We start from the raw sequence: 72089 nt of genomic DNA, 5'->3' as shown, positions 1-72089 counted from the left end.
CACAGCTTAGTGGAGCTTATGGTTGTATCTGGACGTGGAGCCTAACGTCAGCGAGGCGGTAGCAGATGATGACGGTGAGGCTCGATGGGACGTCTAGAAGACTGGACGAGATGTAATTTGTGTGCTGGTCGGTACTGTTCTGCCCATCTCGGCGAAACGCCGACATTTTAACGGAGGCTGGCGGGAACGTGAGGAGCTTTCCAAGTTCCTGATTGGCTGACCGCTGGCTGGCAGGGACACCCTTGCGAACTACGCTTGCCAACTACAGGAACTTGGAAAGGCTAGCTCCGAAGATTTCTTTGATCAGTGTGTGACGGGTCTTAGGATGCATCACGTCACTACAATAGTCTTTACTTAATTTGAATGAACTGAGGCTCTAAAGAGGCGTATTCTTTATGATACCCTGTCAATGTCCGATGTTTAGAATGCGAATCATTCTGTTGAATTTCAGGAATTGTAACTAGACATTAGAAACCTGAGGTTTTTAAGTGAAAATTTCCCGACCTAATTTGAAAGTTGTGATGACAGAGCGAACATACAGCCAAGGGTTCATTTGATTTCTAACCCGTATTGACAATTTTCTATAACCAGTCTACTTATAGAAGATTCTCTTCTACTGGGACATAATTCTCCTACGACTCCATTGTAAGCGACTTGAAATAATGGGCGAAGGAAGTGTTTCCTTATATTACTGGATTTCAGTGCTGCATTTGGCAGATTTGTGTACGGGCTGTTGTACTGAAGATACGAGTATAAAGAATTATTGGCATTTATGGCAATGCGCTGGAACAATTTAATTATTATTTTCAGGCCTCGCCATGTTTTTACGTTCTTTTCGTTTTGTACAATTTTTACTTTTTCTCCAATATTGCTGCCAGGAGAGTAACAGCACCCTGCAGCGTTTGCATGCGTTCTGCCAAATGTCACCTCTGATCGATCTATTCGCCGATATAATTACAGACTTACATCAAGGTCTGTTTACATTTTAGTCCGCTCTTGCTGCTATCACGAATAAGTCGAGCTTTTACGTTACAGATACGGCAGGAATTAAACTTATCTGTGGAGAAATTGAGACATCATAATTGCCAATTTATGGATAACATTTTGAAGTATCTAAAATACAATAATATAATAAAAATAGAAAACAAAGAAGAGAAGTCTTGAAAACTGAGAAGAAAAGAAAGAAAAAATATCGTCTAGCATTGATCAAAACGAAATCCTTATCGTACCGAGGGTCAAAATTAGTGTTTACATGTTGCCACCGAAAGATAATGGTATTGGTATACAAGAAAAGGAAGCCCATGCAGTTCAGGGGTAACCGAAATAAGTTTTATGTGGATGACTCAACGAGAGCAAAAGGGATCTGTTAGATTTGAGTAAAATATTTTATCATTCGCTAGAACAATGTCCGGAACAGGAACATTACCATTATCCCTATTGCAATATTTCGATCGCTGTGCAATGCGATGCTGGAATTGGAAACTACCATCACACCAGTCCTTCTAACTTATAATTTCCCTGTAAAATATTCTCTTCTCCCTTTATTCTTTTTTATTATATTGTTCATTTTCGATTTTATTATTTGTCCACATATTATTCTCAAAGTTTCTCTTTCGATTCTCTCCTTTATTTTTCACTCGTCCTTTAATTTTCTCACTTATTCTAAAATTATAGGGAACTTTCTTTTATTTTCCCTGTTTGTTATGTAAAATATATTTACCCCAGCAGTTGTTTTTATTATTTGTGTGACCTTTGATATTTATTTAATTGATCCCTTTCATGTGTATTCTTCACAGAATATATGTTCCATATCTTCCGGATTAGTAACACAAGAAGGACCTTCTTATATGTAACAAGTCCCACTGCATTATCAAGGATGTTTTAATTTTTTCTATCTGTTAATTCCATTTCTCATTTTACACATTTCTTTCTTTGTAGGACAGAAGGGCCTTGCTACTTTCAACCACATTTAAGCACTGCTTGTGTCCAACATCTTATCATAATCGACTAATGCATTTGATTGTGGGCCCTTCCACTTACTAGCCGGTGTCGCTAACCACTTAACCACGTACATTGTTTTCACCGACATTTCGATCGATCCCATGACCAGGGCCCCGACAAGGGGTGGGGTGGGGGAGGGGCAATGCCCCGGTGCGGCACGTTTTGGGGGCCGGCACTTTTGGTGAAAAGAAAGTAAAGCAAATTCCCCTTATTGTACTTATAATGCATGATTAATTTATCATGAGTTGTGTATGAATGATGTGTGTGTAAACGTTGTTTTGTGGATGAATGTTACATGTGAATCGTGCTAGTGACCATCAGATGTGGAAGGTGGTGGCAGTGGTGGTGTGTGTGTGTGGGGGGGGCACTTACCCATGTCGGGGCCCTACCTGTGATGTACAATGGATCAATTCCAATGAGATCAAGTTGCTTAAAATAAGTTATTTATTATCTATTTTCCAATTTTTGTTTACACATTTACTTATCTCTTGCTTTATCTCTTTACTTGTGCATTTGTTTTATTTTTGCGATATTTCTATGAGTTTTTACCAGAATTTAATTTCTACAATTGGCTGCCCATTGCAGACACGCGTCTGCTATAAATCTCAATTTTCTTAACGGTTATATTCCATAATCCTGTAGTGATATCTTTAAGTTAATCGTGACCATTGAATGTCACAATTACAGGCATTATACACTTTTAAAATGTCTTGAAACATGGAATATTCCAGTGTCGTATACTATAGAAAAACAGAATAAAATAAAATTCTTCCTCCGTCACTAGCTCTTCTCAACTGGGTGGGTTTCTGCTCTTCACACTTTACTGCAGGTGGTAAGCTTACTTTCCTTTACATTTTACCCTCCTACCCTCATGTATTTATTTTTGTTGTTGTTGTTTTCGGGTTCGAAGCTGAGTATCCACTTTTTATTAATTATTTTTCTAATTCTTCCAGGTGTGGAGCATGATACAGTCTTCGGTATCATCAGTCATCTTGAATAGATCAGTGTCGTCTGCGTACATTTCCACTTCTCTACTGTATTTGACCTCCCCAAAAAGATAATTCATAAGAAAAAAATATTAAAACAGTTGGATACCCCACTCGACCTCTTTCAACTGAATATTACATGCTTTCTGCCAGTCATGAAAACCTCTCTATCCCGTAGCTTTCCACCTTCGTCAGTAGTCTCTTATGGAGTATTATGTAGGTCTTCATAAAATAGCAATACATGATATCTATAGTATAGTCTGGAAGTGCAATACGAACAAAAGAAACCCAACCAGGAATCTGGCATCCTCGCGGATGGGAGACTTGCCATAAGTTGTGACATTCGAATATCTAAGATAAACAATCATACAAGAGCTCATCTCTTTCCCTGACAAAATTGAGGGTATCTGGTCGTTTCGCTACATGGCCAGTTCGCTACCAACCATTTCGCTACATTGCTTGGTCGTTTCGCTACATTTCTTCGGTCGTTTCGCTACATTCTTCGGTCGTTTCGCTACATTTTTTCGGTCGTTTCGCTACATTCTTCGGTCGTTTCGCTACATTGTTTTTTCGCATTTGAGATACGAATATGATAGAAAATACAATGTGTGCAGGTTTATAAAGTAATTTTCTTTTCACTACATGGCCAGTTCACTACCAACTATCTCGATACATTGCTTGGCCGTTTCGCTACTTCCTTTCGGTCGTTTCGCTACATTCTTCGGTCGTTTCGCTACATTCTTCGGTCGTTTCGCTACATTCTTCGGTCGTTTCGCTACATTCTTCGGTCGTTTCGCTACATTCTTTCGGTCGTTTCGCTACATTCTTCGGTCGTTTCGCTACATTTAGCTACATTCTTCGGTCGTTTCGCTACATTTTTTCGGTCGTTTCGCTACATTCTTTGGTAGTTTCGCTACATTTCGTTACGCAGTTTTTTTTTCTATCGCATCCGAGATACGAATATGATAAGAAATACGATGTCTGCATTTCAGATACGAATATGATAAAAATACAATGTGTGTAGGCTTATAAAGTCATTTTCATTTCTCTAAATGGCCAGTTCGCTACCAACCATTTCGATACATTGCTTGGTCGTTTCGCTACATCCTTTCGGTCGTTTCGCTACATTCTTCGGTCGTTTCGCTACATTCTTCGGTCGTTTCGCTACATTTGGCTAAATTGTTCGGTCGTTTCGCTACATTCTTTCGGTCGTTTTGCTATATTCTTTGGTCGTATCGCTACAATTCGCTATACACTTTTTATCGCATTTGAGGTACGAATATGATAAAAAATACGATATGTGCAAATTTATAAAGTAATTTTGTAGGCTACGGAAGTAGAATTTACCTAATGGGCGATATATAAATTTGTTTTTATCAGTCCTTGTTTTATGCAATCGTCAGGCAGATTATTGGGCAGATAATTATAAAACAGTGACTTATCATGCACATTACCAGAGCTGGGATCGTTTGTCGGTCGTTTTGCTACATTTCTTCGGTCGTATCGCTACATTGTTTTTTTTTTTCGCATTTGAGATATGAATATGATAAGGAATACAAGGTGTGCAGGTTTATAAAGTCATTTTCGTTTCACTACATGGCCAGTTCGCTACCAACCATTTCGATACATTGCTTGGTCATTTCGCTACATCCTTTCGGTCGTTTCGCTACATTCTTCGGTCGTTTCGCTACACTGTCTCGGTCGTTTCGCTACATTCTTTGGTCGTTTCGCTACATTCTTCGGTCGTTTCGCTACATCCTTTCGGTCGTTTCGCTACATTGTCTCGGTCGTTTCGCTACATTCTTCGGACGTTTCGCTACATTTGGCTACATTCTTCGGTCGTTTCGCTACCTTCTTTGGTAGTTTCGCTACATTTCGCTACACTGTTTTTTTTATATAGCATTTGAGATACGAATATGATAAGAAATACGATGTGTGCAAATTTATAAAATAATTTTGTAGGCTACAGAAGTAGAATTTACTTAATGGGCGACAGATAAAGTTGCTTTTATCAGGCCTTGTTTTATGCAATCGTCAGGCAGATTATCGGGCAGAAAATTATAGAACAGTGACTTATCATTCACATCACCAGAGCTGGGCGCGTTCCTCGGTGAGTTCCACTTTAGTTTGGCTGAGGTTAGCGCTCCTAAGCTATTAAAGCAACATAGGGATCGGTTTAGTATGTGACCTACGAAAATTTTCTTTGGTATATTATGTGGCCTACCGGACTTTTATTTCGGAACGCACCGAAGAACGCGCCCAGTTCTGTACATTACTATTAGAATGCCCGTTCATTTCACGCACATGACATACTACTATATATGTCATGTGCGTGAAATGAATGGGCGTTCTAAAATGAAATGTTTGTCATCTTCAGATTTAGTTGGAATTAGGGGGGACCTAAATTATTTAAAACTGGGATGAATAATCCTTATTCTAATTAATTTCTCTTTCTTTTATTCGAAATGTGCTTATTACAAAATAATGTGTATTGTTCAGTTTCAATAAACGTAATTGTAATTTGATAGGCCGCGCCTATGCCATAGGCTGACTGTTTGCGCTAAATGTTACCCCGGGCAACATAAATCGAATCCTGCAACCTGATTGGTTCGAGATTTAAACGGAATATTTTCTAAAGTTTATATTGCAAGAATCTTGCAGTTCAACCGATTGTGTCTCCAGGGTCTGACGACGCGACCCGAGATTGGAGGAAGACCCTGGGTACAGAGAATTAGGTTTCATTGCTAGGACGGTAACAAATAGAAGTGCAGAGGTAATTATTAAACTATCTAGCGATAGTTAGACCCATCCTTGACTATGCGGTACAGTTTTGGTCTCTGTCCTACAGAATGGACATCAATTCATTAGAATCAGTACAGAGACGAATGACCAAAATGATACATGGACTCAGAAATTTGTCTTACAAAGAAAGGCTTAGGTACCTTAACTTACACTCTCTGGAAAGACGAAGAGTGCGGGGTGACCTAATAGAGGTGTTCAAGTGGATCAAAGGCTTTATCAAGGGTAATGCAAACAAGGTCATCATATCAAAACAACAGGGCAGGACTCGCAGTAATGGTTATAAACTGGACAAATTTAGATTTAAGGAAATAGGCAAGAATTGGTTTATTAATAGGGTGGTCGACGAATGGAATAAACTTAGTAACCATGTAGTAAGCACTGAAACTATCAATTGTTTTAAGAAACTATTAGACAACTTTATGGATGGGGATGACAGGTGGTGATGGATACGGAGCTGCCTAGTGTAGGTTTTATGGCCTCATGCAGTCTCTTTCATTCTTATGTTCTTATGAGGTTGATGCCCCCTTGACCAGGTAACACTACCTCCATGGTTTAGGCATTTTCAGATCTATAAAAAATATTTGTGATTTTGGTCGGTCGTATTTGTGTACCCCAAGACTGATGATGCGTATCTTCGATTGCCTAGAAAAGGCCGGAAGATACGTTTCATCAGTTTCGGTCTTTTTTTCACACACACACACACACACACACACACACACACACACACACACACACACACACACACACACACACACACACACACACACACACACACACACACACACACACACACACACACACACACACATGTATACATATATATATATATATATATATATATATATATATATACATATATATATATATATATATATAAATATATTTATATATATATAAACTGTGCTCAGGGCCTCATCAGCTGGGAAGCGCAGTGCATTTTTTTTTCTACAAAAAATAAATGAATAAATAAAATGGAATTATATTGTTCAGCTTTTGATCAACAACCCCTCCTAAACTGTGTCCAGGACCTCATCAGCTAGGAAGCACAGTGCAAAATTATTTATTTATTTACTCATTTATTTATTAATCTATTTTTTATTTATTTTTACAAAAAGAAGAAAATGGAGTTGGATTGTTCAGCTTTTGATCACCCCCCCCCTAAATTGTTTCTCAAAAGCTAGGCCAAAAATAGGTCAAATAAGCTGGATTTTTATATCCCTAGTATGGAGTAGAACAGTATTTTCATTGTTTTGAAACACAGAATTGGTAATTATGGAAAATAACGCATACCAGTAAGAAAAAAAAAATGTCATACCGTGAGCACATCGGATGGTCCTAATCAATGTTTCCCCACCAAAGATATCGACCAGTAGCAATCCAGCCAACAGTTGGTGGGTCACATTAGAAGGACCACAGGCCTATGCGTAAAAGTAGCACGATTGAAAAACAGAAAAAAAGTGTAGGCCTACAAAGAAAATATAGGTATTTGCCGTAAGCACATTAGATGGTCCTAATCAATGTTTCCCCCACCAAAGCTATCGACCAGTAGCAATGCAGCCAACACCTGGTGGGGGCACATTAAAAAGACCGTAGACCTATATAGAAAAAAAATAAATAAATAGATAAATAATAATAATAATAATAATAATAATAATAATAATAATAATAATAATATAGTACAATTGAAAATCAAATGGATTGGTAACTACTAGTATTCTATAGTAATAACACATTATACATTATATACTGATATATATATATATATATATATATATATACATATATATATATATATATATATATATATATATATATTATCATATTCGGATCTCAAATTCGAAAAAAATTGTAGCGAAACGACCGAGCAATGTAGCGAAACGACCGAACAATGTAGCGAACTGGCCATGTAGCAAAACGACCAGTTACATGGTCGTTTCCCTACATTGTTTGGGTCATTTAGCTATATTGTTCGGTCGTTTCGCTATATTTCGCTACACTATATTTTTTCGCATTTGAGATCCGAATATGATAAAAAATACGATGTGTGCAGGTTTATAAAGTAACTTTATGGGAGACAGAAGTATTTGCCTAATCAGGCGATTTGGCGATAGATAAGGTTAACAAATTAACCTAGAAATGAAAATTAATAGCTTACACTTCAAACGGGAATGAAACAACTTTCATTGCAAAGAAAAGAAATTGGTCAGTTGCAAAGAAAAGAAATTGGTTTGATATATAAAAAAAAAGAAATATTTATGCTCTAGTTTGGACGGACAAGCACCCGTTAAAGTACAATATGCCTGTTTGGACACCACTACAAAGTTTTTAGGGCCTATACCGGTATCAAAATAAATCCGGAATAAAACTAAGATGGACCTAAGTGAACATAGGCCTAGTGGACGGACAGCTTGATGGGCCTACTGGTGACTGATCACGAGACCGTTCAAGTGAGAACAAGCATTCAGAAGCTGTTCCGCCGTTTTCCTACCGTCGCTATAGGCCTGCCAAATATCGAAGATCTTCTTCTGCAACTGAACGTACTTTTTCCTCTGAATCCTACGTAGTTTACCATCTGATACGAGGCGGACTTGAAGGCTGGCGATTCTTGCCTCGTCATGAAGCAATTCAATGAGTTGGTAAAAAGGCAAGCCACACCTGTCACCTGTCCTACGGTTAATGGCATGATGCCACCCCTCGACATCGTTGTCCGTTCTTATGGGTGACATAAAAATACTCCATGCGGCAGTTGCTGTCTTCAACCTATTTCTTGCCTTAATTTTGAAAAGGTTAATTTTATTAAAAACTCTCACATTCTGCATTCGAATGGAGTAGGCTAAGAACAGAGAGTGCACACTGTAAAAGTTCTGTTAAGTTTGGTTTATCTTTTAATAAAGCAGTCCAAAACTTATCACTGTCCTCTGTATTCAAAGCTGAGCTGTCACACTCCAGTGGCAATATTCGCCATCGATCATCCAGTCTTTGCAATAATGAATTGTCTTCTGGAGGTATAAGAAGGGGCAATGCAGTTACTAGGGGTACCAAAGAAGGAACTGACTTCCTAAAATTCAATGATAAAGCATTAGTTGGAGTTAAACAATTCAGTTTTGAGATGACATTGTCGCTGAAATCATAACTCTTTTTAATTCCATAGCAAGCAACAGATATAAAGTTGCGGCAGCGTTGGAAAAAATCCTGCAACTCAGATTTTCTTGCTGTTACACGGGAGTCTTGAATTTCCCGTAATACTTACACCTAGATGTATTTCTGGACCACTGAGATGCTTATTGTTTCTATTTGGATCTATCAAACAAAGCTCTGTTTTCATTACATATTCTCTCTCCCTGAATGAAAGGAGAATATCCTTAAAAAGAACACTTACTTTTTCATGGAGCACTGTTATCACTAGCTTATCTGACTGAAAGTACTTATTAAAAGTGGAGCTTCAAGTGAATGAAAGACTGAAATTGTACAACTTCACTCTGGCGCTTGCTACTACACTTACAGAAATTGTACACCTCTCTTGCTAAATCCTCACGCCTTCTAGGTAAAGTATTACAAGCCTCGCTGGCACAGAGTTGAGTAGAATGGCAAACACATTTGATTACAAAAAGACTAATGCATTCATTACGGAAGCGACTTGCAACTGAATTGTGAGCTCCCATCATTACACTACACCCATCAGCCCCAAAACCTATCATTTGTGTAACTGAGATTTCATGTTTCTCAATTTTTTCATCAATCCCTTATAGAGATAACTAGCAGTGGCTCCTTTTCCGACATTTTCAGGGTTGGGTGTATTGTAAACTTCACACAGCTCCCAGAATTTACTTTCAACACACTCAGGATCATGATAAAAGAATCTTACTACAACACAAGATTTTTTTATGGAACCAACGTCAGTAGACTCGTCCGTAAGAACGCTAAATTTTGTTTCTCTTAGTTTGTGAGCAAGTTGTTCTTTGTAGGACTTTCCTATGACAATAGTTACAACTCCAGTTGCTTTAGTTCTTTTCATAGCAAATTCCTGTGGTATTTTGGAGTCACTCAAACTATCTCTCAAGACCTCTGACAAGTGATCCATTACCTTAAAAGGCCCATTATGTGCAGCTAGAATACTTGCCAGATTTATTTCTGCCATATCCACAGGATCTTTTGTGGTTTGTTTTTTTCTTAAAGAAGGTTGATACTGGTACCTGCTTGTCTGTTGAACCCTTGAAATATGGAGTGTTCTTTTGCCTTTGGCATGACTTTTTAGCACTGTTAGCTTTGCAGTCATAGTAACGTTACACATTTTACACCCAGCTTTATACTGTTCAGGTGTTTGCTGTAGCCACGACTTGAAAGCAGGGTCTGTTTCCCATCCCTTCCTATATCGTTGCTGACAACGAGACTGAGAGCCTGAAGTAGATGCCTCAGCCTGTCTAGAAAGGCCAGCAGGTGCCTGCGTAGAGTATTAAACACATGTGACATATTTCCCTGCTTGAACTCACGGTAGGCCAATCAAGCTGTCCGCCCGCTAGGCCTATGTTAGCTTAGGCCCATCTTAGTTTTATTCCGTAGGATTTGTTTTCATACCGGTATAGGCCCTAAAAACTTTGTAGTAGTGTCCAAACAGGCATATTGAACTTGAACGGGTGCTTGTCCGTCCAAACTAAAGCATGAATATTTCTTTACTTTGCGATGACAAATAAATTTCTTTTCTTTGCAACAGACCAATTTCTTTTCTTTGCAAGAGACCAATTTCTTTTCTTTGCAATGAAAGTTGTTTCATCCCCGTTTGAAGTGTAAGCTATCAACTTTCATTTCTAAGATAATTTGTTAACCTTATCTATCGCCAAATCGTATTATTAGGCAAATTTTGTCTCCCACAAAGTTACTTCATAAACCTACACACATCGTATTTTTTTTTTATCATATTCGGATCTCAAAGGAGAATAAAACAGTGTAGCGAAATGTAGCGAAACGACCGAACAATATGCCTAAACGACCGAAACAATGTAGCGAAACGACCGCGTATCTGGTCGTTTCGTTACATGGCCAGTTCGCTACCAACCATTTCGATACATGGCCAGTTCGCTACAATGTTCGGTCGTTTCGCTACATTTGGCTACTTTGTTCGGTCGTTTCGCTACACTTTTTTCGCATTTGAAATACGAATATGATAAAAAATACGATGTGTGCAGATTTATAAAGTACCTGTAACCCTTTGGGCGTTTCGCTACATGACCAGTTCGCTACCAACCATTTCGCTACATTGTTCGGTCGTTTCGCTACATGGCCAGTTCGCTACATTCTTCGGTCGTTTCGCTACATTCTTCGGTCGTTTTGCTACATTCTTTGGTCGTTTCGCTACATTTCGCTACACTTTTTTTTCGCCTTTGAGGTATGAATATGATAAAAATACGTTGTGTGCAGGTTTGTAAAGTACCTGTAACCCTTTGGGCGTTTCGCTACATGACCAGTTCGCTCCCAACCATTTCGCTACATTGTTCGGTCGTTTCGCTACATGGCCAGTTCGCTGCATTGTTCAGTCGTTTCGCTACATGGCCAGTTCGCTACATTGTTTTTCATTTCACTACATTCCTCTATACATTTTTTCATCATATTTGAGATATGAATACGATAAAAAAAAAAAAAACGATTTGTGCAGGTTTATAAAGTACCTGTAACCCTTGGGACGTTTCGCTACATGGCCAGCTCGCTACCAACGATTTCGCTACATTGCTAGGTCGTTTTGCTACATGACCAGTTCGCTACATTATTCAGTCGTTTCGCTACATTTGGCTACTTTGTTCGGTCGTTTCGCTACATCTGGCTACATTGTTCAGTCTTTTCGCTATACTCTTTTTTTCGCATTTGAGATACGAATATGATAAAAGATACGATGTGTGCAGGTTTATAAAATACATGTAACCTTTTGGACGTTTCGCTACATGGCTAGTTCGCTACCAACCTTTTCGCTACATTGTTCGGTCGTTTCGCTACATGGCCAGTTCGCTACATTCTTCGGTCGTTTCGCTACATTACTTCGGTCGTTTCGCTACATTCTTTGGTCGTTTCGCTACATTGTTTCGGTCGTTTTGCTACATTCTTCGGTCGTTCCGCTACATTTGGCTACATTCTTCGGTCGTTTCGCTACATTCTTTCGGTCGTTTCGCTACATTCTTTGGTCGTTTCGCTACATTTCCCTACGATGTTTTTTCACATTTGAGATACGAATACGATAAAAAATGCGATGTGTGCAAATTTATAAAGTAATTTTGTAGGCTACGGAAGCAGAATTTGCCTAATGTGGCGATTTGGCGATAGATAAAATTATTTTTATCGGCCCTTGTTTTATGCAATCGTCAGGCAGATTATCCGGTAGATAATCATAAAACAGTGACTTATCCTGCACATTACCGGAGTTGGGTGCGTTCCGCTTTAGTTTGGCCGCGGTTAGCGCTCCCAAACAATTAACGTCTTAAGAGACAGGTTCATAACGAAATTTAAGTCCAGTATGCCTCATACTATATCAAAGAAAATTTTCGTAGGCCACATACTATACCGGCACCTATATTGCTTTAATATTTTGGGAGCGCTAACCGCGGCCAAACTAAAGCGGAACGCACCGAGGAACGCGCCCAGCTCTGGTAATTTGCACGATAAGTCACTGTTTTATAATTATCTGCCGGATAATCTGCCTGACGATTGCATAAAACAAGGGCCGATAAAAACAATTTTATCTATCGCCAAATCGCCTCATTAGTCAAATTTTGCCTCTGTAGCCTACAAAATTACTTTATAAATTTGCACACATCGTATTTTATATCATATTCGTATCTCAAATGCGATAGAAAAAACAGTGTAGCGAAACGACCAAATAATGTAGCGAAACGACCGAAAGAATGTAGCGAAACGACCGAACAATGTAGCCAAATGTAGCGAAACGACCGAAGATTGTAGCGGTTACAGGTCGTTTCGCTACATGGCCAGTTTGCAAATTATGCTTCCGTAGCCTACAAAATTACTTTATGAATATGCACACATCGTATTTTTTTTATCATATTAATATCTCAAATGCGTTAAAAAACAGTGTAGCGAAATGTAGCGAAACGACCAAAGAATGTAGCGAAATGGTTGGTAGCGAACTGGCAATGTAGCGAAACGACCGAAGAATGTAGCGAAGCGACCGAAAGAATGTAGCGAAACGACCGAACAACGTAGCCAAATGTAGCGAAACGACCGAAGAATGTAGCAAATCGTTAGTAGCGAACTGGCCATGTAGCGAAACGTCCAATGGGTTACAGGTACTTTATAAACCTACACACATTGTATTTTTTATCATATTCGTATCTCAAATGCGAAAAAAACAGTGTAGCGAAATGTAGCGAAACGACCGAAGAATGTAGCAAAACGACCGAGAGGATGTAGCGAAATGACCGAAGAATGTAGCGAAACGACCGAAGAAATGTAGCGAAACGACCGAAAGGATGTAGCGAAATGACCAAAGAATCTAGCGAACTGGTTGGTAGCGAACTGGCAATGTAGCGAAACGACCTGTATTAATTGCATAAGAATTAAAATAAAAACGAATAGGCTGTGAACTTACCTCATTCCTCTGCTTCCTCCATGGTTTTTACAAAATTTAAAAGCAATTCGTTGCAACTGTTGAACGTACCGACCAACACCATTTTGAAAAGGAGCTTTGACAAAAGAAGAACCCCAAAACAGATTCCACGTCTTTGCGGTCATCTTCTACCGGTTTTGTTTCGTAAACAACGATGGGTGCGATCAGCACTGAGTGGCGTAATATCTCCACATTTTCTTTTATAATACATATATTAAAGAAAACGACATGGGAGTCTATAAATAAACAGACACTCTTGTAAATGAACGATTTATCATTTTTTTTAGACGTGGGCAGGACAGTTAGCAAACGACAATCACTTTGTTTTCTTCCGTTTACAGACATTTTAGTTTGATTTTGTTTTTTTGCATTTATTCTTTAGTACGCTTACACGTTTTTACATTGTTTTTAAGCTTTTAGTATCATACAGACTTATTTGAAGATATTGGTGAATTGAAAAACAAAACACAGACCTAGGCCTAACCCACGGACTGGAAGAATGCAAATATTGTACCGATTTATAAGGGAGGAAACAAGGAAGATCCATCAAATTACAGACCGGTCTCCTGACAAGCACAGTAGCAAAAATTTGTGAAAAGGTCATTAAAAATAGATGGGTTAAACATTTGGAAGAAAAAACTATACTGAATCCAAATAAATTTAGATTCAGACAAGGAAGATCATGTGCAACAAACTTGATCTGCTTCTACTCGATATTGATAGATATGATTCAAGAGAGAGATGGTTTGGGCAGACTGTGCCTTTCTGGACCTACAAAAGCCATTTGATAAGGTACTACACAAGAAACTAATAAGGAAAATAGAGTCAATAGGTGGCATCAGAGGAAAATTATTGGAATGGATGAAAGACTTCCTGACTGTGAGGAAAGTGAGAGTAGTAATTAGAGATAAATTCTCAAATTGGAAAGAAATGATAAGTGGTGTCCCGCAGGGATCATTACTGGCCCCGATCATGTTTGCCATATACATAAATGACATGGATGAAGGAGTAGTGTTATTTTAATTTCTTTGCAGACGACGCAGAAATACTAAAGAAAGTAAGAACGGAGGAGGAGTGCAACTCATTACAAAAAGACTTGGACGGGATCTAGAAATGTACTCAAAAGTGGGAAGTGAAATTCAGTATCAAGAAATATAGTATAATGGAATTTGGAAAAAGTAAAAACAGAATATCGAGATTATAAAATTGGTGAAGAAGAGGTCAAAAACGTAAACTCGGAAAAAGACCTTGGAGTGATGATCAGCAAAGACATGACACCGGATGAAGGAGTAGAGTGTTATTTGAATTTCTTTGCAGACGACGCAGAAATACTAACGAAAGTAAGAACGGAGGAGGAGTGCAACTCATTACAAAAAGACTTGGACAGGATCTAGAAATGTACTCAAAAGTGGGAAATGAAATTCAATATCAAGAAATATAGTATAATGGAATTTGGAAAAAAGTAAAAACAGAATATCGAGATTATAAAATTGGTGAAGAAGAGGTCAAAAACGTAAACTCGGAAAAAGACCTTGGAGTGATAATCAGCAAGGACATGACACCGGACAAACATATTAATAAAATAGTCGGAGAAACCTACAATTTATTGAGGTCAATAAAAGCGGCATCTGTCTATTTGGATGAGGAAATGATAAAAAAAATATAATAATAATAATAACTACACTAATAAGACCAAAACTCGAGTACGTAGCAACACTGTGGACACCTAGTACCAAAAAAGAATATAAAGAAAAAATAGAAAGAACACAAAGAACAATAAAACTGGCACCAACTCTTTCCAAAATGACATATGAACAAAGACTGTCAAAACTGGAATTACCAGCTCTGGAACAAAGAAGGGAAAGAGGAGACCTACTAACTATCTATAGAATTATGAAAGGAATGGAAATCTTAGATAAGAAAGATTTATTGAAATGGGACAATGGAAAAACAAGAGGACACGAAAAGAAACTCAAAAAAGATAATTACAGAAGAGATCTGAAAAAATAGCTTTCCACGCAGAGTGATAGATACTTGGAACAAATTAGACAAAGAAGCAGTGTGTGCAAACACCATTCAAGATTTTAAGAAAAATAAGATTATGCTGAAAGATACAAAGACGGGGCACTTACGAGCATAGCTCCCTTCTCATATAATACAACTAGGTAGATACACACACACACACACACACACACACACACACACACACACACACACACACACACACACACACACACACACACACACACACACACACACACACACACACACACACACACACACACACTAATTCTATAGCACACTCGTGGCGCAGTGATAGAGTTCCCAGCCGCCACTACGGCGGTCCGGTGTTCGAATCCCGCCCAGGGCTGAAATAATTTCAGTATCGCTACGTCGCGAGTCATTACTCCAACTCTCGTGGGCAGGGAGTTGTGTGTGTGTGTGTGTGTGTGTGTGTGTGTGTGTGTGTGTGTGTGTGTGTGTGTGTGTGTGTGTGTGTGTGTGTGTGTGGGTGTGGGTGTGGGTGTGCGTGCATTACCCATAGATCGGTCATACGAGCTCTGAGCTCAATTCCGGGAGGGAAACAGCTGTCGATCACGAGTCCAACACGTGATCCAAGACAATAGTAGTGAATCACACATCCACTCACAAGGTTCGGCATTGCATATCTGACGAAAAAAGATAATAAGAGTTCTTACGGCGTCAGTATTTAATTGACAAGGAATACCATGTATGCAGGAGTTTGGGTGCCTCAGGGCATGGAAGAAAACGATCACAATGGATGTCCTATAGCCGCGTACCTGATTTGTTCAGGCTTGATTATTTGGTACGAATAATGGCGCTCCCGTGTCTTTAGATAAACACCTAAGTAAGATGCTGTACAAGTGTAGCACTGGTGTGAATGGTGGCTCTCAAACACACGTTTGTCAAACGTGTTTGAAGCGATGTTTGACCGTGTGATTGGAGTATTTGGTTGTCTAACGCGCATGTAAAACGGTTTGTCAAACGTATTTGAAGTGATGTTTGACCGAGTGAATGGTTGTCAAACGGTTTGTCAAACGTATATGAAGTGATGATTGTCCGTGTGAATGGTTGTCAAACGGTTTGTCAAACATGCTTGTCAAACATGTTTGAAGTGATGTTTGACCGTGGGAATGTTTGACAAACCGTTTGATAGTTTGACCGTGTGAATGGTCCTTTATACGTGAATATCCTCCTTTGACATGTCGATTTGTACACAAACATTTCACGTCGATACGTTTAGTCGACACGTTTAGTCAAACGGTTTCCAAAACGGTTTGTCAAACACATTTTACAAACGTGTTTGAAGTGACGTTTGACCGTGTGATTGGTTGTCAAACGGTTTGTCAAATGTGTTTGAAGTGATGTTTGACCGTGGAAATATTTGACAAACCGTTTGTCAAACGTGTTTGAAATGATGTTTGACCGTGGAAATGTTTGACAAACCGTTTGACAAATATGTTTGACAAACCGTTTGACAAATACGTTTGTCAAACTTGTTGGAAGTTATGTTTGACCGTGGGAATGTTTGACAAAAGTGTCGACGTCAAATGTTTGTCGAAGGGAGATATTCACGGTTTGTCAAACGGTTTATCAAAAATTCTCACGGTCAAACACCACTTCAAGTACGTTTGACAAACATGTTTGTCAAACATTCCCACGGCCAAACACCACTTCAAACACGTTTGACAAACATGTTTGTCAAACTCCCACGGTTAAACATCACTTCAAACACGTTGCACAAACCGTTTGCCAACATTCTCACGGTCAAACGTCACTTCAATCACGTTGCACAAACCGTTTGCCAACCATTCACACGGTCAAACGTCACTTCACACACGTTTGTCGAACGTGTTTGACAAACCGTTTGACTAAACGTGTCGACTAAACGTATCGACGTGAAATGTTTGTGTACAAATCGACATGTCGAAGGGAGATATTCACGTATAAAGGACCATTCACACGGTCAAACAGTTTGTCAAACATTCCTATGGTCAAGCATAACTTCAAATACGTTTGACAAACCGTTTGACAACCATTCACACGGTCAAACATCACTTCATACACGTTCGACAAACATGTTTGCCCGCAAATAATCAACGACGTTGCTATATGAAGGATATCTTTCTACAATGTTTTTTTTTTTTATCCGTTCAGAAGAGTCACGATATTTCTTTCTTTGTGGTCGAGATGAAGTACCAGCCAAGTATTGATCGACTTTGACTTCATTATAGTTTTGTTCGTTGATTTAGCACACTTTACCTTTGATAATGAAATAGTTACTTTCATAGCCTTTATTTAGAACACTACAAAAACAAGGTAGAAATTCTTTTCGTATTTATTAAGAATAGTTAAAATTCTTTAATGACAGAACTTTTGAAAATGACAAATTAGTAATTAAAACTATTGCATAGGACATTTGAGACACATGTTGCTGGACACCACGTCCCTAATATTTGGAATTTTTCGACTGCCTGAAGAAAGAACAAAACTATAATGAAGTCAAAGTCGATCAATACTTGGCTGGTACCTCACCTCAACCACAAAGAAAAAAATATCGTGACTTCTGAACGGATAAAAAAAAAATTGTAGAGAGATATCCTTCATATAGCAACGTCGTTGATTATTTGCGGGCAATAGCCCATAACCTAGCTTTATCACTTTAAGCAAACCAATTTATAAGTTTAGTTTAAACTAATTTGTCATTTTCAATAGTTCTGTCATTAAAGAATTTTAACTATTCTTGATAGATACTACGAAAAGAAATTCTTATCCTAAATAAAGGTTATGAAAGTAATTATTTAATTATCAAAAGTAAAATTTTGCTAAATCAAGGATGAAAACACGACCTAGTTATATATTAAAAATTAGAATTTTTTTTATTTTTATCTTTCGATGAATTGTGTACTGTATATTGATGAACTGAGCGTGTCGATGAATTGTTGTCGGTGAATTCGCCGGATGCCAAAATATATATTATTATTTTCATTATTTTATATTTCTTATCGTTAAGGGAATTTTCGTTACAAATATTTTGATCTTTTAATAATTGTCGTCAAACTTGCGTAGCATCTAGGTGCAGACTTGCAAATCCAATATGGCTGACCTCCAGGAAGGTTATCACACTGGGCTATTTTTCCTCCGACATCCTACCTTCAACCTCCAACATTTGAATATAACTAGAATATGACTTCGATTATTACATAAATCTAGAGATCCCTAAGAACAATTCAACAGTATGTCTAACATCCGTATCTAGGTTTACACAATCTCTTCGTTCATCCTTCATCTTTGCTAGATGTAACGGAAATATTTGAATATTTGAAAATTTGAATTTTGGCACCGAAGTCGTTTCTGACTCGGACAAACTCTCAACGGTCGTCGGCGCCCAGTGGGTTAAGAACATAAGAACGAAGGAGATTACAAGAGACCATGTGGCCTACACTAGGCAGTTCCATGTCCATTACCACCTGTTATCCCCGTGCATAAAGTTGTCTAACCGTTTCTTAAAACAACTTAATCTAAATTTGTCCAGTTTAAATCCATTACTGCGAGTCCTTACCTGTTGTCTTGATATGATGACCTTGCCTGTGTCGAATTCATGACAGAGTCCCAGAAGGTCATAATCCCATTGGTAAAAATCCCACGCCAATTAACCTATGCCTATATTCATTAATAAATTTATCCAATGAAATTATACTTTAACATATAGTGTTTATTAATACTATCAACATCCTGGAATATTATGTGTGTGATTATGAACAATGGGATAATATTGACTATGGTATTTTGATTCGTGGGGTTTTGATATATGGTTACAAATTTCAATTTTTTCAAAGCTCCAAACAACAAATTATCTTTCCGTCATATGCTGTTGAATATGTCCTTAGAGACGTCTAGATGTCTGCAACGGAAGTCATATTGTCGTTATTCAAATAGAGGTTGGAAGTACATTTGCTATTGTGTTTGCGAATTTTGATGATTAACATTATATCATCTTGATACTTGGTATCTTTATAATTACTTTTGTCGATTAATTTGCAATATTAGGTTCTTTAAGGAAGAAGAAATCAAATGAAGACATTGTATTTAATGTATATACTTTGCAGTACACGGAATGCGCCAAAAAGGGTGAGTTTGGACAAGAAATATTTACATTTTGGTGGAAATATGTTGTTGTCAGAAATATAATCTATGTGTAACAACTGCTTAATCATACGACTGTGCTCATGCATAGATGACAAAAAGAAAAGAAAAAAAAAAAACACATTGGGAAAGACGTCATTAATCCCACAATGCACCGCGCTCCATTGCCGTCATTATTTTCGTGACGTCGATAGAAAACGCTATTTTTGTATATATATGTATATATTAAGTTTCCTGATTATCTCCATCGAGTTTTTGGTCCCCAAAATACAGAAATATGTCTTCATCGCCAAAAGTCAAGGAAAAAGTTGCCTACGCGCAATGACCATACACAAGGACCGAAAAATCTTCCCGCGCTCTGATGCCGACGTTATGACGTCACGTCGCATCAAAATCCATCATATTTTCTAAATATTTTTAAAACATCTTTCTCTCCACGTGTTTAAAAAAAATCTCAGAATGTTTCGTTCAACACAATTGTCAAAATTCATCGTCTTTTTTGTATTTTTAAAACGTTTCTCTCTGCATGTATTTAGGATTTTCTCAAAGTTTCGCTCAGTTTTGATAAGAACACAATTGTCAAAATTTATCGTCTTTTCTATATTCTTAAAAAAAATTCTCTACACGGCTTTCTCAGAATGTTTCGTTCAGTGTTACGTAAGGCCACGTGCTGACCTGAAAATTTCGCTCACTGATACCATGACAACATCTTGATTTCCCTATCACGTCGTCTTAAACTAGGCAAAAACACCGTCGATTTCCATCTTCACACTAGGCAAAAATACAGTCGATTTCCTCCTTCACACAGGGCAAAAATACCGTCGATTGCCATCTTCACATAAGGCAAAAATGCCGTGGATTTCCTCCTTCAAACAGGGCAAAAATACAGTCGATTTCCATCTACACACTAGGCAAAAATACCGTCGATTTCCATCTTTACACTAGGCAAAACTGCCGTCGATTTGCATCTTCACAATAGACAAAAATGCCGTCGATTTCCTTCTTCACACAGGGCAAAAATGCCGTCGATTCCCATCTACACACTAGGCAAAAATACAGTCGGATTTCATGTATACACTAGGCAAACTGCCGTCGATTTCCTTCTTCACACTAGGCAAAAATACCGTCGATTTTCTCCTTCACACAGGGCAAAACTGCCGTCGATTTCCATCTACACACAAGGCAAAATACCGTTGATCTCATTCACTCTAGGCAAAAATGCCGTCGATTTCCATCTTCACACTAGGCAAAATGCCGTCGATTTTGGTTTTCTATGTCGATGTCTTCCTTCACATTTGGCAGAAAAATCGTTTATTTTTTGTTTTATTCGCCATGACCATACACAAGGACCGAAAAATCTTCCCGCGCTCTTATGCCGACATTATGACGTCACGTCGCATAAAAATCCATCATCTTTCTCTCCAAGTATTTCAAAATTTCTCAGAATGTTTCGTTCAACCCAATTGTCAAAATTCATCGTCTTTTTTAAAACGTTTCTCTCCACATGTATTTAACGATTTTCTCAGAATGTTTCGCTCAGAACACAATTGTCAAAATTCATCGTCTTTTCTATATTCTTTTTTATACATTTTTAAACATTTTTCTCTACACGGCCTTCTCAGAATGTTTCGTTCAGTGTTACGTAAGGCCACGTGCTGACCTGAAAATTTCGCTCCCTGATACCATGACATCTTGATTTCATTTTCACGTCGTCTTAAACACCGTCGAATTCCATCTTCACACTAGGCAAAAATACCGTCGATTTCCTCCTTCACACATGGCAAAAATACCGTCGATTTCCATATACACACCAGGCAAAAATACCGTAGATTTCCATCTTCACACTAGACAAAAATGCCGTAGATTTCCTCCTTTACACAGGGCAAAACTGACATCGATTTCCATCTACACACTAGGCAAAAATACCTTTGATTTCCATGTACACACTAGGCAAAACTGCCGTCGATTTTCAGCTTCACACTAGGCAAAAATACCTTTGATTTCCATGTACACACTAGGCAAAATTGCCGTCGATTTTCAGCTTCACACTAGGCAAAACTGCCGTTGATTTTCATCTTCACACTAAGCAAAAATACCGTCGATTTCCATGTACAAACTAGGCAAAACTGCCGTCGATTTTCAGCTTCACACTAGGCAAAACTGCCGTTGATTTTCATCTTCACACTAAGCAAAAATACCGTCGATTTTCATCTTCACATTAGGCAAAACTGCCGTGGATTTCCATCTTCACACTGAGCAAAAATACCGTCGATTTTCATCTTCACACTAGGCAAAACTGCCGTTGATTTTCATGTTCACACTAAACAAAAATGCCTTCGATTTCCATCTACACACTGGGCAAAAATACCGTTGATTTCCATGTTCACACTAAGCAAAACTGCCGTCGATTTTCTCCTTCACACAGGGCAAAAATGCCGTCGATTTTCATCTTCACACTAGGCAAAATTACCGTCGATTTTTATGTACACACTAGGCAAAAATGCCGTCGATTTCTATCTTCACATTAGGCAAAATGCCGTCGATTTTGGTTTTCTATGTCGACGTCTTGCTTCACATTTATTTTTTGTTTTATTCGCCATGACCATACACTAGGACCGAAAAATCTTCCCGCGCTCTGATGCCGACGTTATGACGTCAAGTCGCATCAAAATCCATCATCTTTTTTTCCACGTGTTTAAAAAAATTCTCAGAATGTTTCGTTCAACGCAATTGTCAAAATTCATCGTCTCTTCTATATTTTTAAAACGTTTCTCTCTACATGTATCTAAGGATTTTCTCAGAATGTTTAGCTCAGTTTAATTAAGAACACAATTGTCAAAATTCATCGTCTTTTCTTCTTAAAACATTTTTCTCTACACGGCTTTCTCAGAATGTTTCGTTCAGTGTTACGTAAGGCCACGTGCTGACCTGAAAATTTCGCTCCCTGATACCATGACATCTTTACCTTTCATGTCGTCTTAAACTAGGCAAAAACACCGTCGATTTCCATCTTCACACTAGGCAAAAATACCGTCGAATTCCTCCTCCACACAGGGCAAAAATACCGTTGATTTCCATGTACACACTAGGCAAAAATACCGTAGATTTCCATCTTCACACTAGACAAAAATGCCGTAGATTTCCTCCTTCACACAGGGCAAAACTGACGTCGATTACCATCTACACACTAGGCAAAAATAACTTTGATTTCCATGTACACACTAGGCAAAACTGCCGTCGATTTTCAGCTTCACACTAGGCAAAACTGCCGTTGATTTTCATCTTCAAACTAGGCAAAATTGCCGTTGATTTTCATCTTCACACTAAGCAAAAATACCGTCGATTTTCATCTTCACACTAGGCAAAACTGCCGTTGATTTTCATCTTCTCACTGAGCAAAAATACCGTCGATTTTCATCTTCACACTAGGCAAAACTGCCGTTGATTTTCATGTTCACACTAAACAAAAATGCCGTCGATTTCCATCTACACACTGGGCAAAAATACCGTTGATTTCCATGTTCACACTAAGCAAAACTGCCGTCGATTTTCTCCTTCATACAGGGCAAAAATGCCGTCGATTTTCGTCTTCATACTAGGCAAAATTACCGTCGATTTTCATGTACACACTAGGCAAAAATGCCGTCGATTTCTATCTTCACATTAGGCAAAATGCCGTCGATTTTGGTTTTCTATGTCGACGTCTTGCTTCACATTTATTGTTTGTTTTATTCGCCATGACCATACACTAGGACCGAAGAATCTTCCCGCGTTCTGATGCCGACGTTATGACGTCAAGTCGCATCAAAATCCATCATCTTTTTTTCCACGTGTTTAAAAAAATTCTCAGAATGTTTCGTTCAACACAATTGTCAAAATTCATCGTCTCTTCTATATTTTTAAAACGTTTCTCTCTACATGTATCTAAGGATTTTCTCAGAATGTTTAGCTCAGTTTAATTAAGAACACAATTGTCAAAATTCATCGTCTTTTCTTCTTAAAACATTTTTCTCTACACGGCTTTCTCAGAATGTTTCGTTCAGTGTTACGTAAGGCCACGTGCTGACCTGAAAATTTCGCTCCCTGATACCATGACATCTTTACCTTTCATGTCGTCTTAAACTAGGCAAAAACACCGTCGATTTCCATCTTCACACTAGGCCAAAATACCGTCGATTTCCATCTTCACACAAGGTAAAAATGCCGTCGATTTCCTCCTTCACACAGGGCAAAAAGCCGTCAAAAATGCCGTCGTTTTCCTCCTTTGATTTCCATCTACACACTAAGCAAAATTACCGTCGATTTTCATGTAAATCGACGGCAAAAATGCTGTCGATTTCCATCTTCACACTAGGCAAAATGCCGTCGATTTTGGTTTATATGTCGATGTTTTCCTTCACATTTGGAAGAAAAATAGTTAATTTTTTGTTCTATTCGCGTCTTATAAAAAAAAAAAAAAAAAAAATCCCACATTGAGTTCCTTTAACGGGAAAGAAATACTGTAGTAATTTCCTCACATCGACTTAAATACAGTCGATATTTTTCCCCCAAAAACCTGTAAAGGTGTTTTTGTCCCTTGAGAATATAAATAATAATAATAATAAAAAAACATGAAAATACAAATATAATTGATAAAGACAAAATAAAGGAATTAATAGAAATTAAAACACATAAAACAATATGTAAATAAGTAAATAAATAAATAAAATGATTAAATGAAATAAACTTAATAAAACAAATTGCATTCATAAGATATACAGTATATGTACTCGTACATCAATCAAAAACAAAAATATATAGAATATAGATCGAAATTAATATAGATTAATATAGATAGATATTACTAACAAAAAAGTACATAGAAACTTTACGTTATCATTTGTTATCTATCATTTATTATTTCATTTATTAATTCTAAGAGACCAATGAGGAAGTAGGTAGAGTGGAGAGTCTACTTCGACCTTTTTATCTAAATAAATGAATAAATAATTTGATAGATAGATAGATTAATAAATAAATAAAGATAATTAGAGAAATAAATAAACAAATGAAATCGATAAATAAACAAATAGTATATAAATAAATTATAGATAAATAGACAATTAAAATATATATAATAAACATATAAATAAATAAAATAAGCAAATAAACAAATAATAGATAAATAAATTATAAATAGAAAAACAAATAAATGAATAAAAATAAATAAATAATAAACATATGAATAAATGAAAAACAAACAAATAATAAAAAGTAAATAGATAAATACATGAATAACAGTATGTACTAAAATGCCTATTCCCCCTTGATATCAGGGGGGTAGCCGTGTCACTGCATATATACAAACATTCGTTGTCCCTTCCTTTCTTAGGTCATCCCCGTCTCCTGGCACATGGTTCAGGTTAGAGGTAATTTAGAACGATTGTAATAATAATAATAAAAACAGTGATAATGACAATAATGATAAATATAATAATAATAGCAATAGTAATAACAATAATGATAATAATGATAATAATAATAATTATAATAATGATAATAATAATAATAGTAATAACAACAACAGCAACAACAATAATAACGATAATAATAATAATAACTGTAATAATGTAATCAATAATAAACAATAATAATTAGATAATTATACATTAATATCAATAACGATATCATTAATGGCAACATAATGACAACAGCACAAAAGTGATAAATAATAGATAAATAAATAAATAAGAATAAATGAATAAATAAAATAAATTATTAGATAAAAATAACTATATATAATAAATAAATAAATAAACAAATAAGGTCCACAAAGGCTTGTAATGGGTATAAAAAGGTCGACCCTTTAATTATAAAGGGTTCTTGAACAATTATTTAGATTTTTATCTTTTTGTCATATGGCAACACGACGATGTTGCCATAACGTCATTCATGGTTAGTGAGTCACTCTCATTGGCGAGTCACGTGGTGACGTCATGAGATGTACACAAACGCTTTGTGTGTTATACTACTCGCCAGTACTTGAGGACAGTTTCTCACGCGCACACACACACACACACACACACACACACACACACACACACACACACACACACACACACACACACACACACACACACACACACACACACACACACACACACTTTCAACGAACGGACGGCTTGAAGAACGTTCTGAAGAAAAGTGCCGATTGTGGATCCCAACGCAAAGAGAAGTGCCTTTTTGTATTTACAGGGTGGGGGGAAATTGCTCGTGGGGTAGTGGGAAAGTAAGGAAAGAGGAGAAGGGGAGGGATTGCTGGGGAAATGGAAGGAAATGAGGAAGTAGAGGACTTGGCCCAAGCAGACCGCCGAAAAGTAAACAAACGACCGCAAGCCCAACTGGAAGACGACGAAATGTCTAATAAGAATGTAAAGATTAGAATTATAGATAGGAGCAATACAGTAGAAAGTGATGAGAATATTTTCAAGGGATTTAAAGAGGGTGGGGGGGACACAACCCCCCCCCCCCACCCCCCCACCCACCCCCGACTGACAAGACTAGAGGAGAAGGTTGATAAGGTGATCGAGGACTTGGAGCGTAGGTTCGGTCATATGAACACCATTTTACAAAGGGTTGAAAGATTGGAAGAACTAGAAAAGGCGAATAAAAACTTAACTGATGAAATAGAAGACCTAAAAAGACAGTTAAGAGATGTAAAGGTGGAGAATGAGGAATTGAAGAAGAATAGTAAAGAAAACAGAGAGACAATAGCTAAAGAAGCTAAGAACTGGAAAGCAACCCAAGAAGGAAATAAGGTTTCATTCACTGACATAGTCAAACAGCAATTGAAAGAACATACTGAAGACTCAGTTATTAAAGTGATGAGACAAAAGGAGAATATAGTAAGAGATTTAGCAGACAAGAAGAAATGTATAATTATATTAGGAATGGAAGAGAAACACAACCCAGATAGAACCACAAGAATCAAAGAGGAAAATGAAAAAGTAAGATGAACCAGAAATTATGAAACAAGGACAAGTAACCAACCCACCAAGGGAAACAAGAAACGCACACACACACACACACACGCACACACACACACACACACACACACACACACACACACACACACACACACACACACATACAAGGTATAGTGGTTAGCTTTCACGGTTGATCACTCAGGTCTTTTTTAAACTCTTAAAAGCTGTTACAGTATTACAGTACCCTTTAGGCAAAGGCGATGGTATGTGAATGCGTGTGTGTGTGTGTGTGTGTGTGTGTGTGTGTGTGTGTGTGTGTGTGTGTGTGTGTGTGTGTGTGTGTGTGTGTGTGTGTGTGTGTGTGTGTGTGTGTGTGTTTGTGTATGTCTGTCTGTGTGTGAGCATTACCCATAGTTCGTTATGTATACAATCCATTAAGCTCTCACCCGAGAGGGTGATAGCCGTTGATCACGAGCCCAGCACGTGACCCCATGGACCCCCACCCAGCCAAAGGGGTCCATTTTGTTCGACCAATAATAGGTTGCTGAGTACGCGTGACGTCACGGCCGTTCAACCAATCAGCGATCCTGAAACTATAGAGCAAACCCAGCAAAGGGAACCTGCTGATGCTTCCAGGCACAGAATACCAAGAGGAACTCTGCTCACAGAAAGAGTATTAGCTTTCTCTTGTAATCATGAGGAAAATGACAATGAACTCACATCAATACCTCTTAGACCAATGAAATTCAGAAGAGAGTCGGATGGATTATGCTGCAACAGAGGATAGATTCATTTGGAAGAGTTTCCAAGTCCTCCAGAACCTCTTCAGTCACTCTTGAATGGAGCTTCACAAGAATCCAAGGAATTCCTGCAACAGATCAGAGCGTAATATAAGAGCCGTTTTGCCCCGACCTCTTTAGCTAGGAAGCTGCAAGTCAAATGTCAGAACTGAAAGCCAAGTCCCTTAGAGGATTGGATCTCTTTCCTTCTTTGAAATGAGATGACAAGGTTTCTGCAGTTATTTAATTTTATTTAAATTCTACCTTCATGTTTTTTTTTTGTTTGTTTTTTTTCGTGGAAGATCATCAGACTCAAGCTTTCTGCTATAGACTCCGAACCCTGAGCAGAGCAACGAACAGTTTCCGACAGAAGAACAGGCCTAAAGATAAAAAAGACCTTGAATTTGAACTGCGGAACGACCATATACCGGTGGAATTTCTAAAGGGAGATGTTAAAGTAAAGGACCGCCGCCATCTGATATTTTCTACGGATGAGCAGCTGAATTTACTGCGTAACGCAAAAACATGGTACGCCGATGGAACGTTCAAATTGTGCCGGGACCCGTTCAAGCAGCTGTTCTCCATCAACGCCCTTGTAAAAAGTGGGGAAAACACGAAACAGATACCACTTGCCTTCGCACTGATGTCCGGAAGAAGAAAAAAAGGATTACAAGGCCGTACTAAAGAAACTCAAGGAAAAATTAGGTACTGTCCATGTTCGCAATCTTGTGATTGACTTATAGATTGCAATGTGGACAGCCTTTCCACGAGTTTTTCCTGGGGTCAAGATTACCGGCTGCCTCTTTCACTGGACCCAGTCACTATGGCGAAAGGCCCAGGAAATCGGCCTGCAACATGCATTCATAAACGACAACGCAGTGCACGGATTCATCAAGAAGCTGATGGCCTTACCGTTCCTACCGTCGGAACACATCCCAAGAATTTTCGAAGATCTAAAGACAAAGGCAAATTCACCTGCACTAGAACGTCTCGTTTCCTACATTGAAGATACCTGGATCATCAGCAACGATTGGCCCCCTGCCGCATGGAGTATTTTTATGTCACCCATAAGAACGAACAACGATGTCGAGGGGTGGCATCATGCCATTAACCGTAGGGCAGGTGACAGGTGTGGCTTGCCTTTTTACCAACTCATTGAATTGCTTCATGATGAAGCAAGAATCGCCAGCCTTCAAGTCCGCCTCGTATCGGATGGTAAGCTAGGTAGGATTCAGAGGAAGAAGTACGTTCAGTTGCAGAAGAAGATCTTCGATATTTGGCAAGCCTATAACGACGGTAGGAAAACGGCGGAACAGCTTCTGAATGCTTGTTCTCACTTGAACGGTCCCGTGATCAATCACCAGTAGGCCCATCAAGCTGTCCGTCCACTAGGCCTATGTTCACTTAGATCCAATTTAGTTATATTCCGGATTTATTTTGATACCGGTATAGACCCTAAAATTTTTGTAGTGGTGTCCAAACACGCATATAGTACTTTAACGGGTGCTTATCCGTCCAAACCAGAGCATAGATACTTCTTTTCTTTGCGATAACAAATCAATTTCTTTTCTTTGCAACAGACCAATTTCTTTTCTTTGCAATGAAAGCTGTTTCATCCCCGTTTGAAGTGTCCAAACAGGCATATTGTACTTTAACGGCTGCTTGTCCGTCCAAACCAGAGCATGAATATTTCTTTTCTTCGCGATAACAAATAAACTTCTTTTCTCTGCAACAGACCGATTTCTTTTCTTTGCAATGAAAGTTGTTTCATCCCCGTTTGAAGTGTCTAACGGGTGCTTGTCCGTCCAAACTAGAGCATAAATATTTATTTTCTTTGCGATGACAAATCAATTTCTTTTCTTTGCAACAGACCAATTTCTTTTCTTTGCAATGAAAGTTGTTCCATCCCCGTTTGAAGTGTAAGTTATTAATTTTCATTTCTAAGTTAATTTGTTAATCTTATCTATCACTAAATCGCCTGATTATGCAAATTCTTCTGTCTCACATAGAGTTACTTTATAAACCTGCACACATCGTATTTTTTATCATATTCGGATCTCAAATGCGAAAAAATATACTGTAGCGAAATATAGCGAAACGATCGAACAATGTAGCTAAACAACCCAAACAATGTAGCGAAACGACCGTGTAACTGGTCGTTTTGCTACATGGCCAGTTCGCTACATTGTTCGGTCGTTTCGCTACATTGTTCGGTCGTTTTTTCGAAGTTGAGATCCGAATATGATGAAAAAAAAAAAAAATGTCAGTATACAATGTATAATGTGTTATTTTTTATAGAATATTTGTAGTTGCCAATCATTTGTTCTTCAAGTATGCTACTTTTTTATGGTCTACGGTCTTTTTAATGTGCCCCCATTAAGTATCGGTTGCATTGCTACTGGTCGATAGCTTTGGTGGGGGAAACATTGATTAGGACCATCTAATGTGCTTACGGCATATACCTATGATACTTTTTCTTTGTAGGCCTACAATTTTTTCTGTTTTTCAATTGTGCTACTTTTACGCATAGGCCTATAGTCCTTTTAATGTGCCCCACCAACTCTTGGCTGGATTGCTGCTGGTCGATATCTTTAGTGGGGAAACATTGATTAGGACCATCCGATGTGCTCACAGTATGATTTTTTTTTTCTTACTAATATGTGTTCTTTTCCTTAATTACCAATCCTGTGTTTCAAAACAATGAAAATTCTGTTCTACTTCATACTAAGGATATAAAACTCCGGCTTATTTTACCTATTTTTGGCCTAGTTTTTGGGAAACAATTGGGGGTGGGGGGTGATCAAAAGTTGAACAATCCAATTTGTTTATTTATTATTATTTTTTTTTTTTTTAAGAAAAATAATTTTGCACTGTGCTTCCCAGCTGATGAGGTCCTGAGCACATTTTGGGGTGGGGGGTGGGGGTGGGGTAAACTGAACAAATAAATAAATAATTTTGCACTGCGCGTCCCACCTGATGAGGCCTTGAGCACAGTTATATATATATATATATATATATATATATATATATATATACATATGTATATATATATATATATGTATGTATGTATGTATATATATATATATATATATATATATAGACGTATGTATATTTATGTATGTATATATATATATGAAAAAGGACCGAAATTGATGAAACGTATCTTCCGGCCTTTTTAGGCAATCGAAGATACGCATCATCACAAATATTTTCTATAGGCCTGAAAATGCCTAAACCATGGAGGTAGTGTTACCTGGTCCAGGGGCGCATCAACCTCATAAGAACATAAGAATGAAGGAGACTGCAAGAGACCATAAGGCCTACTTTAGGCAGCTCCGTATCCATCACCACCTGTTATCCCCATCCATAAAGTTGTCTAATAGTTTCTTAAAGCATGATTACTGAATTTATTCCATTCGTCGACCACCCTATTAATAAAACAATTCTTGCCTATTTCCTTCTTAAATTCAAATTTGTCTAGTTTATAACCATTACTGCGAGTCCTGCCCTGTTGTTTTGATATGATGACCTTGTTTTCATCACCCTTGATAAAGCCTTTGATCCACTTGAACACCTCTATTAGATCACCCCGCACTCTTCGTCTTTCCAGAGAGTGTAAGTTAAGGTGCCTAAGCCTCTCTTTGTAAAGCAAATTTCTGAGTCCATGTATCATTTTGGTCATTCTTCTCTGTACTAATTCTAGTGAATTGATGTTCATTCTGTAGGACGGAGACCAAAACTGTACCGCATAGTCAAGGATGGGAGCAATGAAACCTAATGCTCTGTACCCAGGGTCTTCCTCCAATCTCGGGGCGCGTTGTCAGACCCTGGAGACACAATCGGTTGAACTGCAAGATTCTTGCAATATAAACTTTAATTAGAAAATATTCCGTTTAAAGCTCGAACCAATCAGGTTGCACGATTCGAATTATGTTGCCAGGGCTAACATTTAGTGCAAACAGTTGCCTATGGCATAGGCGCGGCCTATCATATTACAATTACGTTTATTGAAACTGAACAATACACATTATTTTGTAATAAGCACATTTCGAATAAAAGAAAGGGAAATTAATTAAAAAATAAGAATTATTCATCCCAGTTTTAAATAATTTAGGTCCCCCCTAATTCCAACTGAATCTGAAGATGACAAATATTTAATTTTAGAACGCCCGTTCATTTCACGCACATGGCATATATATTAGTGTGTCATGTGCGTGAAATGAACGGGCATTCTAACAGTAATGTACAGAACTGGGCGCGTTCTTCGGTGCATTCCGAAATAAAAGTCCGGTAGGCCACATAATATACAAAAGAAATTTTTCGTAGGTCAAATACTATACCGACACCTATGTTGCTTTAATAGCTTAGGAGCGCTAACCTCGGCCAAACTAAAGTGGAACTCACCTAGGAACGCGCCCAGCTCTGGTAATGTGAATGATAAGTCACTGTTTTCATAATCATCGGCCCGATAATCTGCCTGACGATTGCATAAAACAAGGCCTGATAAAAACAAATTTATTTATCGCCCATTAGGTAAATTCTACTTCAGTAGCCTGCAAAAATACTTTATAAGTTTGCACACATCGTGTTTTATATCATATTCGTATCTCAAATGCGATAAAAAACAGTGTAGCGAAATGTAGGGAAACGACTAAAGAATGTAGCCTAACGACCGACTGTAGCGAAACGACCGAAGAATGTAGCCAAATGCAGCGAAACGACCGAAGAATGTAGCGAAACGACCGAGACAATGTAGCGAAACGACCGAAGAATGTAGCGAAACGACCGAAGAATGTAGCGAAACGACCGAAAGGATGTAGCGAAACGACCGAGGCAATGTAGCGAAACGACCAAGACAATGTAGCGAAACGACCAAAGAATGTAGCAAAACGACCGAGCAAGGTATCGAAATGGCTGGTAGCGAACTGGCCATGTAGTGAAACGAAAATGACTTTATAAACCTGCACACATTGTATTTTTTATCATATTGGTATCTCAAATGCGAAAAAAAAACAATGTAGCGAAACGACCGAAGAATGTAGCGAAACAACCGAATGTAGCGAAATGGGGTATCTGGTCGTTAAGCTACATGGCCAGTTCGCTACCAACCATTTCGCTACATTGCTTGGTCGTTTCGCTACATTTCTTCGGTCGTTTCGCTACATTCTTCGGTCGTTTCGCTACATTTTTTTCGCATTTGAGATACGAATATGATAAGAAATACAATGTGTGCAGGTTTATAAAGTCATTTCCTTTTCACTACATGGCCAGTTCACTACCAACTATTTCGATACATTGCTTGGCCGTTTCGCTACTTCCTTTCGGTCGTTTCGCTACATTCTTCGGTCGTTTCGCTACATTTAGCTACATTCTTCGGTCGTTTCGCTATATTCTTTCGGTCGTTTCGCTACATTCTTTGGTTGTTTCGCTACATTTCGCTACACAGGTTTTTTTTTTATCGCATCTGAGATACGAATATGATAAGAAATACGATGTGTGCATTTGAGATACGAATATGATAAAAAATACAATGTGTGTAGGTTTATAAAGTAATTTTCGTTTTTCTAAATGGCCAGTTCGCTACCAACCATTTCGATACATTGGTTGGTCGTTTCGCTACATCCTTTCGGTCGTTTCGCTACATTCTTCGGTCGTTTCGCTACATTCTTTGGTCGTTTCGCTACATTTGGCTACATTGTTCGGTCGTTTCGCTACATTTGGCTACATTGTTCGGCCGTTTCGCTACATTCTTTCGGTCGTTTTGCTATATTCTTTGGTCGTATCGCTACAATTCGCTACACTTTTTTTTTATCGCATTTGAGATACGAATACGATGAAAAATGCGATGTGTGCAAATTTATAAAGTAATTGTGTAGGCTACGGAAGCAGAATTTGCCTAATGTGGCGATTTGGCGATAGATAAAATTATTTTTATCGGCCCTTGTTTTATGCAATCGTCAGGCAGATTATCCGGTAGATAATCATAAAACAGTGACTTATCCTGCAAATTACCGGAGCTGGGTGCGTTCCGCTTTAGTTTGGCCGCGGTTAGCGCTCCCAAACAATTAAAGCTTAAAGGACAGGTTCATAACGAAATAAAACTCCGGTATGCCACATACTATACCAAAGAAAAATTTCGTAGGCCACATACTATACCGCCACCTATATTGCTTTAATATTTTGGGAGCGCTAACCGCGGCCAAACTAAAGCGGAACGCACCGAGGAACGCGCCCAGCTCTGGTAATGTCCATGATAAGTCACTTTTTTATAATTATCTGCCGGATAATCTGCCTGACGATTGCATAAAACAAGGGCCGATAATTTTTTTTTTTTTTATCTATATCCAAATCGCCTCATTAGTCAAATTCTGTCTCTGTAGCCTACAAAATTACTTTATAAATTTGCACACATCGTATTTTATATCATATTCGTATCTCAAATGCGATAAAAAACAGTGTAGCGAAATGTAGCGAAACGACCAAATAATGTAGCGAAACGACCGAATGTAGCGAAACGACCGAACAATGTAGCCAAATGTAGCGAAACGACCGAAGATTGTAGCGGTTACAGGTCGTTTCGCTACATGGTCAGTTTGCAAATTCTACTTCCGTAGCCTATAAAATTACTTTATGAATTTGCACACATCGTATTTTTTATCATATTCATATCTCAAATGCGTTAAAAAACAGTGTAGCGAAATGTAGCAAAACGACCAAAGAATGTAGTGAAACGACCGAAAGAATGTAGCGAAATGACCGAACAACGTAGCCAAATGTAGCGAAACGACCAAAGAATGTAGCGAAATGGTTGGTAGCGAACTGGCAATGTAGCGAAACGACCGAAGAATGTAGCGAAGCGACCGAAAGAATGTAGCGAAACGACCGAACAACGTAGCCAAATGTAGCGAAACGACCGAAGAATGTAGCAAATTGTTAGTAGCGAACTGGCCATGTAGCGAAACGTCCAATGGGTTACAGGTACTTTATAAACCTACACACATTGTATTTTTTTTTTATCATATTCGTATCTCAAATGCGAAAAAAACAGTGTAGCGAAATGTAGCGAAACGACCGAAGAATGTAGGGAAACGACCGAGAGGATGTAGCGAAATGACCGAAGAAATGTAGCGAAACGACCGAAGAATGTAGCGAAATGACCAAAGAATATAGCGAACTGGTTGGTAGCGAACGGGCAATGTAGCGAAACGACCTGTATTCAAATTGAGAAGTGCACGTTAGAATGTTTTTGGTTACCTCGTCCAGTTTCAGAACCCTTTGTATTTTCCATTCAAACGGGCACGTGAGTTTAGAGTGCAGGTCAAAAAACCTCATCACCGATAAGGACATAAGGCATTTTACCTTTTCGATTTTTAGCAGATGCCTTGGTTCAGGAAGATACACTTTCCCATTGACAGTTGCCTTCTAGAAAGTTGAATTAGAGAATACTGTTGAGTCACTATTTCTCCCGTGAGACTGGATATCAACATACACAAATAGGTGCTGAGTGCTAGGTACTACAATCAAAATGACAGATAAATCTACTTTACATTTAAATTAGTGATCCACTGTGTTGTGGTTTGGTCAATCGAACATACTTCCCGCCAACTTGGGGAAATTCGCACTTTCTACAAATCTATCAGCAACCTACCTGAGTTTCTCCGCTGGCACAAATACTGGGCAATTCATGTAGGTGTCGATCTAATCCGTAAAGATGCTCCACTGTCATGGTGCAGTATCTGAGAGAGAGAGCATGTAATGAAATATGCCTAAAATTGATAGATAAAAGGTAATAATAATAATACGATGCATTGCAATAATATTGTTTCATTGTAACGTTTCTTGTCCTCCGTCTGTTTCAGGAGAACTGTTAATTAACAGATGTGAAAATATCAAGGATCAGTACATCGACTAAATAAAAAAGAAAAAGAAAAGAAAGATCTGATCAGCAATGAATAGTGAAGAATTACATAGACCATGAGCATTTTTCGTTCTTTAAGATAACTATGTGCAAGAAGGAAACAGTTTCGGATGCTCCGAAGGGAATGGATGAAGAAAATTGCAATTCTCTATAGAAATCCTGAGAGGCAAGTGAAGTTAACACAACTTCAAATAAGATGGCTCCGAAGAGAAACTAAGAATGTTGACATAAAAAAGAGAGATCCTAGAACATTTATACCTAAGGAAACCGTAATTTTTCCTTCTCCATAATGTTTATGCCTTTATTCAAGAAATTTCCTGATGACTAGAATTTGCAGGTCCACTCTGATGTATTAAATGTGATCCTTAAAAAATACCGTCCATTGCAAGACCAGGGTCTGCCACATCATCTGACCTACACTCCGCCTTACCCTGCTGGAATAATTTATCCTCAGGTGAACCGCGAACAACCAAACACAGTTAACCAGATTTCTTCAGATCACATGCTTAGCTGTGGCATCACCAGCGCCATCTGATGTTGCAGACTTTAGTTATTCTTATGTTATACATTTTCCAAGTACACTATTTATATTTTAACTTCAGCTATTTCTATCCTACACGAGTATAACCTAATGCATTTCCTATTGTGTTGAAGGTGGAAGCTATTAATTGGAATAGCTGTAATACAATTATGAATGTGGGGTTTACCTTATGGAAAAAACATGGCGTCCAAAAGGCGTAACAGTTCCTCATTTGTATGTCTTGCTGAAGGAGTTTGTGATGCAGATAGACATAGGTGGTGACTGACATTCTGAGGTAGCTGAAAATGTTAACATTATTTTTCACAGGTTATGAAAAAGGAAGTTGAATGCTTCGACCTTGCCCCTTGCGGTGACCAATGAATGGGTTCATAATTTACACCTGTTTCATTTTCGTTCGCAAATGTACCAGTTAAAGGAGGCGAAGCTGTTTACGTCCATGTATACTTCAACGCCTCCACAATGCAAATTGGAATATGTATATATATATATATATATATATATATATATATATATATATATATATATATATATATATATATATATATATATATATAGACTAAGACTAAGACTCCTGTGTTTCCTATTCCGCTTACATCATATATATATATATATATATATATATATATATATATATATATATATATATATATATATATATATATATATATATATATATATATATATATATATATATAACCGCTTCGTATGAAAAACGCGGAAGCGTTGGACCCGCGTAAAAGTGCGGACGTGGGCATTGCCCGTGTCGTGTGGAATATGCCTTGGACTCACAGGTTTGTAATTAATAGAATTGCACATGCTCTTTCTTTTGTAATTTAGTGAGACGTGAACAACAAACCTAATGATTATTTCCCCTAACGAATTGTCAAATTACATCCTCAGCTGTATAAACAGTTTCTCGGTCAATCCAACAATTCTAGGTTGCACGTTATCAGGCCCTGTGTTTTTTTTTCTTTTCTTTTTTTAAGGACTTTACTAAGCATGTAGTGAATAATCTCTGTGCGTTCTAGCCTTTTTATCTCGAAGGTCAGACCTCGTCAACCCCTTTAAGGTGCGACGGCAAAGATTAATTATCTGTGAGGTACTGTACTTGGTCAAAAGTTTTGTTCAAATCCAAATACTCGAATGCACAGTCCACTCAACTATCTCTTTCCTGCAGCACATCGGTTGCCCATGAGTCAAAGCCCAACAAATAAGATGCACATGCTTTCTGTTTTCTCAATCCGAAACGGTTATCTGCCAAATATTCTCCAAGTATTTTATCCATGCGTCTATCACGATACATAACTAAAGTCATCATGCATGTTCCTCCTTTGAAATACTACCTGTCCATTTATTTGTAATATCGGTTATGAAATATTTTATAAATATAACTTTTCTTGACAGTAGAAGAAAACTGACTAAAAAAGCAGTACAGCCGAACAAACGAACCTCTGACAATTCCTATACTATCATGTCTACGGGTTGAGACATATTGTCGACTTGAATAGAATAACAAACTAAATACATTTTTAGTTCGTATTTTCAACATATTTTAATATTTTGAATTAAAATATTACAACATTTGTATAACATATGGAAAAATATACTTAAAGCAATTCAAGTCGACATGTATACACACTTGATGTTTGTTGTGCCGCTCACTCAGATTGTGGGTGTTTGTGAAAGGCGTCTATGAAATTAAGGTAAGGATAGTTAGGTTGTACAGAGAAGCCCACCAAGAAAGTAGATAAGACGTGAAGTATAAACCCATATAATATACTTAGTTTTTATAAGTAAATTGACAGCTTAACTAATACATTGATGGGACGGCTGCAGTAGCGATGGACACACAAGCAAGAGAAAATTCCTATATTTATCCGATATGTAAGTATAGCCTATAGTAAACGCGTTAGGAAGTCGCCATGCCCTAAATCTATGCTGTCAGGTTGCCTAAAATTCATAGTTCTTCATATATATATTCTGAAGACTCTAGTTACTAGTACCAAAACTTGTTTGTACTGTCCCCAGTTGGGGGGGCCAACACACTTGGTTGAGGCTTTTAAAATATTATTTCCTCATGTGTGAACCGTTGTTGGAATTGATTGCTTATTTTTTAGGTTCCTAGTACAATTTTTGTAGTACATTTACTGGACAATATACTATTTTTGATGTGGAACAATAACAGATGGAAGTGATTTGATCATAGCCATAGTAGACAGTGTTACGGAGTTAAATTATTTGGTATAATTCCAGAATCCTTTAAACATGGATATTGAACATGAAACTTTTATTATTATTACTCTATAACCTAACCTATCTCAACCATTCCTTAGGAAAATAGATCTTATCTCTCAAATGGAGAAAAGGAAGAAATGGAAAGTATGTTTATGTGGTATTCGAATAGTTTGCCAGTGGAAAGAAGGGTTTGGGGAATAAACCATAGTGCTAAGAATTAATTGTTGTCTTGAGTTTCATGATGGGAGGAAAATTCACTGTCCCACAGTACCTCACAACAGTCCTCAGGCCCTTCCATAGACGTCTCTACAAATAAGCATTGGTCTGTCTCTGTTAGCTATGCTGTGATATTGTGGAACTGTTTCTCAGTCTTATGCCTTTACTTTTTTGTTTAGGAATGTCCCCTGTGGGGCTACAAGGAGAAGGATGCCTAGTCCCACTCCCCGTCCCTTTCTTCTCGCCTCTTACGATCCAAGTGGAAATACGTGGTGACAGTATTCTTTTCCCCCACCACAGGGAATTCCCCCACAGCAGAAAATGAATATTCAGAGAAATGGTACAGAACAGCAGCAAGGGGTTGGGGAACAGCATAATGGAGGGACAGTCGAAGTATAAAAGTGTCATCATTTCTCTATGAAGAGTTTTCCTCTATTATAGACAAAATGGTGTGTGGCTCTGGTCCATAGGGATGCCCCATATAAACCCTAAAGTATCAACTGCATGCTACTTTGCCACAATAACAAGCAGCCAATACCCCAGATGGGGACGTCCTAGGATGAGGTGGATGGATGGGGTGAAGGGGGCTTTGGGGAAGAGGGGAATGTCTGTTGAGGAAGGACGGGAGAGGACAGAAGACGGGTGAATGAAGAATGGTTGTATATGGATGATGTTGTGATGCATGAGGTGGAATGGGCAGGGGGATGGTGGGTGAGGTAGTATGTGTGAGCAAAATTTGATGCAGCCCGAAGGGATTTCTCCCTGTCTTCTTTCATGCATGGGGGGGTCGCCGATTTAATGAAGCGGCCTTGCTGTGGATGTGCTGTGTCTGGCGACACTGCTTCTGACCCAGGGCAGTGGACAAGGTGCAGGGATGACCCATCATCCAGGAGGTGCTAAGATAAGAGGGAGGGTGGAGGGGTGTGGAGTGTATTCAGGGATGGAATGGGTAGAAATGATTTTATGCCTTTTCCTTTTTGGCTACCTCCCTTGTAAGGGGGAAAAAGCCTTGGTATATGTATGTTTCTCAGTAAATGAATGAAAGTGGTAGTGGGAGGGGAGTGGTAGACTATTGTCTATGCTACACATGTGAAAAAGTGTAAGAAATACAGTAGAAGGTGATAGAAATTGTGGGACCAGTCCAGAGACAAAGAGTCAGCCTTGTAGGGCTGTACTTCCTGATGGAGGTGACAGGGTTGAAAATGGGCAGCTTTGCTATAGACCACCACATGCAGGTACCCGTCATTGGACCTGGGTCCAACTAATTACCAACCAGATATGGCCTAAATATGCTGTTTGAAGCATTGTTTGATCTATTTTCAAATTAATAGAATATTTGTTTTCAATCAAGTGACATGAAACTTACAGATTTGAAAGACAAATGTTATATAAATGTGAACTTTGATCTAATAACACTTCAAACAGCGTAGTTGGGCCATGTCTGACCCCTGGTTGCTTCTGGTCTATTTTGGTCAGTAATTAATCGGACTGTTGGTCTTTGGTATTAGATAGGATCACATTAGGAGTTCATCCCCATCCCCTTCTGTGATGAGTAAAACAAAATTATGGAATATAATTTCACTCTTTATCACAGGATGGGTGAAGGAGCAAATTGAGTTGCTGAATGGGATCAAATAGAGTATAGCAGTTTTACAGATGCATAGCATCCTTAAACTTACAGTTTCACTAATTTGTGTCATTGTAATGATCTACAGTTGTATGTCTTGCATGTAAAAATGTATATATATATATGTAATTTTTTATGCTAAATTTTTGTGAATTAGAAAAAATATTTATGTTGAAAACTGTTCTTGTTGCCGCATTAAACGTTTGATCAGTATTGTGATTGGTATGGTAATATTGTGAAAATTCCATCGAACATGTGGAAATATTCATCCTCTCCTAATTGAATCTAACCCAAGGATGCAGAAAACTCAGGGAATAAAGATGATGACAGCAAAAACTGTCATAGTTCATAAAAAGATCTTAGGAAATGCCTCTTTGATTTCCATGATTCGTAAATACCAAATGCTTTTTGGTGATTATATTTTCACTCTACAGTGATTTTCAACCGGTGCAATTGTGTCACCATATGGCAGTTATAGCCAGTCAGGCAATCTTAGAGATATCTCCCAGTTGTGACTGGATGACCCCTTGAACTTTGAGTAGGTCAGAACATGGTTTGATTTGTTAATTTCAGTCAAATCTATAGAGGATGAAATTACCATGGCAGTGGCTTCTGTTAGGAAATCTGCAAGAAATGTAAATGGCACATCAAGGCCAGCAGTGCTGGATCAGGATCACCTCCATAGAAAATGCAATATTTTGAAAATCCCAACCAATATTTAGTAACATAAAAATCAACTAAATATCAGCTAGCACATTACCCCTCCTAAAATTTAGTCATATGGTGAAACTAGCCTGTTGTTATATGATCAATGCATGGTGGAAATAATCCAATTGAATAGTTTTTCATGGAAATTGTCTAGGTTTTCATAGTGATATATATATAATTTTTTTCAGCATTTTCTCTAAGTTATAAGCATTGCTTGTGGTAGTCCTGTCAGACAGAAGACAGAAATAGTTATTTCCATGACATCTGTCTTCAAAACTGGTGACAACTTCACCTGTAACTTGAAGCTGACATGTAGTCTCTGGATTAGATCCAGGATCTCTTTGTCAGGGTACAACTACTCCCCTCCACCTACTAATATAAACCAGTGATATAGCAACAGTCCTGCCACTGCATCCCCACATTTAATCTTCAAGATAAATGGACAAAAGAAATATTTCCCTACCACCCATCAAAACTCATCAATCAGGTCCACCTTAGTCTGGAGATGCAGCTGCAAGGGACTGGCCATCTATCTCTGGATAAGACCCTGGATCTCTCTTTTTCAATTTCAACTGTATTTCCTCCACCTTTTCACATCAAAACAGGTGACAGCTGGGTTCTGCTTCCCCACTTATACTAGTACAATCCACTGGCACGGAAACTGTGTGCAAAAACTATACACAAATTTAAGAGCAAACTAGACACTGAGATACAAAGACGGGACACCATGAGCATAGCTCCCCTTCCCGTAAGATACAACTAGGTAAATACATTGATACAACACAAACAACAATCCAAAGTTTAATCCCAGAGATCTGTGGAAAACCCCAAGGGCCTTTGCCATCTGCTCTAAAGGTGGGTTTCAATCAGCAATATTCAAGGCAGCACTTACTGCCATTGGACCATCATCATATAATTTATATTGGAACTCTTCTTAACTTGAAACAAGATAATGGGAGTCATCTCAAAAAGGGTGTTGCAGTTTCTTAGTTTCTGAGAAAATAGAAAATTAATGTTACCTTGAGGTGCTAGATTATTTTATGGAATGTAGTCATAGTGAAAGAGGATTATAATTCACCTTCTTTGTATCATTAACCCCCCCACACACACACTTCACCCCCCTCCAACTTTTTCTTGATCAGTTCAATTGCATACATTTTTCTGCACTTGGAAACGTTGTACAGTATTATGAGTAATAGCTAACTTATCAATCTATAGGTGTGGCTCCCTCATACTGGAAATCCACAGCCACCAGGTTGGCCAATAAGTTACTTAAGATAAAATAGAATTATGGTATTATCTGTAGTATATTATAAAATGTTGGTTACTTAAGTAGAATTCTCAAATACTAATATGGTAATAGAGGTTTTTGCTGATCCAGAGATATAGCATTAAGAATGATTGATTGATAGCTCTAGCTGTGATTTCACTCCAGAACCAACCATGCATGATAGTGCATACAGGTTATAAATACTCCATGGAATTTTTTTCTAATTGTCTTGAGAAATGTAGATAACAGGATACTCTACAAAGGAGAAAATGTATTGCTTATGGTGAAAAAATGTTCTCTGTTTACATCACTAATGTTTTTTCATACATATTTTTAACATGTGAAAAGTTATAGCTGGATTGTCTTGATACCTGTAGAAGTTGACCTTAACTTGTGTTTTTTTTTTTTTTTCCACAGAAAACATGACAGATAACAAGAAGGATAGCACTGTCCCAGAATTGGGGGCTCCTGTCGTCACAGATGGGGGTCGCCTCATCAAAATGGAGGTGGATTATTCATCCACATGTAATGACAAAATACCACAAGCTAAGACATTAGCCAAAGAAGGCAAATTGCAGGAAGCCATTGAAATCCTCATGACTTTGGAAAAACAAACTCGTACGGTAAGATTCAGTCATTATTTGTTGATCAGCAGCAACTGTGATCTCTTTCTCTCCCTCACTCTTTTTCTCTGTCACATCACTTTTTCCTCTTTCCTTTTCTCTCCTCTTTTCTCCTTTCCTCTCCTCATGTTATTCTCTTTCCTCCCTGTTTCCATTATCTCTCTATCTCTTATCTTTATTACCTGGTTCCCACACACATGCACAAAATGATAAAATATAAGTATATTTCACAACAAAGTTATGTCGTGGCACATTTGTAAAATAATACTGATGACCCACTTTCGGAGAAGAATAAGCGAAAGTATAAAGATCTGTATATTTCAATCACTAACTGTGATCCTCTTCAGCAGATCTTCTGCTGAAGAGGATCACAGTTAGTGATCGAAATATACAAATCTTTATACTTTTGCTTATTCTTCTCCGAAAGTGGGTCATCAGTATTATAAGTACATTTGTGGTGAAATTTTAATATCTTATTTAAATCTTTCCTTTTTATTAATTTATTTTAACCTTTCACCTAGGGAGCTGATGCACATTCTACTAGTCGTGTTCTCGTAGCAGTTGTGGAGATTTGCTTTGATGCTGGTAATTGGGATGCCCTCAATGAGAATATTGTGGTTATGACAAAAAAGAGGTCACAAATCAAGATGGCAGTGACCAAAATGGTACAAAAGTGTTGTGAATATGTGGACAAAAGTACAGACAAGGACATTAAACTGAAGCTCATGGATACTTTAAGGTAAATGATTGTGATTATAATGTTTTGTAGCCAGATGTTTTAGAGAAAAAAAAGGTAAAGTTGTCTTTAGGGTTTTCATGACATTGTTGGCAGAAAGTTATGATGGAGTGTGTTACAGATGTATGGGATCAGAGGAAGTTTGAGGGTGGTCAAAAGTTCTTACTTCAGTAGTAGAGCTTGTTTAGATGTAGGGAATGAAGAGAGTGACTGGTTTGAGGTGAAACTGGAACTGAGTCAGGGCTGTATAATGTCACCATGGTTGTTCAGTGTGTATATAGATGGTTATTGGAATGTACAAGGAGTTTTGGTGGTGGGATGGAGACAAGTTTGAAGGGTGAAAGGCTGGAGGAAGCTTGAAGAGATTTAAATATGAGTATCACATGTGAGTGATTGGAGTAGAGATAACAATCAGTTACAAAGGCATATAAATGTCTAGATGGTGAAAAATGTTGTGAGAAATAGGTATGTGGGGATGATTGCAAAGAAAAGATGTATGATGAATCTTCATCCAGGAGGTACTAAGATAGGAGGGGTAATGAATGGGTATTGGATGGGTGCGGCATGGGGGTAAGGCGGGTGTCTGCTCTAACTCAGCCATTCACTTGTAAGGGGGAAAGAGCATCTTTGTATGTATGATTTTTATATGAAGATTATTAATCAGTGTCAAGCTTATTCAGAAAAAGATTATTAAGAAAATAGATGCACTGAGTTGTGTTATGTACTGATTAATACTATATATCATATGGTGAGGAATCAAGATCCTTACTGTCTTAATTCCTTCAATTTCAGAACTGTGACTGCAGGGAAGATTTATGTGGAGGTGGAGAGAGCACGTCTCACACACAAGTTAGCCAAGATGAAGGAAGAGGAAGGGGATATAAATGAAGCTGCCACAGTATTGCAAGAACTCCAAGTAGAAACCTTTGGGTCTATGGACAAGAAAGAAAAGGTAGTTGAAGACTGAACATAGGATTGGTTGGTGTAATCATCAACCATCATTGTTATAGTTTATAATAAGTTTCACTGATTACTGGGTATGGAAGATAAAAATATGATTCTGTGCTCAATAGATGGAATACTTGACAGGGAATTTAGTGGAGGGAGAATATTGGTGTGTAGAAAAACTTTGATATGATACTGTTAAGATGATGTAGGGATTTGAATTGAATAGGCAAGGACACTGTATTAAAAAAATCATACCAGTTAAAGAACAAAAAGAGAGGTAAAAGAACAAAAAGCATGGAAAAGAGTGCTTTCGACACAAAATGCTGGAGAAAGTTAATGTGCTGGTACATGGGAATGGGGAAAATAAAAAGGGAGAGAAAACCAGAGTAAAAGAAGAGGCACCATACATAGAAATGAATGTTTGTGAGAAAAATTCCTATTCTTTGTAATGAGGGGCAAAGGAATTTAGCTAACCTTTCCTTACTGTTTATATTAATATCTTGGAGAGGTGAAGAGTTCTGGTTGATGTTATGAAGTATATGTGTACTGTTCTGGATATTCTCTAATGGGATTTCCTTTGTCTTGTTTGACAGGTGGAACTAATCTTAGAACAGATGCGTTTGTGTTTGTTGAAGAAGGATTATGTACGAACACAAATTATTTCAAAGAAGATCAACACTAAATTCTTTGACTCAGAGAAAGTAGATGATCTAAAACTGAAGTTTTATAAGTAAGTATGTTTTGTTTTATCATTGATATTGTGTCAATAGAAATGTCATAGTCAACTTAATCATACTCATTACACTTTTAATGTCAAGGAAAACTATTGGAGCAGGTTGAAAGTGAGTGTTAAGGGTGAGAGGGTTGAGTAAGTGTGGGGTTTCAATTACGTGGGGCACATGGCAGTGAATAGAGGATTGAGTGTGGAGGTGAATTTCAGAGTAAAAGAAGTGAGGTGGAATGAAAAATATTATGAGAAATAGGTATTTGGGGATAAATTCAAAGATAGTTGAATGGAAGAGTGATATCCTTGGTGCTGTGTGGAGCAGAAGGAGAGTAAAAGGGAGGCAGAATGTAAGAGACTGAATGGATTTGAGTTCAAGTGCCTAATAAAAGTTTGTTTCAAGAATAGGTAGTGTCCATGTGAAGTGTAGGAGAATGTGGATGAGAAAGAATTTATTCATGTGTATAGACCAGAAAGTATTGAGATGACCCATAGAAAGAATGAATTATGAAAGGCTAGCAAATGTTGTACTAAAAATAGAAGTGGATGGAGTGAGCCGGAGAAGAAGAATGAGATGGATTAAACATTCCACCACATTCCCTTTAACACAAACATGTCCAGAACTCTTCCTGTCACCATATCAGACTGCTACATTATCCATGAAAACTTGATAATTCTTCTATCAACCACTCTAGCCCATATATACTTATGTATGTATTTATTTTTGAACACTAATCGCTATCACCAGTTCTTTCAATGCAATCCAAGTGTTTATAGAAGAAAAGAAAATGTCTAATAGATGAAAAACTTTCTTCTCTACCTAGCCTGATGATTGACCTAGACAGTCATGAATCTGCCTTCTTGAGTATCTGCCGACACTACCGTGCTATCTATGACACCAAAAGTGTACAGGAAAAGGAGGAGGACAAGCAGAAGATCCTAAAACATGTCGTCTTGTATGTTATCTTAGCACCCTATGACAATGAACAAAGTGATCTCTTGCATCGAATCAAGGAGGATAAAACTCTGAATGACATCCCACAGTACAGGTAGAGTTATGTTTTGTTCATTTTCATCATCACTGCTATTGCTTCCAAACTGATGAAATATCAAATATGCATGAATTATATGTTAAGATTAGTTCAAATAAGTATTGATTGATACAGTTTTAGACATCAGGTAGAAATGGTGAATGTTTTGTATAATTATTTTTTTATGTATTGTTATTATTTATTCATTTATTTCTTATTGTTAATTTATTTTCATGAGATGAAACCTGCTTCCCATCCAAGCACCAATGCAATTGCTTTTGAGTCCTCCCAACAATTTGTATGTCAAATGCTTCTTCCACTTTATAAGAGAAAAGTCCTCCCATAGAAGGAGAAATGTTGCACTTTTGTCTGGGTTTTGTGACTGTAGGGATATTTCTAGCTTTCTGTCTTGTTGGAAGAAGAGGAGAGCATAAAGTGCTCTACATTTGACAACCTTTTCATTTTCAGTATCCTCATAGCATCATTCACTTATGTGAATTTAAATTTCTTTTTGTAGAGATCTTTTACAACTGTTCGTGACAGCAGAGTTGATAAAGTGGTCAGCATTGTGTGAAGTGTACGAAAAAGAGTTGAGATCATCCTCCAATACGGTTTTTAAAACTGATGAAGATGGAAATGGTCGTTGGAAGGCGCTCCGAGATCGTGTTGTGGAACACGTAAGTACTCATTTAGCTGTATTCAGTGACTTACTTTCCACATCTTTATCTTGGACACATTTCCACATACATGCACATTTAGGAGAAAGCTTTGAATTTGAATAGTAATTCATAGTGGGAACTAAGAACAAAGATAGTAGGTACCTGTTGATACTAAGAACAAAGATAGTAGGTACCAGTTGATACTTTGTAATACTGAATTAATATTAAATTTTGTGTAAATGGTTTGGTCTTTATTTTTTCAGAATATTCGTATGATGGCCAAGTACTATACACGGATTTACCTCAGCAGAATGGCACAGCTGCTAGACCTCTCTGTCAAGGTAAGAATAACTGTAGCCAACACATTTTTTGCTGACTTATACCTGGAACTTTTTTTCTGACATTTTTTGCCAATCACATCACATGGGATAGTGCTGGAGGTAAAGGCAAGGGGACTGGAGATGGTTAAAGAAAATAGAGGAAAGTGGGAGGTGGTTAAAGAAAATAGAGAAAAGTGGGGGTGAGCCAGTTGTTTGCTGAGGACACTGTGCTCTTGGCAGGGTCACAGGAGGAATTAAGGGAGTTAGGGACAGTTTGGGAAGGTATGTGATACAAAGTCGAAGGTAAATGTGGGTAAAAGGAAGGTGATGAGATGTACAGGGGTAGAGGATAGTAGTGACTTGGAAGTAAGTCTTAAAGGAGAAAGGTTGGAGTAAGTGGATAGATTTAGGTATTTGGGGTTGCATGTGGCAGGAAAGGGAGGAGTGGAGGTGGATGTAAATTGTAGATTGAGAGAAGCAAGTAAATGTCTTTGGGGATTTAAGTGTTATAAGAAATAGGTTTCAGGAGACAACCGAGGATGAGATGGATTGATGGGGTGAGCAAGGAAAGGTAAAGGCAGGAGATAGGGATGAATGGAGAGTGACTGTATTGGTGATACTGTTATGCAAGGAAGGGAGGGGCAGGAGATGGGGGGATAGGGGGTGCTTATGTGTGAACGATAATTTGGTGCAGCTTGAAGGGATTTTTCCATGTTTTCTCTTTTTCTGCATGAGGGGATGGAGGGGGGGTTGCCAATTAAGTGAAGTGGCTGTACTATGGATGTACTGTGTCTTGCTGTATTGCTTCTGACCCAGGGTATTGCCCAGGATGCAGGGATGACCCGTCATCCATAAAGAGCTAATATGAGAGGGAGGAAAGAGGGGTGGATAGGAGTGGAATGGATTGCAGTAGGTACATGCCTTTGACTTGGCCACCTCCCTTATAAGGGGGAAAAAGCTCTTGGTATATAGATGGACATCACATTTCATGGATTGCTTTCTGGCCAAGCTGGTTAGTATCACTGCTTGTGGTGATCAGGAGTGGAGGCAATACGCATCTTACCTGAGGAGGATTTCATAAAATGGTAGATTATATTCACAAAACTTCTGCAAGAAGGTGCTGTTCTAATTCTCTCTGAAAGGGGAAGTTCATGACAGTAAATTGAATCACATCATGTCTACTCCATCATATCACTTTTTTCTGTGAAGACAGATATAAGGTGGTGTGGAAGGCAGAGGTGGATGGAGTAAACATGAGGGGTCAACCAAGGATAAGATAGATGGATGGGGTGAAAGGGGTTTTGAGCAGGAGGGAGAGGTTTATTGAGCAAGGAAAGGATGTGGCAGGAGATAGGGGTGAGTGGAGAAAGGCTGTTTATAGATGATACTGTGATGCAAAGAAGGGAGTTGGTAGGGGGGATGGTGGGGTAAGGTTAGGGGTTGGTCATGTGTGAATGATATTTTGGTGCAGCTCCAAGGGATTTCTCCCAGTCTTCACTTTTTCTGGATGAGGGGATGGAGAGTGGGGGTTAAAGATTTAGTGAAATGGCCTTTATGTGGGTGTGCTGTGTCTTTCTGCATTGCTTCTGACCCAGGGGAGTAGGGGGGATACAGGGATCACCTGCCATCCATGAGGAGCTAAGATGAGAGGGAGGAAAAGGTGGTAGATGGGAGGGGATGATGTGGGTGGGAGTGGGTATATAACTTTTGACTGAGTACCTCACAGGTAAGGGAAACTGAAGTGAGCATTAAGGGAGAGCAACTGGAGGAAGTGGATAGTTTTAAATACTTGGGTGCGAATGTGGCAGGAAAGGGTGAAGTGGAGGTAGAATGTAGATTGAGAGAAGCTAGTAAATACCTTAGTGGAATGAAAAGTGTAATGAGGAATAGACATTTGGGAATGGATGCAAGTAAATTGTATGAAGGAGTGATTGTGAAGGGTGGTGGGTCAGGGATTGGTATGTGTGTGTGTAAAAATATATATATGATTCCCACAGTGACCTCAGTCCTCTTATTGTGTTTAAAGTTTTATTTACTTATCAAAATCTATTTTAGGAAACTGAAGAATTCCTGTGCCAACTTGTGGTATCGGGGACAGTCACAGCCAAAATGGACCGTCTTGACAGCATAGTAAACTTTGGCACTGCTCCAGAATATAATGAACTGCTGAATACATGGGCTGATTCACTCCACCATTTGATGGCCCTTGTCAACAAAACAACTCACCTTATCAACAAAGAAGAGATGGTGCACAAGCATCTTCTGACTGCAAAGGAATAGAGGACCAGAGGGAGTCTGTGAAACCGTGTTTGAGTCCCCTGAATATTGGAAGTAGTTATTTTTCTATTCAAGATAGTTTACTGAAATAATTGTTATCAATATTTATTTATATTGAAAAAGAAAAAAAAAAGTTTGATCAATTGAAGGAATTTTAGTTGCATTTTTTAAGGTTTGCTTGAGGTGATTAATGTTGCCATCTTTATGGGATACCTTTCATACACACCTGACAGGAATGAATAGCCAAGTTTTCAAGGTAAAATGAGTTGTCAGGATACTTCCTGTTCTTAATCTTACAATCTAATCGTAAGAGTAAATATATCTATGTAAAATGTGTTTCATTTTCCTGCCTTTCTCTTTAGTTTTCACTATAATGTTGCAGAAAGTGAATACTCCCCTTTTAGCCATCCAACACTGGTATCAAGAGGTCATATATTACTCCAGTTTTTGCACTCTCTTTGCCCCTTCAACCTTTTAAAGGTTTAACAAATGTTCAGTGTGTTCATCCAAATGGTAGATTTAACATCCATGCGAAATAACAGAAAAGGTCTTCACAGTCAGAACACTTGTTACGTACATACATATACCAAAGGCTTTTCCCCCATACACGGGGGGTAGCCAAAAAGAAAGTCATAGAAACCACTCCCACCCATTCCATTTCCTACATATTCCACTCCCCTCCACCTTCCTCCCTCCCTCTTATCTTGGCACCTCCTCGATGACGGGTCATCACTGCCCTGTGTCAGAAGCAGTGTCACAAGACACCGCACAAAGGATTACAAAGGAGGAGCATGCCAACAGGAGACCTTTTGGTCCATAACTAGGTTGAATGTGAAAAAAATATAATGATAAATGAATTAATAAATAAAAAATTATAACAGTATAAATAATAATAAACAAAATAAATAAATGCCTAGGGATAGTTAAATAATAAACAAACAGGAAAATAGTAAATAATAATGAATAAATGAAAATCGAGAAATAATAAACAAATAGACAAATAATAACAAACAAATAATATAAAATAAATGTAGAATAATGGAGTTTAGAAAAAGTAGATGGTAACCTGGATGTATTCTAGTGAAGCTCTTCCATTTGTGGGAGAGATTTATCTGTAGCACTGGTGTATGGAAGAGTTGCTTCATAAATTCGGTGACCCCCCCCTCTCTGTCTCCTCATGCAGAAAACGAAGACGGGGAGAAATCCCTTCGGGCTGCGTCAATTTTTTTTCTCGTACTTCCTCACCCCCCATCTCCCACCCACTCCCCCTCATGCATCACAGCATCATCTATACACAACCCTTCTCCATTCACTCCTATCTTCTGTTCTCTCCCGACCTTTCTCCACAGACATTCTTCTCTTCTGTAATGCCCCTTTCACCCCATCCATCCATCTCATCGTAGGACACCCCCTCATATTCACTTCTTCCACCTCTTCCTTCCACACTTCTTTCACTCATTCTTTCCATGTGTCCGAACCATCCCAATACTCTTTCATCAACCCTATCTCCCAGCTCTCCACCCCTGTTCTCCTCCTCATTTCTCACTCTAGCCTAGTAACCCCTATCATACTTCTCAGACATTTCATCTCAAACACATTCAAACTCCTCTCTCCCTCTTTTATGTTCCATGTTTCTGCCCAGTACAGTGCTGTTGGCACAATCACTCCTTCATATAACCTCCACTTAGCATCCATTACACTTTTTAATCCACCAAGGCATTTACTCGCTTCTCTTAATCTACATTCTACCTCCACCCCCACTCCTCCCTTTCCTGCCACATTTACACCCAAGTATCTAAAACTATCCACTTCCTCTAGTCTTTCACCCTTTATGCTCACTTCCAGCTTGCTGTCACTCTCTCCCCTTGTACATCTCATCACCTTACTTTTGCCCACATTTATCTTCAGCTTACTTCTTTCACACACCTCAAACTGTCACTAACTTCCTCAATCCCTCCTCTGATCCTACTACAAGCGCAGTGTCGTCAGCAAACAACAACTGGCTCACCTCCCACTTCTCTCCATTTTCTTTAACCATCTCCAACCCCTGACCCACTACCCTTGCATTCACCTCTCACACCACCCCATCCATGTAAAGATTGAACAGCCAGGGTGACAACACATCCCTGCAGAAGTCCCACCTTTACCTCAAACCATTCACTCTCCATTTCTAATTCTAACACAAGCTCTGCTACTCTCGTAAAAACTCTTGACTGCTCTTAACAGCTTTCCTCCTATCCCATATATCTGCAGTACCCCCCACAGTGCCTTCCTGTCTACCCTGTCATAAGCCTTTTCCAGATATATAAAAGCCCAAAAAACATCCTTACCTTTTCCTATAGCTTTCTCACATATCTGTCTTACCACAAAAATCTGATCTACACAACCCCTACCTGTCCTAAACCCACACTTCAACAAGCTGATACCTCTGAAACTACTACACTCACACATGTCCCCCTTTACCTTGTAAAGCTGAACTATACAGGCCCTCCTCCAGTCCTCCGGCACTCTACCCTCTCTTAAACAAACATTAAATAACCTCACCAGCCAGTCCACCATAACCGTACTAACTCTCTTCAGACATTCTGCATGGCATCCATCCAACCCAGGTGCCTTACCTGCTCTCATCATCTTAACAGCTGCTTTCACTTCATCCTTCTCTATTTCTCCTTTTCCTCACTCATCACTCTCATTTTCTTAGCACTTCCCATTGCAACTACCTTTCCCTCCCTATCCTCCTTCGCATTTAGCAACTCCCTAAAATATTCTGCCCACCTTCCTCTCACTGCCTTCTCTTCCATTATCAATTCTCCATCTGCACTTGTTACTCTCCAAAATACCTCTGCTTTGCCTCGTCTGCTTATCGAGATGAGTGCCTGTACCAACTTATGTTATCCAACAAGAATCTCCTACTTACCTTCCCATTTGTCTGCCATTGATCAATACATACTCAATTCCTGTTCTAATGTAATGGGTTATGCAGCAGTATTACCTGCAGGCACAGAATCTAGATATTTTGCCTGGTCATTCGTACTAAACTTGATTACTTTTCTCACAACATCTTCAAAATTGCCCCCACCCACTCACCCTAAATATTTCTGACTTGAGAAGTGCCCCGGAGTCCCTTTTCCCCTTCCATTACTGCAGAACTTTACTTTGAAAAGGAGATGCCAAGATAAGAGGGTAGAGGGGAGTGGAGTATGTAGGGGATGGAATGGGTGGGAGTGGTTTCTATGCCTTTGTCTTTTGGCTACCTTCCATGTAAGGGGGAAAGCCTTAGATATATGTATGTATTACTGCAGAAACTTGGGACATAAGAGAAAGAGTTTAAATCCGAGATGAAATGCCTGAAAACTATGATAGGGGTTACTAGGCTGGATAGAGTGATAAACGAGGAGAGCGGGGAGATAGGATTGATGAAACAGTATGGGGATGGTTTGGGCACAAAAAAAGAATGAGTAATGAAAGATTAGTAAATGGAAAGGAGGGGGTGACCAAAGATGAGATGGATGGATGAGGTAAAAGGGGAATGTCTGTTGAGGAAGGGAGAAGACAGAAGATAGGGATGAGTGGAGAATGGTTGTGTGAGGGAGTATGTGTGAATGATATTTGGATGCAGCCCGAAGGGATTTCTCCCCATCTCTTTTTCTGCATGGGGGGATGGAGAGAGGGTAGGAGGTTGTAGATTAAGTGAAGAGGCTTTGCTGCATTGCTTCAGACCCAGAGCAGTGGGTGAGATGCAGGGATGACCCATCATCCAGGAGGAGCAAAGGAGGGAGGAGTGGAGTATGTGGGGATGAAATGGGTAGGAGTGGATTAATGACTTTGACCTTGGCTAATTCCCTAGTAAGGGGGGAAAAAGCTGTTGGTATATGTATGTATGTACTACTGCACCTTGTGCAAGTTCATGTGCAAATGTAAAATGGACACTATATACTGTTATTTTCATGAACACAAATCCTATTGCCATACAAGTCACATGTCATGATTATGTCTATCTACAAGTCACCTTTAGATATGCATCTTTTTGCTGGGTGTCATCTTGTCATCCTTGGTAATGAACACAAGGTTGCTGATATTTTAGTAGATTTCATTTAGCACTATTACATTGCCTCTGACCCAGGGCAGTGGACAAGATGAAAGGATGACCCATCATCCAGGAGGTGCCAAGATAAGAGGGGGTGGAGTATGTAGGGGATGAAATAGGTGGGAGTGGTTTCTATGCCTTTGTTTTTTGGCTACTCCCCTTGTGAAGGGGAAAGAGCTTTTGGTATATGTACAATGACAAGTACCTTGAGAGAAGCAAGCAAATGGAAAATGGACATCTGAGAATGGATGCAAAGAGTAAATTATATGAAGGGGTGATTTCTTATGACACTGTACCGAGCGAAGACTTTGAAATTAAGAGAGAAGTTTAAATGTGTTTGAGATTAAATGTCTGAGAAGTATGGTAGGGATTACAAGATTTGATATGGTGAGAAACATGGTGATGAGGAGAGTAGGGGTGGAAAATGAGATGGTTTGGATACATGGAAAGAATGAGGAAAGAAAAGTTAGTTAAAGAGATGTGGATGGAGTGAACTTGAGGAGACGACCGAGGAAGAGATGGGTGGATAGAATGAAAGAGACTTTGAGCAAAGTAGAAGGCAGGATAAGGATAAATAGAGAATAGCTGTGTACTGTTACTGTGATGCAAGGAAGGGAGAAGGGAGGGTTGTGTGTGGATATTTTGAAGAAGCCCAAGGGGATTTCTTCCCCATCTCTATTTTTTGCATGAGGGGATGAAGAGAACCAAGGGGAGGTTGCTGATTAAGTGAAGTGCCCTTGCTGTGGATATGCTGTCTTGCTGCATTGCTTTTGGGCCAGGCTAGTGGGCAGAAGTCAGAGATAACACTTCATCCACGAGGAGCTAAGATGTGAGGAAAACAGGGTGGTGGATGGGAGTCTGCTTAGGGAAGCTGTCCTGTGTCACTTAGTTTTGAGCTTGTGTACTGGCAGTTGGGGATGGCCAAGAATCATTTGAGACTCCAGGCGAGATAGATATTTGCATTTGAGAGGTATGTGTGCTTGTTTGTTGATGATTGCGTGGTTGAATAAGTATGTATGAATGTTCCTGGGCTATTTGATACACCTGTTTACTGATTAGCTTCCCGTGCAGAGAGATCATTCGAGATCATACTATGGTTTTGTTGACTGAATGTGTCAGTAGAGGTGAAAGGGCACCTGTGATAATATGTTATTTTTATCCATCCTTATCACAGGCATGTCGCCATAGTACACATTGCAATTCGTGTCGTCAATAATACCGAATATACCGTATGCAGAACGTACACAGTATTATGAAGAAGTAGGGCAACTCTGAATATTTAGTGTGTATTGTATATCACGCGATGTTCAAAATAATATTACATATTATTATCATAAATATAATCATTAGTTTATATTTTTTTATTTTTCAATCTATCATTCTTCATAGAGCAAGACAGCTATACGTGCGGGAGGGAGAAATCCTTATGCCTTTTATTCCCATCCCACTTATCTCTCACTACCTTCGTTAGACCAAGAGAAAATTGTCTACTTCCTTCCACAGCAATATTATAATTTCATCCTTAGAACATTCCGCTTATGTAACAGGTCGACACCGTTAACATTCGGTTTTCTGTCATGCATATTTCCACTTGTGTGGAATGATGATGAGAAATATTTATAGCTTCATTCACCCTATCCTACCAACATTTCTTTGGTTTGCTCTAGGACCGACGCATTAATTCTTCGAATTAATCTTGCCACATTTACAGACCACCATAGGTTGACGTGTCCCATTACAACACCTGTTCTACCAAGCTCTTCATTCCGTACTCTGGCATATTCATATTGTCTCTATATTCTATAAATGCCCTCATACATATTATTTCCACGGCATCCATATGAATTATCCCTCGTGCAAATACTTCAAAAATGAACAATCAACCAATCCTTCTAGTGAAACTAATTTGTTGGTCGATATTTCCGCTAGTCACCTGAGAATAAATATATGAATATTCTCTATATAATAAAACTGTCGTATAATACTTGGAATGACGCACAAGTGTATTCTTGTATTCGCTGCTACCCGAAAAGCGAGGTGGTTAAACCATAAAAACATCCATACTATTCCCATCATCTTCCTGCTTAGACCTTGAGAAAAAAAGTGTTCATTATCTTCAAGTTATCACCTTTAATCTGAGTTTATTTTTCCTCAGCAAAATAGAATCGCCTGGCGAACACGTTATTGATCATCATTTTATGATAAAGGTCACGTGCGAATGTTGCGAGGATTGTGTGGACCTATGGTTTTCAATCAAATATGTCATGCTTCCAACCTCTCCTGATTCCTTTATTCTTTCACCACTTACTATAAAGGATCTAACTCCATCAGATTGCAATTCATGTGGCAGTGTTCCAGGCAGGATTGGGAGAATTGTCATTCAATTGCATGCGAAATTGTCATTCAATTGCAGCAAAGACGGATGCGGACGAGTGTAGGTGAATGAACGGAGTAGGACGGGTGAATGCACGGAGAGAGGAGGGTATACATTTGCGAGTTGTGTGCACGCGCAGGTCACCAGTGTGTCTGCTGCCGTGGCAAGTTTGGATTTTATTACTAATGTTGATGCGATAATTCCCCTATTGGAACCCGTAAAACGGCTACAGGTATACATAAAATTTAATATCCGTGTAATGCAAATACAGGCGACGGTTTCAGTTGCAACTGAGCGTTGTTTATAACGTGAACCCGTCAACTTTCAGTTGGTACTTCTTACACAACAGTTCCAGACTCATTGAAAAGACTTCAGCTGCAAGATTTTCCATGCATGATTATCCAAACGTTGCATGAGGTCACCATTTTGCAATGGTCTACATAAGAATAAATTTCAATTAATGTCAAGTTTACACCTATTGGAACACTATATTTATATGTTCTAATAGAGAATAACTGAAGTCTTTGGAAGTCAAGCGAATACCTGGTAGTTTCAGGAAAATGTTCAACGTGCTGCTGTACAGTGTCGCTGTTATAAATAGAACTTGAAACGTCACCACCTGTGTTTAACTCTGATTGTGATATCTATATTTATATTACTCCTAGGGGAATGTCAATAACACTTTTAACGTCATCTAACATTCTTTCCTGTCAGTCTCCCTTTAGCCATCGCCACGATTCTTCTGCATTTTCCTCTTGTGCCATATTATGTTTGATGTCCAGCGGTGAAATGTATTTATATAGTAGACTTCTATAATTGTTGTGGTGATCAGTCCTTTTCCCCCGATTCTTTACAATGTTCTGTTGCTTACACGTTTGTCTTTTTTTACGCTTGTTCGTTTTTTTAATATCTCACAATTTTGAGTTGGTTACAAATAACTGATTCAACTTCGATTCAGTATTTCAGTAACCGGCAACGTGATGTCATTATAGTTACGATATGCATATTGAAAAGATGCCACAGGCCATATGCGCTTGAACTGTTGAACAAGGTAACAGTTGTAGATGGGAATCGGAGAGAAGTGCGAGACTCGAACCCATGATTAGATTAGTATTTCTTGGTTTTCGGGACTAGTGGTCCGGAACAGGTCATTTACAAGGTTTGTTGTGCACGCGATGTCAGGGTGTAGAGCGTCCAACATCCTAACTGAATTAGTACCTAAATAGATAGACGAATAAATGAATAGATGGATTTGTTATTTACATTATTATCGTTTTTATTCATTCATTTATTAACATTATGAATTTTTTCGCATCCGACCTAGATATGGACCAAAAGGTCTCCTGTCGGCATGATGCTCTTTTGTAATCCTTTGTAAACAAACTTCGCATATCTGCTATGACTGAACGAGCGTGACGAAATGTTTAATTTTGAAATCAGCGATGTCGTTAGTTGCGTGTTAGTTACCTCAATAATCGTTAGCAAAGTCTGACTTCGGCGCGTGTCAACAGACATACATGGAATTAAGATTCTCACTGATAATGAAATATCGATTGCTTAACTTCCTTTTTTAAATCAGAGGTTCGTAATCATGAATCACTCTCCCGAATGATATAAATATTTGACTCTCAGAAATATACCTTAACTTACTCATACCTTATGCCGTTATAGTTACGAAATTAATTACAAAAGTAATTTGAAATGACAGTGTACATTAGTTTTAGGGTAAGCGATACAGATATCGTGTGAATACCATTCTTTCTACGAATAAAATCGCCAGACGACAAGTGCAAAATAAAACAATTATGATTTCTACAATAATTGTGATAATTATACCGACTCTTTGGCTATGAAGGGCTGATACCAACAAAACACGTCAGTTATGGAAGTGAAACCAGGGAGAAAGCACGCAAAATGTCACGTTAAACAACAATTTATCACTGTACCACTATAGTGTTTCATTTAAACTCTGTTTTTATAATTATGGTTTATCGATATGGTAGATGTATTTGTTATTCCCTCCCATCCCCATAATTGATTGATAATTACTTTAGTATAGTAATATGCAATCCACTTTCAATGACGCACATACAGACACACATACGACTCGATCGCGTGGTAGTAGCGATCGCGGCCGCCACTACGGTGGTTCGAGTTCGAATTCCTCCCAGGGCTGAAATAATTTCAGTATCGCTGCGTTGCGAGTCGTTACTCCAACTCTCGTGGACGGGGAGTTGGGTGTGCATGTGCGTGTCAGGTCACAGCATTACCCATAGATCGGCCATATATAGTTATAGAAGAGACCTGAAAAAGAACACCTTTCCCCACAGAGTGTTGGGTGTATGAAACAATCTAGACGAAACAATAGTGTGTGAAAAAATATACACGAATTTAAGACCAAATTAGACATGGCGAGATGCAGATACGGGATACCACGAGCGTAGCTCCCCTTCCCGTAAGATACCAGGCAAACACACTCATACATGCATGAATAACCACAAGGAGAGAGATCTATCGAAGGAAATTATTACATCCTTAATGCAAAAATTTATATGAAAACACTTGGCTTCGTTTTCTCTTTCCTAGTGGTCACTTGAATTAATGTTTACTTGAATATGATTAACAAGTGCGCGCGCATATACACACAGTGGCACACACGCGTTGGAGAGTAGGAGACAGAAACAAGCGAGCATTGCTCCTTTCCAATATACTAAAATTAGGTAAATACGCACACACACACACACACACACATCATTACTTCAACGATCGGAATTCGAATGTCGCCTAGGCCAGTAGTCGGCAACTTTTTTTTTTAGCTAGGAAAGCCGTTTTTTTTTCAAAGTTTGATTAATTCATTTATCTAACAGTCATGCTCCACCATGATTGCTATAAGGCCCTGTTCTCACTAGAGGTTTCAACAGCCACGGTTCCAACATCGGCGGTTAAATTACAATGTAAGTCGATGGAGGTGTTCACACAAACCGCGATGTGCTATCGGAGCCGCCCCCCCACCAAAAAAAAAAAAAAAACAGATTAGTAATGACATTTCTACAAAGGATATTTCCCCCATTATATGATGTCTTCGTTTTTGATGGAGTATTCATTTTGTATGAAGTTTGTAGAGCCAAACAAGTGGCCTGAAAGAGCCACAGGTTGCTGACCAGTAGGACCCGATTGCATCGCTGCAATAAAAAAAAACGAAACTAAAATGAAAATAGAATTATTAGAACATATGTTTGACTATATTTAGCTTGTGTAACGCTTCCTGAAGTAATTCACGCTCACGGAACCCCACAGATAAAAGGCAACCTGTGTTATTATGAACAGTAGGCTAATTGTACGGCATGGACCGTTATATTTGAACTTGATTGAATAACTGTAGATCGGTTGGGTTATGTATGGCCTGTATGTACTCAGACATGCAAGACCAGACGATGCTACGCGGAGGAAAATATCTATTTTTTATTCTTATCTTCATAAATATGTTTTTATTCATTTATTTATCCATGTTTATTCATTTATGTGTCCGTTTATCTATTTTATTATAGGTTTATATGGATATTTATTTACTTGTTTATTTGTTTATTTACTTGTCCATAAAATTATTAAAATTTTATTTATATATCTATTTACTTGTCCATAAAATTATTAAAATTTTATTTATATATCTATTTACTTGTTTATTCGTGTATTTATAAATTTATTTATTTATTCATTACCTTCAATTGTAATATATCAACCATTACTCTGCAGGGATTGGGTTTTTTCCTCGACTGATGGAAATGATTTGGCGGATTAAATGCGATAATGAGTTTTCCTCCTCTGATTACAGTTGCCTGGTTTGAAATACATATTAATGGTGACAAGGCGCCATGCATGTGTAAATACGTTTCTTGATTTGGGTGATTTGACATCATGGCGTTTGTTTACGTTTAAAATTTACACAACTATTGACGGTTTGTACAATATATGTTATGTGTGTACCCAAAATTCTAAGATGGTTTTTACTAAAGTCTATCTTATAATTTCAATAAATATATTTGTTGTTGTAGGTGTGTTCTGTTGATATGTTTTCAGTAGCCTTCTTGCAAACATACATACGTGACTTCTTCACTAATATTGCAAGGCATTACTGTCCCTCTTGAGCAAGGCGATGTGTGTGTGTGTGTGTGTGTGTGTAAGGTCAACAATGAGCTCTCATTTGAAACATAATAGCCGTCGATCACGAGTTGAGCACATGATCCAAGACAATGGCAAATTCTATACACAGAGTAATGTGGCCTTCACATAAAGTTAGACCAGACGTATAAAGAAAGATGAAAAACAATATATCTACATTTAGGCCCATCACACTAGCGGTTTGAACCGCGCGGAAACCGCGACGGTACCACATAGGAAAAGGAAAAACTGCGCGGTTTGTGTGACCACCTCCATTGACTTACATCATAATTGAACCGCTCCGGTTTAAACCGTGTATGTTTGAAACCGTTAGTATAAACGGCATTTATTGCAATCCTGGTAGAGCGGGACCTGTTAGATAGATAAATGCATAAATTAATTGACAAATCAAGTGTTCAGGGCATCAAAAGTACAAGAAAAATAATCTCGATTTGGGACAAGAAAGACAAGAGGACGTAAGAAAAAAATGAAGGATATTAAGATTTTTTTTTTCTTATACAGATGCACGAACTAGCTGGACAGATTAGAAGCTGAAATTGTCCTAGAATAGCTTAGAGGCTGAAATAGTCCAGTGATTTTAATGGTAGGTATGAATCAGTACAGGCAATTTTAGTTTCCTTTATATTGCAATTGTGTAAAATAAACAAATGAATAGGTGAATGAACAAATAAACACGTGCATACACTGTACGTGTGTGTAGGCTCACCTAAGAGAGCTAGTCTCACTGTACTCCGTGTCTTCTCTAACGTTATTTTAAAACTTGGGCACTGGTTATACGAGCCCTTCGGGTGTGTGAGGTGTCATTAGCTCAAGGCGTGCTTTCCACTGCTTGGTCAACAGGCGTGCATTCACACAGGTGCAGTCCAATATCATCTATATATTCGTATGAGAAAATAAATGGGTGCATAGCCAGAGCATCCATAGTTGTACAATGAAGGAGTACACATATGTACGAGTATTCTCTTTGGTTACATATGAATTTGATCAGCGTGATGACGTCATGTCAGTTGCGCATCGTGTCGACGCAAGCACAGTCGATGAACTTGGTGAGTTGGCGGTAGGTGCCTGAACATGAACTAGTTGACATTGACCGCTCTAGTCCAATGTAGATTTCTATTTAACTGTTTATGCTACAGGTGCCCGGACACTCTAGTCAAATTTATTTGTTTATTTATTTATTTATTTTAATTCATTTATGTATTATCTTATATATTTATTTATTTGCCCATTTATGTACTTATTTATTCATTGTTTATCTATTTATCTATTTATTTATGTACTTATTTATTCATTGTTTATCTATTTATTTATGTTTATTTATCTATTAATTTATTTAATAATCTATTTATCTATTTGTTCCTTCATTAATTTTATTTATTTATTTTGTAAGAAAGGTACAATATGAAAATAGGTACCTGCGCTATACTCAAGAATCAGTGTGACATCACAAAGCTGACCAAGTTTATTTCTCACGTTATATCTTTTTATATTAATATCCCATATGAATGATCGACTACATAATTTTTATACAGTCATTGCTAGGGGATTTTGGTGAAACCCTTACGGACCAGAGGCACGTATCATTCTTTTGTAATTCGAAACTAGCCTTCATTTGAAGAATGTTGATAATTTCCACTGCTCCTCCTTTCATATTTCTCCTTACCACCGATTACGTCATCTCATGATGGCGCAATCGGTTAAGTCACTATCACTTGTTACGTGGTAGCGGAGGTTCGAGTCCTTAGCTGTACCACGTTTCAATTTCTGCATGTATGCCTCCTTGAAGTTCTCGATGTTGATGGCTTAGAATTAAAGTGAATTGTGTTTTATATATATATATATATATATATATATATATATATATATATATGTGTGTGTGTGTGTGTGTGTGTGTGTGTGTGTGTGCATGCAAGAGTGACCACTGGGAAAGAGAAACTAAACGAAGCAAAGAGCTTTCGTATATTACATCCAGTGCAAAGCACTATGTACTTTGCACTGGACGTAATATAAGAAAGCTATTTGCTTCGATTAGTTTCTCTTTCCCAGTGATCACTCTTGCATAATTGAACACAAGTTACCAGTGCTTCTTATTAGTATATATATATATATATATATATATATATATATATATATATATATATATATATATACATAGGCTATATGCAGATTTGTAGTTTGTGATCTACATTGAATTTGGTGAGACAAATGAGGTGATGCTTCGTTAGTTTCAATGTCTTCTCGACACTCTCGGAACAACCCCGAGCAGAACTCTGGGGGTTGCCAAGTTCTGTTTACAGGCACAAGTTGATTGTTGTCACTACGTTACTATAATAATTTATTTTCTCCTAAAATCTGAAATGTACAATGCATAGACTGAGTCTGGACACTCAGTAGCCATGCATGGGTTTATATTTACGTATAAGGAAACATTAAATGAATATATGTTTGACGTAGGCTGATAAGGAAATAAAGTGTTTGGTATATGCTGATCTGGTAGTTTGGTAATATTGGACGTAGATGTTCCGGTTGCTTGGCCAGATGTCCGGGTGACGTCAGAAGCGCCTGACCCCTCTGACCACTGTCAGATCCGACCACAGTGGCAGGTCCCTTGGGAGTTGTCTGAAGACGTCGGACGTTCCATCTCATATCAAATGCGTGCGTGCGCGCATGTGCACGTTAGACATCTAAAGGATCAAATCTTCCCTTCAGTCATCTTGCAACATACACACACACACGCAGTATATACAGTATATACTTTTCACGATTTATTCTTTATAGACGACAAAACGTGCAACAGTTACATTGGTTATGCAGAATTATCAACATCAAAATTCTATATGAAATAAATGTTTATTTTCTATTCTGTATATATTGAACCTATTCTGCAATAATATTAAATGCTGTGAATATATGAACATTTCATATATTGATAGACGATCGATCTCACAAAATGTAGCGAGAACGGTGAATGAATCTAAGAAAACCTATCAATCAGGAAACCTATCCAGCTATCTATATGCCGAGAGCTTTTTCCACCTTATAAGGGAGGCGGCCGAGTCAGAGGCACGTACCTATTCCCACCCATTTCAAGCCTTTCCACCAACCCCTCCACCCCCTTCCATCTCAGCTCTTCATGGATGACGGGTCATCCCAGCATCTGCCAACTGCCCTGAGTCAAACGCAATGCAGCAAAACATAGTACATCTACAGCAAGGCCGCTTCACTTAATCGGCGGCCCCTCCTCTCCGTCTCTTCATGCAGAAAAAGAGAAGTCGGGGAGAAATCCCTTCAGGCTGCGTCAAAATATCATTCACACATAAGTACCCCCTATCCCCTCACCCCCTTCCTTGCACAACAGTACCATCCATACACAGTCACTCTCCCCTCCTTGCGCAACAGACATTCCCCTCCTGCTCAGCGCCCCCTTCATCCCATCCATCCACCTCATCCTCGGTCGTTCCCTCAAGTTCACTTCCTCCATCTCCGCCTTCCACACCTCTTTTAATAACCTTTCATCATTCAGATTCCTTCCATATATCCAAACGATCCTAATAATCTTTCATTGGCCCCATCTGCCATCTTCTTTTCCTCTCCCGCTCTCCTCCTCGTTTCTCACTCTATCTAACCTAGTAACCCGTACCATATTTCTCAGACATTTCATATCAAACACATTTAAACTTTTCCTCTCTGCCTCTCTTAAATTCCAAGTCTTTGCTCCATACAATGCCGTCGACACAATCACCCCTTCATTAACTATCCTCTTTGCATCCATTCCCAGATTCCTATTTCTCATAACACTTTTTAATCTCCCAAGGCATTTACTTCTCTCAATCTACAATCTACCTCCACCTCCCCTACTCCCTTCCCTGCCACATGCGACCCGAAATACCTAAAGCTATCCACTTCCTCCGGCCTCTCTCCTTTTAGACTTGCTTCCTCCTCACTGTCACCCTCAATTGTACATCTCATCACCTCAGAACAAACTTTCATCAACGTTTCACTACTCTCAATTAATTTATGAATATAATGTACGATAATGTAAGACTTATCAACAACAGCGTCAGATGTATAGTGTCACTCATCTACACATGATCACGAAATTTCCACGAACGGGTTGGTCTATATTATCATTTTGAGGACGAACGCATGGGAACGCTCTGGCATGTCGACAAAACATCATGATAAGAAGATATGCAACTTGCTGAGGGGATTTACACCCAACTGCATTATTCACACATAAATGTTTATGTCCCGCTTCAAAGGCATTGCCAGGTGCATTTTCAAATTGTACCATATTTTAATATACTGATTAGAAAATTAAGATACAATATACATTAGCGTATACATTCCAGAGATTTCATCAATTTTTTTCTATGGGAATGCCACTTGTAAATTTCAGTGGTTAAACATGGAAACAGTCTAATATATAGTTACAGTAGTCAATTTGGTAAATTCTGATGTTAGATATTATTCCACTAGTCTGTCTTTGATATATTGAAATTTGCCTGAAACCTGCATTTTAATGGCAGAGCACTCAAATTAGAAGTCACGAATGTTTTCCTTCTTAATTGTAGGGTGACTGAATATACGAATATATATATATATATATATATATATATATATATATATATATATATATATATATATATATATATATATATATATATATATATATATATATATTTATATATGATATTATTCATTATTTGAAATATTCCTGTTGTGGCTGGACAACAGTGTGGTGAACAGAGTCCCCCACAAGAACATATTGAGGCATAGGTGTATAGTCGCAGGATGTGGGTGAGCAGCCTCTTGGGAGAAAGTGTAAGGACAACTAGCCTTAAGCATCAGCGTATGTATGTTTGGGCTACGGCCATAACACTCGTGTGAGAAACATATTTGTAGATTATCAAAAGCACAATTCCGGGCTACACCCGGCAACCCTGTCCCAGCTACTTTTCGGTACGCCCCGAGGGTACTTAAGTCGAGTGAGGTCAGGTCACAATTTCCTTTCAGACTCGGGGCCGCCAACATGCGTCTATGTGTGTATTCCAGTGTCCTTTCAATAAAGTGCCTAGCCTAAACCGACTGTCAATCTCTCCCTGTGTCACTAGCCCAGTAACAGCTCATTACATTAGGAATACATTAAATGCGTTAGGTAGTAGAGAGAGAAAGAGATACATGTTTGAAACCTGAATGGTCGAAGACTACGAAAACGACGACGACAAGTGTGTTGCTACCCGGCGTGTGAATAGAGGCAAGTGTGTTAACGCAGTTGTCCAGGTGTGGCAGTGCAGGTGTGGAGAACTGTCGGAAGTTACTTATCCCTTGAATATTAGCTAATCTACGCCCCGTTGCTATAATGCCATCGACCTTTTTAGACAGTTAGTGAGAAATAATACTAGTATTAGGTAACATATACTTTGATTAGAGATGATGATGATGATGGTTTAACGTCACAAACTCCCCCTTATCGGAAAGGTAGTAAGACGCTCCTTACAGAGGACTTTGTAACGTGGAATTTAATTATCCATACCCTTGGTTTAATTTCGCCGGTAGCAGGGATCGGAGCTCCATTCCCTCGACCTTCGCTGTAAATAACGACACCTTAACCCGCTCAGCCAGCGAGCTTCTTAACTACAGTTGAATTGAAATTATGTTTTGACTGGTCTGAAAGGGACCAGATGTGGCACATTATGTATTTGTTTATTCACCTATATATTGAACTATGATTCATTTATTTGTCTACTTATGTATTCATTCATTTATTTATTTATTTACTTGTTTGTTTATTCTTATATGTCATTAATTATATAGTTATTCATTTATTTATTTATTAATTTATTTACTTAATCACTTATTTATTTACATATTTATTTATTTATCTATTCATCCGTTTATTTATCTATTTACTTGTTTGTCTATAAAAGAATTTATCTATTTATTTATTTGTTTATTTATCTGTTTATTTCATCAGTGCTCTGTAACCTGTTTCTGTGAAGTTTAAACGCTTTCACTAAAGAAATTAAATAAATAGATTAATAAGTAAAAAAAATCGATTACATAGCATAAAATGGAGAAATAACATAAAACAAACATAAGCATTATAATTAAACAAACAGATAAATAGAAATTAGATATAAAGATTAGTGGAAATAGTCAACCTTCTGAAAAGTAACACTATTATCAGCAACTCCGTAGCACGCGACACACAGTGTCTCGCTGACCGACGCCTTAATGAATATTTGTACACATTATTCCTGGCTGAAGCCAGGTGATTTTATTCGGCTGAGGGTTTTTTATATATTTTTTTTTTACCGAAATTACTAACATTTTGGTGCACAGGTCTTTAAACCTGAATGAAATAGTTTGGAGTTAGCAAAAACAAAAGCCAAAATATAGTTTACCAAGCCTATATATATGTATATATATATATATATATATATATGAGAGAAATTCGCTAGTAACAGCGACATCAATTCCAGGAATTGGGGTCGCAGATTAGTGATCTTTTTTATCCTCGGCAATTAGTTTGATTCCAGATTTCAATACTACTAAGTCTGTTGGTGTAGTGGACTAAGGATCTTTGAGGGTGGTCTTACGGGTGGCCGAAAGCAGCGGGTTCGAATCTTGCATGCAACTGTCATGAAAATCATCGAATATATATATATGTGTGTCTATGTGTGTGTGCGTGCGTGCGCTCGTGTGCACACAACTAGCACGATTGAGCCAGCCTCTACCACGTCACTCCTGGAAACTTCTCTCTACCTTCTGTCTGGTCTTCCTCCACGCCTCCCTTCACGCGGCGTCCAGTCAATACCACACATGCTTCACCTACGATCTACCGTTCTCTACCCCATTCCACCTCCTCTCCTTTATCGCCTTCACAATATCTTTCATTCCAGTCTGCTCCCTTACCCAACTCTCTCGTTTCCTGTCATTGATATCCGCAGCACTGCTGTCCTCGCTATCCTGTTAGGACTTGACGTCCTGTCAATACTCCATTTCCATTGTACCTTTCCACGTACATCAAGTTTTCCTGCACATGGGTCAGAGTAGCTCCCTTCCTGAAGATGATCTAGCTCAGTGCTTCTCAAACCGGACCGGCTTGTTTTTTCTCAATGTGCCACGTAGTAATATTTCGTAGTAATATTGATTTACACCAGAAACGATGTGTATAATAAATATAATAAAGGTTGGCAATTTTTTGTCTTCTATTTATTTTGTAAACAAATAATACAATATCAAAATATATAAAAAGTAATAAGAAAATAATCCTTAGATTCTACCAAATCATCAAATGATCCTCATGGCATGAACACTGGCCGCGTACCGGTACCATCCGCGGACCACCACTTGTTTGCACTGACTTGGCAGATGCTCGTCATTCAGTCACAATCTGCAGGGTTTGCAGGTTGATTCCCTTCTGCCCTCTGGGCGCCAATCCTTTCATTATTATTTATTCATTTATTATTATAATTATTCATTGTTATTATAATCATTCATTATTATTATAATTATTCATTGTTATTATAATTATTCATTATTATTATAATTATTCATTATCATTATTATTATATTTTTTGCACAAGTAACGTGTCAGTCCTGGATCCTACTTCTGGTTCTTGTTCCCTTTGTTCAGATTTCAAACCCATATAGAAGGAGAGGTATTATGGCAGTTGAGTAGGTTGTTCAATTCTTTCCTGTTTCTGAGCATCAGGTACAATGAGCAAAAGACATGATTGTAGTTTTTATCCTGTTTGTGATTTATCTGTGAGAGCCTTTTTATTAATCAATGTTAACCAATTATTGTATTTGTACTATGAACAGCTAAAAAACTTAGTGTCGAAGGAAAGAAAAAAAAGGAGTTGTTATGTATATTACGAACGCTGCCAATGGTCCTCTTCTGCTGAAAAGAATCTAAGACGGCGATCGTAATATACAGAACAATACAGTTTTCTTTTCCTCCGACATTGTGTTTTTAATTTATTTTACGATTGTGTAACAACATTTACTTTGCTTGTATCATGATGTTTATGCCAATATTCCTCCATCTATTCTTACCATGCATTATTCTAATGTTCTTCCGATTTTCAATTACCTTGTCTTTTCCCTTGCTCATGCTGATCTTCGAGTCATGATGCCACAGGAAGAGCGTCATGCCAGATAGTAAGTGCATACTACTGGAACTCATATCTAGCACATTTTGTAAACCAGATGCCATAGGTGGAAACAAGTCTTCATTCATTCTTACTATTCGGAAGTCCGTGAGAAATATGAAAATTAGGGATGATATTCCACTCCCTTGTCTTTCTCCGAATGTGACAAGATCATAATTCATTTCCAGACAGATGACACGATACTTTAACTAGTGATGCCTAATGTCACCTAGAATGGTGACAGCAATGGGAAAGAAATAAACAAAACAAGTAGATAAATTAATAAATTAACAAATAAGTGAATAAATAAATAAACATCTATACAAATAAATAAATGAACAATTGATAAATTAATAAATGAACACTTGATAAATAAATAAATGAACAATTGAATAAATAAATGAACAATTGAATAAATAGATGAACAATTGAATAAATAAATTAACAATTGAATAAATAAATGAACAATTGATAAATTAATGAATAGAAACAATTATAAATAATTCAATAAATTGATATGTAGATAACAAAACAAACAAAAATAAACAAATAAAAAAATAGATCAAGATGCGGTGTCATCCAAGAGAGAAAAGTGGAACATTATATGGACACTATCGGGAAGAAAGGGGAGAACTAGCTGGGCTCGCGAATAGTCGGATGCTCTGTTGCTTGACAATGTGACGCAGAGTCGCTTCTGCTCGCCGATCATATTGGGGTCAGCGGGTGTCGTCTTCAAATGAAAGCGGAAGACGACGGTTGCGTTCACGCTCGGTCGCACGCGGTTATCATTTCGTCGAGGGAATGTTTTGGTTCCTTGACCTGAGGCCGGCATCTTTCAACTTTATCATTTCAAGTCTCGTGGCTTGCTTGGGAAGAGGGAGATAGCCTTCATGGTTGGTTTGATAGCCGTGGCTCTTACTGTTTGGTATGCCATCTCGTTTATTGATACTCATTCATAGCTCAGCACCTCATTAATGACCACTAACCTCCATTGCACTCAAAGTCGCTGGAGATGTAAGGTCAACATGAGGAGGCGGAGGTTGTCCTTTGGGTTTCCAGGTATCCATGATGTTTAGCCCATGGGGCAATTCCGTTCACACAAAAATTAGCGTTTACTATGAATTTTGTTTGTTCTTTACATTCAGCGACCCCCAATTGGTTGAAAAGGAAAATCTGGGGTCGCGGTCCTGGTTTGAAATGCAGGACTGGGATCGCAAAGAATAAAGATTGTGAGTCACTGACATAGATGATGGACTGAAATCTGCTAGTACGCTAATTCCAGAGCAAATGTGGAGAATCAATTCCACCGGGTAATAAAATAATGTATAAAAGCATATATGAATATATAAACAATTAATCAAATAAGGGAGCTAATGGATATATGGATAAATTAATAAAATGTAGATAAATATATTAACAAACAAATAGATATGTATATAAATTATCCAGTAGGTAGGTAAATAAACAAATAGCAGGGTTTAGTGCAGAATTAGAAAGGATGTTTTCCTTGTTGTGTAGGGCTGGAGTAGATTACTGCTGGGGATGTTTTCATAATTATTGTGTTTGGTGGATTGTGTTTCCGTGGTGTGATGTAATGTGAGGGGTGTATGGATGTTCACTTCTCTCACACAAACGCCGCATAAAAACAACACTATCAGTATTAGTTTAAAAAAAAATCCTCAGTACCTTAAAGTACATCCAAACAAGAACACATAAGCGCACTTCGTCACAAAAGAAACACTCCTTAATTAATAGATCAAAACATTTATACTTCACCAGAAATCAACCCAACAGAAAAATCACTCTCAAGACAAGTTGGAATTACACTGGTACACCAATGTTCAGGTCCCCGCTCAGCATGGAAATAGTATCAATATAGAAACAAGAACGTCGAAATTAATCCAATATGGGTGTCGAAACACAAGCGATCGAGAAGGATGGCGATTTTGTTCAGCCAAGGTAAACAATTGAGCAGCGAAAGGAAATGCTCAGTCATTATTGTGTATAAATTCGTCTTTGTTTATATAAACACTAAGTTTCATGTAGACACATTTTCAGTTATCAGAATTGCACGGAGAACGGTAAACACAATCTTTAGCATATGACGCTAGTAGATGTTGGATACTTTGAAGAATTTTTCACATGTATTGGCACAGTTGAGGTCAGGGCACAGGCAGTAATGTAGTGTACAGGATGTACTTCCAAGTAATAGAACATAATACAATTAATATGAGTAGAATAATTTGCAAATAAGATCACAATGAGCAGATTTTAGAAGGGTAGATAAATGTATTCGATAAGGTATATAGGCATGAAAAAAACTAGGGAGAGAACAGGGAAGATTATGTAGTTTTAGGAGAGGATGAACATGCGAAGATGGAATTCCTGTGGAAGAATTACGAAAGATTGTATGTAGGCTTTCATTATTTTGAAAGAGGCGTATGATGAGGTAGTCAAATAAGATTTTTGGAGTGTGTTACAAGTATATAGAACAGGGGGGGTCTACTGAAGGCAGACTTTTTCATTATATACGTAGTAGGATATTATGAATACGAATAAGAGCGGAATGTCGGGCTGTGTAATATCGACATGATTATTCAACATGTGTAGGTTAATATAAGTGTGAGGCGTGAAAGCCTTCAAGAAATAGAGAATTATAAGTAACAGGTGTTGCATGTGGAGATGAAATGCACTGAAGAGAGCAAGTCAATGTCTATGCGAAATGAAAAGTGTTATGAGAAATAAATGTTTTATGATATATGCAGATAAAGTTACATGAAGGAGTGGTTGTATTCGATTAGTTTTATGGAGCAGAAGCTTGAAAATAAAAGGCCGAGAGGATGAACCTTTTTTTCGCTCGGATGAAACGTTTGTGAAGTGCATCCATGTTGCAAGAACGGATAACATAAACGTGGAGGCGATGCAGAAAACAGGGGTGGAACGAAAGTTATCTGGTGTTTTGCACATATTTATCAATGAGAGCGTGAAAGGTAAAATCGGATGAAGAAAGGTTGACAGGAAGACCAAGAATAAGATGGACGAATGAGACTTTGGATGCACTGGAATGTCTGTCGAGTAGGGAACAATTGTGGGATTGTGGATGATTGAAGGGATGATGGACCCTGAAGGGAAGTTCTTCTCATAAGCTTCATGGAAGATTTTGAATGGGTTCGAGTCATGCTGTGGATGAGCTGTGCCTTGCTGCATTGCCTTTGAACCGAACACTGAAACGGGGGACAGAGCGGCTCTTGATCTCTGAGGTTCTGAGGTGGGAGAGATGGTTGAAATTTTGTTTAATTTTGTCTGATGTAGGTGTTTTCACTCGGCTACTCCCACTAACGATGGGCAAGTCCTTTCACCTAGGGGTAACCTTTAAATTGTGTCATTTGAGAGCTAATATTTAGATTTTATTCTACAGAGCGCCAAACTATTTCTTTCAGGTGAACGGATATTTTGTTTATCAGAGAATTGGATGGTACAATCATGTAATCATGCCATAACACCTATTTTTGTTGTTGTTTTTCGATAACTATCCGTAAATAGTATAAACAACTGTACATGCTTTAAGGTCAGTGCACATGTCTACACTAAAATCAGTCGTCTACGGAAAAGAGGAACCGAAATATATTTTAGAGTTCCTGAACGATGATAAACAGCACCGCAGGCTGTTAGTCATCTGTGGTCGAGGAGGTTTCACACTGTTGCGTTGTAAAAACCCTGACGTGCTGCTCAGAAATTCATGTAAAGTGGTGAACAATCGAAAGTTCTATATACTGAGAATTACATATGATGAAAAAAGCTTAACCGTGAATAAGTGTAATTATATGTTCACAATCTAAATATCTTGTTTCATTTATTTACTCGTAGTTCACGATCTCGGTCAGCCGACTCAGCTGCTGCCATCTGACGAGTTGACGTGGCGTAAGGTGAAATGCAAACGTCAAAGCAGTAGACCTTAGTAATATTTTCCAATTTTGCCACTTTAATATCAAACATGATTCCGTGGAAAAGAGTATTCACATTACTAAGTCTATCCTTCGTGGTGTTAGGAGACGAACATACACATACGGTAAGTCAGAATTGTTTGATATTGTTCTTAGCGTAAGGGGTGACAGTTGTGGGGTGGGGGCATATATTTACAAGGAAA

The 72089-nt window shown here is 38.2% G+C and overlaps 2 protein-coding genes across 5 annotated transcripts in view; both read left to right on the top strand.

Annotated features, from left to right (window-relative positions):
- Positions 1-37264: 37264 nt before the first annotated feature.
- Rpn5 (regulatory particle non-ATPase 5) lies at positions 37265-49475 on the top strand. Of its 3 annotated transcripts, none has more exons than XM_076205957.1 (9): positions 37265-37472; positions 42243-42448; positions 42970-43187; positions 43977-44136; positions 44726-44862; positions 45681-45905; positions 46405-46564; positions 46810-46887; positions 48922-49475. In XM_076205957.1, the coding sequence occupies exons 2-9, from the start codon at positions 42248-42250 to the stop codon at positions 49144-49146; spliced, it is 1404 nt and encodes a 467-aa protein (XP_076062072.1). In that variant the 5' UTR covers positions 37265-37472; positions 42243-42247; the 3' UTR covers positions 49147-49475. The 3 variants fall into 3 exon arrangements, with proteins under 3 accessions (XP_076062072.1, XP_076062073.1, XP_076062071.1); XM_076205958.1 differs by lacking the exon at positions 37265-37472 and adding an exon at positions 37633-37653; XM_076205956.1 differs by lacking the exon at positions 37265-37472 and adding an exon at positions 38407-38560.
- Positions 49476-71585: 22110 nt separating this feature from the next.
- TM9SF3 (transmembrane 9 superfamily protein member 3) overlaps positions 71586-72089 on the top strand; it is a 24364-nt gene continuing 23860 nt past the window's right edge. The window contains exons 1-2 of one of the 2 annotated variants that reach the window (XM_076205946.1): positions 71586-71683; positions 71810-72011. In XM_076205946.1, the coding sequence (XP_076062061.1) occupies positions 71937-72011 (75 nt within the window). In that variant the 5' untranslated portion in view covers positions 71586-71683; positions 71810-71936. Of the gene's footprint in view, positions 72012-72089 lie in introns of both variants that reach the window. The other variant, XM_076205945.1, reaches the window with a different exon arrangement.

Source organism: Oratosquilla oratoria, chromosome 22 (assembly GCF_046742065.1).
Source record: "Oratosquilla oratoria isolate Oo_2021 chromosome 22, ASM4674206v1, whole genome shotgun sequence".
In the NCBI taxonomy this organism is placed as follows: Eukaryota; Metazoa; Arthropoda; class Malacostraca; order Stomatopoda; family Squillidae; genus Oratosquilla; species Oratosquilla oratoria.
The sequence above is the reverse complement of the archived record's forward strand: the minus strand, read 5'-3'. Positions and strand labels throughout refer to the sequence as shown.

Bases quoted from the DNA above. Each gene is read 5' to 3' on its own strand.
- Rpn5 (XM_076205956.1), top strand. The intron at 42,449-42,969 runs GTAAGATTCAGT...CCTTTCACCTAG, and splicing joins TGGAAAAACAAACTCGTACG to GGAGCTGATGCACATTCTAC. The intron at 43,188-43,976 runs GTAAATGATTGT...CTTCAATTTCAG, and splicing joins AAGCTCATGGATACTTTAAG to AACTGTGACTGCAGGGAAGA.